The sequence below is a fragment of the Oncorhynchus mykiss genome, chromosome 11 (genome assembly GCF_013265735.2).
Source record: "Oncorhynchus mykiss isolate Arlee chromosome 11, USDA_OmykA_1.1, whole genome shotgun sequence".
Lineage (NCBI taxonomy): Eukaryota > Metazoa > Chordata > Actinopteri > Salmoniformes > Salmonidae > Oncorhynchus > Oncorhynchus mykiss.
The window spans coordinates 64,415,125-64,487,213 of record NC_048575.1 but is presented as its reverse complement, the minus strand read 5'-3'; the positions used below and the strand labels follow the sequence as shown (position 1 = coordinate 64,487,213).

Here is a 72,089-nt window from a genome sequence, read left to right as displayed (position 1 = left end):
ATCTCCCTGCCCTCCACCATGTAGTTCCCTCCTCTCTGCCTGTCCACTGCTTCAGCCAGCATGCCATAGGTCCCAGTGCCCCCGGTGGAGGTGGACGCGCTGCTGTAGGTAGAGCTGTCATCCCCATCTCCACCAGGCCGCGACCCCATACCTGACTCGCTGCCGGCATCCATTTCCGAGGTGTTGTCCTGGAGAGACATTGATGACCCCAGCAGGGCCTCCAAAGAGGTCATCTCCACGGAGCCAATCATGCTGATCTCGGACAGGGTGGATACAGAGCTCAGGTTGGACCCCAGGGAGCCCATGGAGGAGTCTTCAGACGTTCTGACCCCACCACCATCACTAGTGCCCCCTGCTGGCTCGAGGGTCTTGTAATCGGCCAGTGAGTGGATCTTGCTGGGGCGGGGTGATCGTGACTTTCTTTCCTTGGCTGGTGGAATGCCCAGGCTGCCCAGCTTAGGGCCCCGGGGGACGCTGGTTCGCAGGAAGGAGTACTCGGTGGTCATGGAGGTGGTGCTGGCCCGGGGAAGAACCTCTGGGTGCATCATGAGGTCTGGGTCCAGAGTGCTGAACCCACTGCGGCTCTTTGGGGTGGAGCGGTAGGACTGGAAGAGGAGAGAGAGGTGGCGTGAGAATGAGCAGAAGGCGTAATCTACTTCAGCCCAACATTCAGGACTTCAAAAACCAGGCCATTCAACTGAGACTAATAGAGGATCATTTTTATAGGTGGTGGATAGCAACAAAGCTAGGCATTATAGCCTGCCATGCAAAAAATAATAGGGAGAACACTTCTGCTTTAAATTAAACTCTGTGCAGCTTGTAACTGACAGCTTTATCCTGATGAATGTATGCCTGGTGACTGATGCTGTTCACACACTCACCGTCTCCTTGTGCCTTTGCACTCTGTAATGTTTGAGCTGCTCCTCCAGCCGTCGGCGAGCATCATGGCGGATCTTCTCCTCATTCTCCATCTCCAGTGATGGCTCTTTGTCAGCTACAGGAAGAGCAGGTTTAACATAAGAAATAGAAGGCCCTCACTACACCCCTATACAACACAGAATAGGTTAACAATACCTAGGACATTGTCATACAAGCAAACAATTCATTTTAAAAGGAAACCCCAACTACGTGTGCTAACACTACTTCGTCCCTACAGTTCAGAGCCATTTTAAAATTTGAAACGAGAGTGCTTGTATGACATTGTTATCCATCCACCATGGTTAAGAGTGAAGCTGCATGCAACCCAGTCCTAACAATGCCATATGAGTCAGACTCAATCCATTTATTAGTCAGTCCACTCCAAGATCTTATTTTCAGGTTAGTAAAGTTTGACACAAAATAGTATCCAAACAGATTGTTTTTGGCTTGCGTGGTTAGTGAGTTTACAGACAGCAGGTGATATTCCTGATTGATGATTCTCTGACTGCAATTGGCCAGGTGTGCTGATGATCAACCATGAGGTGTCAGTCAGTCAGTGCAACTTAGAAGTTAGCATGAGGACTTCCTGATTGCAGCATCATTTAAAGCAGAATGCACTATGAATGGAACAGAAAATGACACTATAAAATAGTTTTTTAACCCTTTTTTCTCCCCAATTTTGTGGTATCCAATTGGTAGTAGTTACAGTCTTGTCTCATCGCTGCAACTCCCGTACGGAATCGAGAGAGGCGAAGGTCGAGAGCCATGCGTCCGCCAAAACACAACCAAACTAAGCCGCACTGCTTCTTGACACAATGCACATCCAACCCGGAAGCCAGCCGCACCAATGTGTCGGAGGAAACACCGTACACCTGGCGACCTGGTCAGTGTGCACTGCGCCCGGCCCACCACAGGAGTCGCTACTGCGCGATGAGACATGGATATCCCTACCGGTCAAACCCTCCCTAACCCAGACGACGCTGGGCCAATTGGGCGCCGCCCCATGGGCCTCCCGGTCGCGGCCGGCTGCGACAGAGCCTGGGCTCGAACCCAGAATCTCTGGTGGCACAGCCTTAGACCACTGCGCCACCCGGGAGGCCGACACTATAAAATAGTTAATGTGACACTGTAAACATTCTATGTGGGAGTGGTTAGCCTTTCACATTCAACAAAAAGCTTGAGATAAAACAAGCTGTATTCTGTTACGTAACGAATAAACTTAAAGAATAAAAAATACTTTGCATATCCTGGTATCTGTAAGCCTAGACCATCATCCAAAACAACATTCACAACAAACCACACAAGTAAAGGATTAGTTCAAATACAGCCACTAAGTTCCCAACAAAATCTCCAAGACCCAAATCAAGAAATTAAATGGCCACGGGTTTGAACAAAGTAAGCGGCTAAAACCACAAAAGCACATTTCCACTGGATCCCTCTCTTAACTGGAGCGTAGTAAGCACAGGCAAGGAAATTAAAAATGGGATGGGGAACTAAATAAGTCAGCCTCTGAAGCAACATCCCAGAGCAATAGGTGGTTAATAGGGGGCACTCACTGCAAGTACAGGTTACAGTATGCTTACACAATTCAGTCTCCTGCATAGGCATACTCAGTCTGAGTGACTGCAATGCGTCACCCTTGTGAGCAGGGCCCTCAGCACTAGCTCCCTCAGACTTCTCTAGCATGGGTGGTGGGATAGCGGCCACACCTTGGGATGGCTCTTTGGACTGGGGGCTGACAGGTGGGCTGGTGCCCTGGGCAGCAGGGGGCGACGGAGGCGGCAGGGGGCCATTTAGACAGCCGTCCCCTCCTGCGCCTGGCCGCGGGCCCTCTGCCACTCGTTCTCCATTTGGCACCACGTCTGCCTTAACAAAACCTGCAATGAGGGAGGGAGGGGGGGCAGTAAAGTCTTTAGTTTCCGGCATACATCCATCCAGTTTTGCATTTCACAACACAATGAGGGTGGATTGTGATATACTTGAGGTTTTTAAAAAAAAGGACTAGGAGGCGAGGCTCTTTTGAATTACTTAAAGTCTATTGTGGCTTTCACGGGTAACCGGTCAATCAAGCTTTATCAAGCCAGAATAACAGTTTGATACTATGCATTTTGTCATTTTTATTGAAGGCGAGATGTGTAGGAATAACAAAGGCATGCTAATATGCCTTAGTGCAGTTGAGGTGACTATGAAGTGAGTGGCATGTGGGTCAGTTATGAGGCAAGGCTCAGAGCTGTGTCCAGACAATTCTGCAATTGCACACATAATTACAAAGAGCGATACCCTGAGGTGACCTTTTCTCTGGCCGGTCGCACACAAGCATGTCATGCACAGCTTGGAAAGATACTGGCGGAAGACAGAGGAATTCCCTCCATATAAGGAGTTCCTATTACTGCAGATTCCCCACAACAATAACAATATTTTCACAATTATGTCATGTGAAAAAAATACAAACATTCAGTTATGCTTTAAGTTAGTTTAGGGCTCATTTGAAATAAATTGTTCTCTTGGTTGAAGAAGAACACACTCCATTGTTTGATGAGAGGATGAAATTATTAAATCAGTCAGCAGTAGCTCAGAGTCTGACAGCTTGCCTAGAATTACTACATTAAAATACAAAGCAAATCAAATCACATCACTTGAGGGGCAGGCTAGAGCATTTAGTAGGGCAAGAACTCACCATTAAGAACATCCCCTGATGCTGCCGGCTTGTCCAGCCCTCCTTTCTTCAGTAGCTGAGCGTCACTCACCACAGAATCAGCACCACCGTCTTTGGACTGTGGTATCAGGTCTAGTTGATGGATTTCTACATTGGTTGTCTCCATCTCAGCAATGACTGAGTTGTGGTTTTCCATTCACATACAGAATAAAATGACGTTGCACTGGAGCCCATGGAAGGGATATTGTAGTCATAGGGTGTAGCTATAATCCTTTCAAAACCTTTTCATCCCGTTCGTTCAGAGTAAAAGCTTGAATGCAATGCAAGTCAAGCATCCAAGGACACCCCCCAAAAAAGGTCTCACCTGAAAATGTATAACATTAAGGTTTAGTTAGAATGGCAATTATAAAGTATTCAGTCTGATCAACGACAGAGTAATCTAAATGCAAATTTGCCGTAATCTGACAGGATTTTCCACCATGATGGTGTAGTGCGGATGTAGACAAATAAAAAGAAGTGTGGCCTGCATTATTTATTAATACCATTGAAAATGTATTAGGGGTGGGCATTCCGAGTCTTTTCTATGAGCTGGAATCTTTGGCTCAGTTCACCTAAGAGAGCTGTTAATTTGGCTCCCAAACACCTCTTCAGTAATGCTTAGAAATTGACATAAAACCATGAACAATTTGCGAATCTCCAATTTAAAGCCTAAAATGTTGACTACCATTATGTAAGTCAAATGTCAGGTACAATACATTTTTATATGACTTATATTATGAGATGAAAAGTTGTTGGTCATATGCACATCCTTAAAAACGTAGGTGCTGGGCTAATAAAGAAAACTTGTGAAGAACAGTAAGGCCCGCACACTGTTTATGCTCCCAATGCACTGCTTTATTGACAATGCTTCTTTCTTTATACAATTATTAGATGGCCTGCAAAAAAAATGTTTTTACTAAATGTAACACACGGGAAAATAATTGCTTGGACCAGAATGAGGCTCTCCTCACTATACTGTTTTTGCACTGAGGAATGGCCATAAATTATCTGCAGATAATCTCAAAAAGCAATAGTAACAGTATGCAAATGAAGGAGTCAAATGAACGGCTCTTTCACATTCGGTTCACCCAAAAAATTAGCCGTTCATTCGCGAACAACCCATCACTAAAATGTAATAAAGGTCTTTATTTTCAATAGATTTGGTAAAATGTTCTGACCAACTGGGAGAATGTGTTCTGGAAGAACAGCTCCACTAAGCAATGGCTAAAGCTGTCTAGCTAACAAGCTAAGTGGATTTAGTTAACGTTACAAAAAATATAGCTAGCGAAATTCATTGACTAACTATGCCTTTGCAAATTGCAATCAAATAGCTACAAGGCTAATCAGTCTTGTATAAAAACAGATAGCTATTCGGCAGCTTTACCACACATTCATTGCCTTGCTTATTTCCCAACTTGTAGGTAGCCAGCTAACAACACTATTGCTAACTAGCCAACTGCAATGACAGCAGCAGCCTCGACACAGGGTAACTTTAGCTGGGTGGTTAGCTAGTTAGCCAGCTAAACATACATCATATGGCAAGTTGGTTAAGACATGTTAAACACAATATGTCTGAAGATGGCTGGCCTTTAAAAACGTTAGTAACAAGCTAGTTAGTTCGCGGTCTCAACATATCAAGCAAAGACAGCCTAACGTTACGTTTGCTCGTTAGCCATTTAACATTCATTGGCCACATACATAGCTAACACGGGACTATAATTGTTCTACACCCCGATATCACACCAGTTCACGAAGTTTGTGTAATGTATAAATCAATGCAGGTTGTGAAATTATTAAAAGGTTTAATAAATAACCAAAATATTTATTTCTGACATGACAATAGTTGAAATGCACAGAAAATGTTGAGAAAGCCAACCTTTTTCAGACGCCTCTTCGTTTTGCTTCTACGTGGCTAAATGGGTTCCATTATTTTACGTGTCCGACGAGAAACAGGATACTTGACATCGTTTTGTGGATTGATGTCTACTAACACGTATTAAATAATTGTATTTTGCATTTTTATATCTTATTATTTTTTGTAACTGATTATGTATAAATAAGCCTATGCTTGGAAATGACAAACATTCAAAGGTCAAAAATGGCAGACAAGTTGCTGCACGAACTGTTATAATGAACGGACACTCGCCCCTTTGTAATTATCAGAAAAACATTGAATCCCTCTGGCGGTCGTGAATTAAAACTGCGACCTCGTATCAGAAATTCTAGCTACAATATTTGCAGTGTTGTCAGAACTGTAACAAAATGTTTCTGGGAAAAAAACTTTATTTCTGTATCCCCATAAAATAAAAAGGTTGCAGTGTGTATAACTATGCGGATGCTTTACTGTCATGATGTCTAATGCAAAAAGGTATTTGAACATGTAAGATCGTTTATAATTAAATGGTTAAGAACAATTATCACTAAACTAAAATTACACTGATCAAAGATCTAATCAATTGACTATTGCAAATGGTTGAAGGTGTCTAAAATAATCACTAACACCCATTATCGAGTAGCTAATTAGGCACCCAGTTGGAACATGATATACAGCTTGACAAACATGCATATTTTATCAACCAACCGTTGCTCAATAGTATTGTAATACAAAATCCATTTAAAAAAATATATTTCATCATTAAGATTACTTTATTGGTCAATTGCGCCGAAGGTCCAATCAAAATCTGATTTCTGCATTTAACCCAACCGATAGACAGGTGCTGTTGTGTGTGTTTGAAAAGCAAAATAAAAGGAAACATATTTAAGACAAATTAAAATAAAGAGCTTGTCTTGTCTCTTCTCTGACGAGTCACAGCATCTGTGCAGGTAGGTCTACATACAATAAGTGGAAGGCAGCACTGCCCTGTCTTAACAGACTACTGTGCGGTAGACTATGCTGTCATCAGGTGGAGCTGCTGCCTGTTAGAGCGGGGAAACAGACAGACAAGTACTGGTGAAAAAGGACTACGAATTTTGCTATGATGGAATGTATTGTTTGGAAGTTGATAGTGTAAAGAAGTTATAATGGTGATACAGACATGCCATTATGTTTAAACAATCAAACCTTACTTTTATTGCTTCTACTGTATGTAGCTTAATTATTAACACAATGTGTGGCTATGGATAGAATACACAGCTGGATAAGTAACAGTTCACAACAAAGTTAATCTGAACAGCAGCAGCCTTACCCTGGTCTGTACTTTGTCAGGTCATGTTCTTTAGGATGACAGTGCTGCATGTCACATCATCATTGTCAATAAATGGGTCCTGCTGGTAAAAAGACACAACTGGAGGTTAACACCACAACTCCTCTGTGAGACCCAAGCCTAGATCCAAACGATGAAAAACATTAGGCTACACTTCATAAATACTTTTAAATAGGCCTCTGATTACAAAAAAAAAAATCCGTTTTTTTTTGTTGCCATGTACAGTGCCTTGCGAAAGTATTCAGCCCCCTTGAACTTTGCGACCATTTGCCACATTTCAGGCTTCAAACATAAAGATATAAAACTGTATTTTTTTGTGAAGAATCAACAACAAGTGGGACACAATCATGAAGTGGAACAACATTTATTGGATATTTCAAACTTTTTTAACAAATCAAAAACTGAAAAATTGGGCGTGCAAAATTATTCAGCTCCTTTACTTTCAGTGCCGCAAACTCTCCAGAAGTTCAGTGAGGATCTCTGAATGATCCAATGTTGACCTAAATGACTAATGATGATAAATACAATCCACCTGTGTGTAATCAAGTCTCCGTATAAATGCACCTGCACTGTGATAGTCTCAGAGGTCCGTCAAAAGCGCATCATGAAGAACAAGGAACACACCAGGCAGGTCCGAGATACTGTTGTGAAGAAGTTTAAAGCCGGATTTGGATACAAAAAGATTTCCCAAGCTTTAAACATCCCAAGGAGCACTGTGCAAGCGATAATATTGAAATGGAAGGAGTATCAGACCACTGCAAATCTACCAAGACCTGGCCGTCCCTCTAAACTTTCAGCTCATACAAGGAGAAGACTGATCAGAGATGCAGCCAAGAGGCCCATGATCACTCTGGATGAACTGCAGAGATCTACAGCTGAGGCGGGAGACTCTGTCCATAGGACAACAATCAGTCGTATATTGCACAAATCTGGCCTTTATGGAAGAGTGGCAAGAAGAAAGACATTTCTTAAAATATATCCATGAAAAGTGTTGTTTAAAGTTTGCCACAAGCCACCTGGGAGACACACCAAACATGTGGAAGAAGGTGCTCTGGTCAGATGAAACCAAAATTGAACTTTTTGGCAACAATGCAAAACGTTATGTTTGGCGTAAAAGCAACACAGCTGAACACACCATCCCCACTGTCAAACATGGTGGTGGCAGCATCATGGTTTGGGACTGCTTTTCTTCAGCAGGGACAGGGAAGATGGTTAAAATTGATGGGAAGATGGATGGAGCCAAATACAGGACCATTCTGGAAGAAAACCTGATGGAGTCTGCAAAAGACCTGAGACTGGGACGGAGATTTGTCTTCCAACAAGACAATGATCCAAAACATAAAGCAAAATCTACAATGGAATGGTTCAAAAATAAACATATCCAGGTGTTAGAATGGCCAAGTCAAAGTCCTGACCTGAATCCAATCGAGAATCTGTGGAAAGAACTGAAAACTGCTGTTCACAAATGCTCTCCATCCAACCTCACTGAGCTCGAGCTGTTTTGCAAGGAGGAATGGGAAAAAAATTCAGTCTCTCGATGTGCAAAACTGATAGACATACCCCAAGCGACTTACAGCTGTAATCGCAGCAAAAGGTGGCGCTACAATGTATTAACTTACGGGGGCTGAATAATTTTGCACGCCCAATTTTTCAGTTTTTGATTTGTTAAAAAAGTTTGAAATATCCAATAAATGTCATTCCACTTCATGATTGTGTCCCACTTGTTGATTCTTCACAAAAAAATAGTTTTATATCTTTATGTTTGAAGCCTGAAATGTGGCAAAAGGTCGCAAAGTTTAAGGGGGCCGAATACTTTCGCAAGGCACTGTATGTTTAGAAAACTGGGAAGGGATACAAAGTATATTGAAAGTAGGGGATTACAAACAGGTGTGGTTCCGGAGTTAATTAAGCAATTAAAACATCCCATCATGCTTAGGGGCATGTATAATGTACAGTACACTGAGTACACAAAACATTAAGAACTAAGTGGAGAGGTGCAAGTGGTAAGCACCAGATCTCCAGTGCTCCCCCACAGCCCGGTTCGACCTGTGCCTGCACTCTAAAGTGGGCATTCAGCCTGGAGGAGTGGTGCCAAGGCTGCGCAGCAGAGCTCCAGAGCTCCCCCTCATCCAGTGCCTCCTCTATGCACCAGGCCTCCCCAGCCTGGTGGGCCCTGTGGCAGCCCCATGCCGTCTCTGCGTCTCCTCCCTCCAGCAACGCCCTCCAGTCCGGGGCCCGCAACAACGAGGATCCCCAGTCCGGGGTCGGTGGCGAGGGGGAACCGTCACGCCCTGACCTTAGAGCTTTTTATGTCTCTATATTGGTTTGGTCAGGGTGTGATTTGGGTGGGCATTCTATGTTCCTTTTTTATATTTCTTTGTTTTGGCTGGGTATGGTTCTCAATCAGGGACAGCTGACCATCGTTGTCTCTGATTGGGAACCCTACTTAGGTAGCTTTTTCCCCACCTATGTTTTGCAGGTAGTTGTTTTCTGTTTAGTATTCTACACCTGACAGGACTGTTTCGTTTATTCACGTTATTTTTGTTTGTGTTCAATAAAAGTCATGAACACAGCCACGCTGCGCTTTGGTCCGATTCTTCCTCAACAGACGACACCCGTTAAAGAATTCATACCCTCTGAATATTGTATGAAGGCACTCTACCTGCCCATCTTTATCTAAGTAGTGTGAGTCCCAACCGTGGGTCTCAGGGTTAAGCATGAGGCACCAGATCTGTATTCACAAAACCTTATCCTGCTTTGCAACTAACACCAGTGTATACACCCTGATGTGATGCTAGGGGAATTGTGTTTCCATAGCTAGGGTTGACAGTGAGGACTTGTGAAAAGCAGAATCAACAACCTCTGTATAATCAAAACATTTGCTTTGTGAGACGGTGTTAACCGAGAAGTTGTAAACTCATGTTCACATTTAGCCATTGTTTTGCAAATGCCACCAGAAAAGCCCCAGCGGCATGACCTTGGCATCAAGTGAAAGCAGGGCCACTGAGGCCATGGCCTAGTGAGTCCCAGGCCGTGGAAGCACAAAAGGCTAAGGCTTTTTGGTAAAACATTATGGTAAAGCCTGTGTTATTATACCAGGTTTTGATAACATTGAGATATGAATTCTACCACTCAAAGAGTGTACAGTCTCAGGCTACAGAAGAACAGAAAAGCAGATGTTTGTTTGAGTAAGGATATGAAATACTGTAAGTGTAGCACAAAACCACAATGGTCGGCTAAGCTAAAGCCAAGTGATTCTACCGGAAACTTCTGTACCACATGGCTGAAGATGTCAGTTAAGCTTATTCCAGGATGTCACAGAAGGTTTATTATATACTGAAACACAACAAGCTACTTCTGCTCTGCTTTGTCACAGTGCATTTTGAAAAACTGCTATTTTGCTTTTAAACATGACTGTAATATATATTTAATAGGAAGTAAATTATAGACAAAGATAGTGAGTGATGAATTGAATTATGACAGTCATTTTGTTCTGAACGTATGTTCCATTCTCAATATTTTACCTGCAATGCATACTCTTAAGAGATTTGGATGATCATCCAAAACCAGCACCATTGAGTCAATGACTATGAAGAGAACATATTAGAATAACGTAGCATAACTTACCACTGATGTGTTTGTGGGCTGGTCTTTGGCCTTTTCATCCTCTGAAGTAGAGAGAAAGATGTAAATGTTCTCCAATTGTAGTACTTACTGATACTTTAGATCTGAGAAGACAGATGTTTTTCAGAGGATGTGTGCAGAGGTCATTCAATTGTACTTTCATGTATTTACAATTGTGGAGATCATTCAATTATATTGTTTACTCAGTGAAATTGAACATCAGGTTTAAAAACAATAGTAAAAGAAAGACTTAACATTCTAAACATCTAAGCGACAAAAGCACCAGCTATCACCACTGCCAACATGCCCAGAGTGTAACACTCGTCGTGGGGTGGAAGAGGAGGACCAATGCGCAGCGTGGTAAGTGTCCATATTGTTTTAATAAGAATACTGAACAAAAACGACAACACTAACAGTCCTGAACGGTGAAGAAAAACACAGAACAGAAAATAATCACCCACAAAACACAGGTGGGAAAGGCTACCTAAGTAGGATTCTCAATCAGAGACAACGAACGACACCTGCCTCTGATTGAGAACCATACCAGGCCAAACACAAAACCACAACATAGAAAAAAGAACATAGACAACTCACCCAACTCACGCCCTGAACATAATAAAACAAAGACATAACAAAAGAACTAAGGTCAGAACGTGACACAGAGGAATGAATAGGTCTCTCGGGGTTATGGGACTGTTGAAGGAGAGACACGTTTAAACTGTAAACTACAGTCCATGAAATATCACAGATAAATGGATGATTAAAATTATCACAATATTTTATTGTTTATACAGTTGTGATAAATTGGAGATAAATCTGTTTATGTTCAGAATAAACAACATAAGAATAAAGCTACTTATTACTGGATATGCACAGATATATTCTAGTCAGGAGGAAGGTATACTGAAAATAACAAAATACAAGATGAATTTTTGTTAATATCTGAAAATGAAATTAATAGGCTATATTTATTTTAATAACTACTACTGTAATCAATTTGGCATGAGTGGGTCTAAGTGAGAAATAAAGCTAAACGAGTGGTAACCTCTGGTAGTCAATCTCAACGCTCCCTTCAGCTTCTTGAGTTTGAAGGGTCTGTGTTTGGAGGGGCAGATGGTTGTTGAGTGGTTGGAGTTTGTCCTGTTTTGTGGGATAAAAATAATTGCATTATTCATTGACCAGTGTTCCAGGAAGACACAGGATCAACTGAATATACATGAAAATAACAATAAGTATCCATGACCCATATGTTTTATATAACATAAAGACAAAGTAAATGTAACTTGACAGTAAAGGATTGTTCTGCACTCATTGGTGCTAGTGGTGGGAAAATCTGGGTTGTTGTTTGTGGATGGACTGTGATGTGAACAGGCATCTTCAGGTTTCCCACACTACACCAGTACCAGACAGTATTTCTTATCTTCAGTCCACTCATGATCACAAATAAGAAATTTGTTTTGGTGGAATCCTTGATATGTTGTAATTTCACTAATGTTCCATCTAAAGTCCCAGAATTCCACTTCACACAAGAGCCACCTTTCCTGCACCACTTCGGTTCGGGCGCAGTGCTCTCTGACATGGTCGTCAGGTGTACGGTGTTTCCTCTGACACATTGGTGCGGCTGGCTTCTGGATTTAATGGGCATTGTGTCAAGAAGCTGTGCGGTTTGGCTTGGTTGGGTTGTGTTGTGTTTCGGAGTACGCACGGCTCTCAACCGTTGCCTCTCCCAAGTCCGTACGGGAGTTGCAGCGATGAGAAAGACTGTAACAAGAAATTGGGGAGAAAAAGGGGTAAAAAAAACAACAACAAAAAACATGTCAGATCTTCAACGTTATATCCACATTGAAATGGTGTGTTGTGCCCGTTGGGATGTTTCACTATGTTGATAAAAACATGTTATGAAATCTTGTTTGCTAAAAGGCTCGAGAAACATAATACAGACTCCAAAAATATATTGGAACGATTCTGGTTTTTACATAAAGGAATATCATGGCCACGAAGTACCACTTATCAGAAGAAATTAAATTATCTCCCTACGTATTTTGTTTGTATTTTTCTGTTTGTTTGGGATGTTGGTTAGTCTTATTGGTTATTATTTTTGTATTTTATTGGTTGTGGCCCAATGGGCTCCTGTATAGTTTGGTGTATTGTGTGATTCTTTTGTGTTGAATATGAAAAAATGAAATAAATTGTTTAATAAAAAACAACAACTATTGTTTCACTTCACTGAATGTTTGGATTTGCAGACTAACTTTGTAGTGGGAATATGTGGGATAAAGAAGCTTGGTTCTTAGTAAAAGAACCAGGGTTGGTGTCAATTTTATAAATGTACTCATGAATTGACCCCAACCTTGGCAAGAAGAACGTGTTTAAAGTTACAATGTTTATTGGGAAACAGCAACCAAACTTGTAATAATCTTCAGATTAAAAGCAATGCTGATAATTTGATCATAAATACACATACCCTTACTTGCTAGTCTGGAGAAGATGAGGAGGAGGAGGGAGAAGGAGAGATGAGGAGCCATGTGTGTGGGATTTTGGTCTCTGTCCCTTACCTGGTATGAATGCACAAATGTGTGTTTCTAAGACCAAGGTACCAAAGACAATGACTCTACCTCCTAATCTTCATAGGCATCACTGTTTATTACTCGCTTCCTGCTACATTTATGTTAAAATGCCCCCCTCGGTGGCAGATAGCAACTATTACATCCCTTGAGCTTGTTGTAATCTAAGGCTCTCAGTCCTATTTTTAATCTGTTTTCACAATTAACATAAAAGCCAAGACATCTTGGTAGCAATACTATCAATAGGAAGGCTACATAAGGATTACCCTGGCCTGCACATGTAGTTACCAAGAAATGTGCAGTATCTTGTTCCACCACAAGACTGTCCCATGTACTCACTGACGTGCATATGAGTGAGTATGCTCAGGAATGATTACTTAACATTGACAGGGCAGACAATAGATGCTACTCCCTCCTGATTTGCCCTTAAAGTTGTTAAAGCCAGCCAAACAATATGATAAACAGTTTAGTGAGCATTTTGTTCTATAATCAGAATATCAGCTAATCTCATTAACAGATACAGATCATCTTCAGGGCATTTGTAAATATGCTTTTGTCAACTTTACACAAATGTATTCTCAACTCTGCATAAGTCAAGTACTGTATTTGATGTGAAAAGATCTGATGTGATTTGTCAAAATACTAATTAGTGGAAAAAAAAAATAGAATTGGGCTACCTGTGTAAATGCAGCCATAGGCTTAGAAGTGTAGCCTTCCTATATGATTGTATATTGCCTTTGCCAAAAGGGTTGGGCTTTTATGGCACAGGTGGTAGAGGCCTTTCTCTCTAAATAGAGGTCCCATGGTTCAGCCCTGTTCCGCTCCAGCTTTCCATTCTCAATGTTCTACACATTCATAAAGTAATTATATCTACACCTACACTGGGTCAAGCTCACTTTGTGCACCCCCGCTTAATTGGTGGCACCAATGCAAGAGTAAGCTACCCATGTTCACATTGGGGTTGTGCACGGGACCCCCTAAATGAGAGTACTATTACCCTGCTACCAAGTTGCCTGGGCTTTTATGGAACAGGTGGTGGTGCTCTGTTCCTTAATCACATCACAATCATGTAAAGTTACTCCAAATCAATGTTCTGCAGATGACCTACTACGAAGAAATGTAGGTTACTATTCATAATCCCACGCATGGTGCATTGAAAGTGTAAGTTTTGTCAAAATGATTGTGGGCAAATTGTACTGACTGTCAAGTTGTGAGCGCTTCAGTACAACCCCCTGTGATATCTGCATGCGGGTCCACGAACGATGAAAGCGCGCCCCCGAGACTTCAGGTGAACGGGAAGCGAGAGCGGGTTATGGTTCAGTGTGCGTCGGGGAAAAGGAAAAAATAAGGAAAATGACCTGCAACAGCTCGTTCTGGGCACATGTGTTCATGACAGCGTATTTACTATGGGTCACGGGATGTGTTGCTCAGAAAGTAAGTAACACATGGCTGCTCTTTGTTTACAGTCTATATTTGCCTCATAAAAAAGCGCAGTGAATTGTTTCACCCGTCATCGGTCTTCTAGTTTAGTGACTGGCTGAAAACTTGTTAAGCAAGAATTAAACTGTATTAAGTTTCCTTGTTGTTGTTGTGTAGCTAGTTATTTTCCACCCAGGGAAAGACAGAATATAGACTTTCCTGGGTAATTTGTAATTATTGTGAGAACTTGATGCACTAAATGCACTGTAAAGTATTGTAGTAGTCCGGTATGCATGTGGACACCACCCGTGCATACACAGGGCTCATCTCTCCAGAAGTTTGAGTATAGTTTTACATTAACAATCACTTTTTAGTAATCTAATACCATTAACTTATAAAATGATCTACTATCCTATCGAGTGCTACAAAAAGCTTATTGACATTTCAATAGGAAGCTTCCGATAGTAATCACCCCAAGTTCAAAGTCATGCTGGGTTGGTACTTGAGGAAAAGAAGTCATTATTTGAAGTGATTTTCCAGTTGATCATTTTGTCAATTTAATGCGCAATTGGATATCAGCTTTTTGCAACTGTAAGATATTACACAAAAATATACATCAATATTAGGCTTTAGCCGGATGTGTCTGCACTTCTTGATAATCAGCTGGCAGCACTCTCTGTAAGGCTGCATTTTCCAACCATGGGGAGGAAAACATCCCATGACACTGAGCATGCACTCAATTTTTTGTCCTCAACTATATCTAGTAGTTAAAGGCAATGGCATGCAGAGTCAGACAGAGAGAGCAGTGAAATGAGAACCACATGGATGAAGCCAGAGCAGGGCATGTTCACCTCCTGTTGGTCTGAGTCTGACTCACTCTCACTTTGTGGTGAAAACAACCCCCACTGCCTGACTGTCTGACACTGACATGGATTTCATGACTTTATTCCTGAACAAGAGCTCTCATAAATCACCCTGTACATACTGTAGAGTAGAGAAACCTTACTCCTGCTCTCTGTTAAACAACACACAGCAGTTTCTGTCTGACAGGGTTCCTAGTACAGTAGTATTTAAGTGTAAACCAACCGTTCCTTTAAAATTCATTATCCGTGTTACATGGCACTGGATTGCATGGTCAGTGGCTTTTTCCTGGTTATTGGGTTTCCACATTCACACTAAGGTGGGGTTTGGGGGTGTAACACACCTGAAACATGTTCAGCTGTATGGTGTAACACACCTGAAACATGTTTAGTACAGTGGAGGCTGCTGAGGGGAGTATGGCTCATTATAATGGCTGGAATGGAGTCAATGGAATGGTATCAAACACATCAAAGATGTGGTTTGCATGTGGTTGATACCACTCCATTGACATCATTCTAGCCATTATTATTAGCCATCCTCCCCTCAGCAGCCTCCACTGGTTTAGCAGTATGGTTGTGCAAAAGATGGTGCAGCAGAAGCAGTCCAGGTGACACTCTGGTTTGGGTTTCTTCTCAATTTGGTCCAAACTAGGAAGAAACCTGTATGTAGGCTATACATTATTATTAATATCTGCTCTCCTCTTCTGAGTGTTCTGTATGTGAACATCTGACACTGTAGCATTGACTTACTGCACATATATTTATGCTATTTATCTGGGGAGAATTAAGCTATTGATCGCCACTGTACTGTATATGAAATATAAGACAGAGGCGTCACATGACCAAATGAATCCATAACATTACTGTGTCATAGTGTCTATGGGCCATGGAAGTGTGCTATTTAATTATGTTCAGTTATTAGCATTTGGGAAAGACTTCCCTAATCTGTTCAGTGCTTACAGGTGATTAACAGAGTCCGGCAGAAGGCGTTCTTTTTAATCACCAAATTCTTCCTGACAACTTTGGCAGCAGTTAGAATGCAGTGGTACCATAAAATCATTTCCCCCCACTTCCTATGTGGTTTCTGGTGCTGTAGCCTCTCCGCAATGATTTGAGTGTGACACGGCCATTGTATTTGCATTCGGAAAGTATTCAGACTGCACGACTTTTCCCACATTTTGTTACATTACAGCCTTATTCTAAAAATAAATCTCATCAATCTACACACAATACCCCATAATAACAAAGCGAAAACAGGTTTTTAGACATTTTATCAAATTTATAAAATGTATAAAATGTATAAAAAACAGAAATACCTTATTTACATAATTATTAAGACCCTTTGCTATGAGACTCGAAATTGAGCTCAGGTGCATCCTGTTTCCATTGATCATCCTTGCGATGTTTCTACAACTTGATTGGAGTCCACCTGTGGTAAATTCAATTGATTAGACATGATTTGGAATGGCACACACCTGTCTATATAACGTCCCACAGTTTACAATGCTTGTCAGAGCAAAAACCAAGCCATGAGGTCGAAGGAATTGTGTGTAGAGCTCAGAGACAGGATTGTGTCAAGGCACAGATCTGGTGAAGGGTACCAAAACATTTCTGCAGCATTGAAGGTCCCCGAAAACACAGTGGCCTCCATCATTCTTCAATGGAAGAATTTTGGAACCACCAAGACTCTTCCAAGAGCTGGCTGCCTGGACAAACTGAGCAATTGGGGGAGAATGGCCTTGGTCAGGGAGGTGACCAAGAACCCGATGGTCACTCTGACAGAGCTCCAGAATTCCTCTGTGGAGATGGGAGAACCTTCCAGAAGGACAACCATCTCTGCAGCACTCCACCAATCAGGCCTTTATGGTAGAGTGGCCAGACGGAAGCCACTCCTCAGTAAAAGGCACATGACAGCCTGCTTGGAGTTAGCCAAAGGCACCTAAAGGACTCTCAGACCATGAGAAACAATATTCTCTGGTCTGATGAAACCAAGATTGAACTCTTTGGCCTGAATGCCAAGCGTCGCGTCTGGAGGAAGCCTGGCACCATACTTATGGTGAAGCATGGTGGTGGCAGTATCATGCTGTGGGGATGTTTTTCAGTGTCAGGGACTGGGAGACTAGTCAGGGTCGAGGGGGAAGATAAATAGAGCAAGGTAAAGAGAGATCCTTGATGAAAACCTTCTCCAGAGCGCTCAGGACCTCAGACTGGGGCGAAGGTTCACCTTCCAACAGGACAAAGACCCTAAGCACACAGCCAAGACAATGCAGGAGTGGCTTCGGGACAAGTCTCTGAATGTCCTTGAGTGGCCCAGCCAGAGCCCGGACTTGAACCCGATCGAACATCTCTGGAGAGACCTAAAAAAAGCTATGCGGCAACTCTCCTCATCCAACCTGACAGAGCTTGAGAGGATCTTCAAAGAATAATGGGAGAAACTCCCCAAATACAGTTGTGCCAAGCTCAATCACTGCCAAAGGTGCTTCAACAAAGTACTGCGTAAAGGGTCTGAATACTTGTGTAAATGTGATATTTCAGTTTTTTTTTTGTAATACATTTGCAAACATTTCTAAAATCCTGTTTTTTGCTTTGTCATTATGTGTTATTGTGTGTAGATTGATGGGGGGGGGGGGGGACAATTTAATAAAATTGTATTGGTCACATACACGTGTTTAGCAGATGTTATTGCGGGTGTAGCGAAATGCTTGTGTTTCTAGCTCCATCAGTACAGTAATATCTAGTAAGTAATATCTGATAATTTCACAACAATACACACATCTAAAGTAAAGGAACGGAATTAAGAAACATTTTCTGGGCTAATAATGTAAGAATTAACAAATAAAAAATACTGCAAAGTTGCCTAGAAACTAGAAGCACGGTCTGCACCATGGTTGTACACCATTTAGAAGAAGGCTGTAATGTAACGAAATGTGGAAAAAGTCAAGTGGTCTGAATCCTTTCCGAATGTACTGTATAGAAATGCCAATTATCTCCTAGAAAATGTGCAATTGTGTGTGATTTCATTGGATTACAAGTGCGGCCATTTTGGTTTCACTATCGCAATTTGCTAAAACTTCATTCTAGTTTTGATTGAAGTGTTGTTTGAGATAATCTGGTGTTTGTTTCTTTATCAACATTTTCCTTTGAATCTTTTTTAAATATATTTTTAAATGTATTTTGTTTTTTCATTGCAGAGTTCTCCCTTGGGTAATTTTAAAATAAATATTAGTTATGACCACCCACTACTACAACACTAGGAAGGAGAATCTCTAAGCCTACAAACTGTCAAGACTCGTCCCCATCCACTGTGACTGAGTGGTTGTGAGCAGTAGAATTCTTAGAACTGAACAACAAAAGCCCTTGGTATATTGAATTGTCAGCGTCCCCAGCTTTAGTTTCTGTGTGCGTAGGGTGCTCACTATCTTTTCAATTATCTGCCTGATGGGGCACTCTAAATGATGCCTTTGTCCTCTTGTCCTCTTTTGTATAAAGTTGATTTTTGGAGCAGCGTAAACAGGCTTGGAATTCATTGCATCCACCCCCAAAAGGGAACCTTTCAACTTTGATAAATCCACCACCCGAACATCTAGACAAATGAGAACCACCCTAACATCTAGACAAATGAGAGCATGTTTGACATTTGAAGTTATGAAATATTACAGTATCTTTACATAATTTCATTGCTTATTCTAATGTTGATTTTTAAACAAGCATCAGTTTGATGCTGAGGAATTCACTGAGGAATTCATCCCCTAGCTAAATGTCTAAAGTCCATAAAGAGACTGGTTCATACTGTAAACACATATTGGTCCGACGGTGAGGTTGGCATGATGGTAAATAAACTGTACTGTTACTTTAAATGAGATGAATGGGCCAGGCAGAGGGAGAGAGCGAGAGCTCCAGCTGCCCAGCTAGCTGGCTTGGCTGTTCTGGCTGTGTGTGTTGTTGTCATCCTGTATGGTGGGGCTACTCGCTCAGCTGCTGAGAGATTAATTACTGAGGATGCATCCATTCACTGCCTGGATCACATTCCAAATCTGGAAATTATTTATCCAAATTGGTCCGAACCACCATGGAGACATAACTCTGACTGACTGCATCTCATCAACATGCTTTAATTTCTAGTCTAGGCGTCCTTAGTTAATGACTGTTAGTGTAACCTTCTATCCAGAGAGGAAGAAAAATACAGGGAAAACTATGTTAATTGGTGTGTGCACCACAAATGTGGAACCCCCTATCCAACATCCCGCCCACTCAGCCACATATCTATGTGGAGTTGGAGGGTCCACCACCACCACTACAATGCTGAACATTCCACTGTCTCATGCGGAGCAGAGAAAATGTGTGGCCCCAACATTGACGACCAAAGATTATCGTGGCCTTGATGGTAATTTGAAAAGGTCTGAATTTTGTGCGGTGATTTAGTGCATGAGGACTCTGCTCTCTCAGGCCAGTGGGGGCAGCTTCAGCTAGAGCCCAATCAGGAAGCTCACCAATTGTTTGTAAACTCACCCTGAGTGAAGCTGAGGACTTGGGATACCTGCATACACCACCACACCATGCTTAGAGTGCCTTCAGAAAGTATTCAAACCCCTTGACTTTTTCCACAATTTGTTATGTTACAGCCATATTCTAAAATAGATTAAATAAAAACAATTCCTCAGCAATCTACATACTATACCCCATAATGACAAAGGTCCCCATGAACACAGTGGCCTCCATCATTCTTAAACGGAAGACGTTTGAAACCACAAAGACTCTTCCTAGAGCTGTCAAACTGAGCAATCGGGGGAGAAGGGCCTTGGTCAGGGAGGGGACCAAGAACCCGATGGTCACTCTGACAGAGCTCTACAGTTCCTCTCTGGAGATGGGAGAGTCTTCCAGAAAGACAACCATCTCTGCAGCACTCCACCAATCAGGCCTTTATGGTAGCCATACAGAAGCCACTCCTCAGTAAAAGTCACATGACAGCCTGCTTGGACTTAGCCAAAAGGCACCTAAAGACTCTCAGACCATGAGAAACAAGATTTTATGGTCTGATGAAACCATGATTGAACTCTTTGGCCTGAATGCCAAGCATCACATCTGGAGGTAACCTGGCACCATCCCTATGGTGAAACATGGTGGTGGCAGCATCATGCTGTGGGATGTTTTTCAGCGTCAGGGACTGGGAGACTAGTCAGGATCGAGGCAAAGATGAACAGAGCAAAGTACAGAGAGATCCTTGATGACAACCTTCTCTAGAGCGCTCAGGACCTCAGACTGGGGCGAAGGTTCACCTTCCAACAGGACAACAACCCTAAGCACATAGTCAAGACAACGTAGGAGTGGCTCTGAATGTCCTTGACTGGCCCAGCCAGAGCCCGGACTTGAACCCGATCTAACATCTCTGGAGAGACCTGAAAATAGTTGTTCAGCAACGCTCCCATCCAACCTGACAGAGCTTGAGAGGATCTGCAGAACAGAATGGGAGAAACTCCCCAAATACAGGTGTGGCAAGCTTGTGGCATCATACCCAAGAAGACTCTAGGCTGTAATCACTGCCAAAGGTGCTTCAACAAAGTACTGAGTGAAGGATCTGAATACTTTTTAAATTTCTAAGAAATTATTCTTATTTTATTTAACCTTTATTTAACTAGGTAAGTCAGTTAATTAAGAACAAATTCTTCTTTACAATGACGGCCTACCAAAAGGCAAAAGGCCTCCTGCGGGGACGGGGGCATGGGATTAAAAAATAAAGATAAAAACAATATAAATATTGGACAAAACACTCATCACAACAAGAGCGACAACACAACACTTCATAGAGAGACCTAGGACAACAACACAGCAAGGCAGCAACACATGACAACACAGCATGGAAGCAACACTACATTAGCTAACAAAAAAAATACTGTTTTTGCTTTGTCATTATGTGGTATTGTGTGTAGATTTGATGAGGGGAAAAAAACAATTTTATACGTTTTAGAATAATGCTGTGGAAAAAGTGTCTGAATACTTTCTGAAGGCACTGTATTGTACAAGTTGTGGGCTCGTGTATCAGTGCCTTTTCACATCTGTGGACAGACAACACCGGGTGCAAGGATGTTGTGTCTTAGTATGGTGCTTATATGACACACAGATTCAGTATTCTCCACAGTAGAAATAACCCCAATGTCTATGCTCTAGATTTCTGTCTGTGTCTGACCTGACCAGCAACAGTGGCTAAATGATTGGACTGTGACAGACATACAGAGGAGCTTCTGAGCCCTGGGTTATATAACACTTCATCTGGGAGTTGGCATAGCTGAAGCGTCAGCCTGTGGCGCAGTGTCACTTTTCTACTCCAGTAAACAGCGCCTGGGAGGATCCCTGCCCCCTTGAGGGGCCCGTCTGGCTGTTTAGGAGCCAGTCAGGGGCTGTTTGTGCATGTGAGGGAAGGGAATGAGTGAGTGTGTGACAGCGATCTCTATGGGAAGTTGAGCCTCTGTTTCAAGGGTTTTAGCTGGTGCTTTCATCATACTAGTTGTATACTCACTAACCTGTTTCAATTCCTCAGTAAGCTCTTCAGTTGTTAGGGAGAGTTTTTTTATGATTTATAGATTGGAATTGTGTTCAAAATTCATATTCCAAACAGCAAATCAATCATAGGGATATTCTTTTAGTAGGCTTTGTATAAAGTTCAAACTATATTTCAGGTAATTTGCAGTTCTGGAAATGTTGTTCTGACAAAGGATTCAAGTTGCTTAACAATATCAATATTATGGTCAACCTCAAACTAATCACAGGTTTGCATTTGACATTCCAATGCACAAGTCATTCTACAGCATTATATGCTTGGCTTCTCTGCTTTTGTACAGGGATCGTCTAGTCAATCTCCTTGTGTGGCACAACTCGGGTGCAATGACCGACCAGCAGGGTCTTCTGTAAACTTTCTGCCTGCTCCTACTTATTAACATCACTTCATTAAAGTGTTATCTCCCATCCCACCATGAAGTGGTGCAACCAAACAGCACTGCTGCCCACTGTTGCCCATGAGAAAAGGCTTCCTTGAATAATGCCCGCCCTGGCTGCGACTGCCAGTGGAGAGGCCTGTGTCTGTGATGTAACAGAACTGGGATGTTTGGCATTATAAGAATGTCCCATTTGCATTTTACACTGTGGCACTTTGAGGCCATTCATGTGTAGTCTACCATGTACATCACACCACAGTGAGGGTGGCCGACCTCCAGATAGCCAGTCCTAGTGCAGCCAGAGCCAGGAAAATGACGGTCCCTGTCCTTCCTTCCCTGACAAAGTTCTCTCTCTTTCTATGTAGCCCACACACTGTCAATAGAAAGAGCCTGGCTACACGAATGTGGATTTGGACACTTATATTGGTCACGGAGACAGACAAACACACCCCTCCCTTCCCCCCCATGTTGTCAAGCTGTTCCCTTCATTCTATAGGGTATGGCACAATACCACTACACTGCACAACACCATAGAGCAAACAGGGAAATTGGCTTACTTCATGCAACCTCTCTGGGAATGGCATTTGACCAGTTCAAATGTCATCCGCGTCATTTATGTATTGTTGTTGTGGCGCTCATGACATGAGTTCCTAGTAAGTCTAAGGCCATTTTCTCTTTTGCACCTTACTATGACATAATGTTTTCACACTAAACAGCAGAGAAAGCTTTGAGAAAGAAAAGGCTATTATACAATACTCTTAGAACTAGTTGGGCTTCAAAGTGTGCCTTGATTCTTATAATTTATCACTGTTATATAAGCCTCTATCACTATCAAATTGTATTTACCACTGCATAAATTAGAATTTGTTTCTGTAATTATTTGATTTTGGTGCCCAAACTTGACAATGAGTGTACTGTGTCCATAGCAATAAAACATTTACCACTTTTCAGTTCATCTTAAAGAGCCAATGAACACCCCAATTAGCACGTGTGTTTTTCTGTTGCTCATTAGAAGCAACAGAAAAGGTGTGTTTCTGATTCCGCGTTTGGTTAATGATGTTTGTCCCACATGAGACACTGTAGACCCGGAAGCCTATTTCACTCCCTCGAAATCCCCAGAATGAATCTAAGATAAGTCAAGAAATCTGTAATTTATTTAGACATGTTTTCTGAGGATGTTTTAGTTGCACAGTTTTACATCTAACTAAGGTGTTTGGTGCAGTATTTCTCAAGTAAAAAAATGTGCAACGTGTTGTTTTATTAAAACAAAGCCAGAGGTGCTGGGCAGGTGCTGGGCAATGCCAAGAGTGTGCAAAGCTGTCATCAAGGCAAAGGGTGTCTACTTTGAAGAATCTCAAATCTCAAATATACTTGGATTTGTTTAACACTTTTTTGGTTACTACATGATTCCATATGTGTTATTTCATAGTTTTGATGTTGTCATTGTTATTCTACAATGTAGAAAATAGTAGAAATAACGAAAAAACCTTGAATGAGTAGGCGTGTCCAAATGTTTGACTGCTACTGTACATCCTCAAATCAAACTTAATTTACCTGTTGTGGCGCATGGATGTTCCAAACTCCGTTTTAGACGAGACTGACTTTATGACAAATTATTCTATTTACACTTTATATTAAATTTTGACACTAGAATAACTGTTTCTGACTCGTATCGATGCCACACAGGCCATTTCCAAATGGATTTGTTTTGCTTTTTAAAGGCACTCCTTCTGTTATTATAATTTGTCAATTGTATTTAATACAAACCAAAAACACATACTGGATTACTAGCACAACACATGGTGGCTTATCTCTTTCAACACAAGTGGCTTGTCTCTTTCCCATGTATATAATATACATATTTTCCCATGGTTAGAAATAATAGCTAAGATGAATACGCTGTTGCAATGTTTTGATCCAATGTTTTTAGTCAAATGTTGTTCACCAACATATTGCAAAATTGTTGAGTCATTAAGTGGTCAGGATAGGGAGGTCTGAAACAGATTGATTACATATGCTGTTACGTGATGGTCAGGCGATCAGGACTGTTACACCTCTGGCGTGATATCCTTAATAAAATGCATTCAATATTTTCGGTGCATTCATGTGCTTTGAAAACACCTCTTTCATTAACTGTACAGAACACACACCACACACACACACAGATATGTATGTCCTTACTGCCCTCCAGCTCTCTGTAAGGGACATTCTGACCTGGCTGTGAGGCTGCCAGCTGTATCAGCAATAGAGAGGCCTTTGAGTTGCAGTCAGAAGGACGGAGGGGATTGCTGAGGCCAAACCTAGCAGCAGCCTCTCTCATACAGTGATGACTGAAAAGTACATCCAGATTTGGCTTCTTAAAATCTGAGGAATGCCTTTGATAAATGCATGCATATGGAGAGATGAGATGGGCCATGGAGTGGCAATCAAAGTGTCTATCTGGCGTTGGTCGATGGCAGTGGTGCTGGTGCTCCTTTTGCTCACACACACACCGTGTTTTAAATGTGTTTCCAGCCAGACTACTAGTGTTGCCTGGGGCATTGGCTGGTTTGTTACCTGTCTGGTGGTGGAGGCTGTGCTGGTTGAGCCCCGGCTAGGTCGTTGCTCGGTTCCCACAGTCCATAACCTGGGCTGAGAGGAAAGCTCATAAACACACCAGCCCTCCTACAAAGGTCTGGACCTGAGCTCTGGGCCCAGCAGCCCCAGCCACACATCTGCCACTGCTTAGCCAGGCTGAGGTCCCCTTCCACCGTCCACCCCACACACCTGGGAAGCATTACAGCCAGCTCAGCGTGTTTTAAGAAACCCTCCCCAGGGTTACCCAAGCACAGGCATGCAAGGCACCGCCATGGCTTTGATATACTGGCTGGCAGAAGAGGAGGGTTGAATAGTTCAGGTCTGGTTGCAGTTCATTGTTTTTTAGGCAATGTGCAATTCAGCTCAACTGTATTATTTGTTTAAAAGGCAGCCTTATTTGTATTATATGTCCCTAGACGTTATCATCATGTCTTTTTATTTTATTTTTATGTCTGCTGATTTTCTGTAGGTCTTTAACAAGTGCTGGTATACAGTAGAGATGTCGATCATTAGAGATGCTAGCGTTTTTACGTACACTCATGTCCCCCTCACCAAGCCCATGTATGTGATTATTGCAGGTCTACTTTGATTGTGGAGCGAAGGTGGATGTTGTGGATGTCCAAGGCCTCATCCTGTCTCCTGGGTTTCCCTATAACTATTCCTCAGGGACCCACTGTGTCTGGCAGTTCTTTGTGCCCGTCGGCCACCAGCTCATACTGGAGATATTTGACTTTGACGTGTTCGAGAGCCACGACCCCTCTGCCCAGTACACTGCCATCTCTAACTTGAAAGTGGAAGATGCTGAGGCTGACGATGGGGCAACGTTCCCGTCTGGCGGTCCGGTCACAGATGAAAACATGTCAATGCTGGCTAAAGACGTCCCCGTAACTCAGGCTCAGGGGGGCAGAGCGAAAGCCCCCCAGTCCTCCTTCCAACATGACAAGGTCAAGCAGGTGGTGGTGCAAGAGCAGTCCACCAAGATGGAGATCGCCAAAGTCTCCAACTCTGCTAAAAGGTCCACCTCTGATATTGCATCCCCACATCCCCCCTCACACCTCTTACCCAGGGACCAGGCAGCGGTGAACTCAATCACCTCTCCTCTCCTCAGAGGCGACCCTGACCTGAACCCTACCGCTAACCCCAGAGCAGCAGCCCCAGACCTGGCTGTGGTTGTAGACAAGGCCACCACTCCGACCTCTCCGCCCCCCACGGACAATGAGTCAGTGAGCTCTGAGACCCAGGTGGTGGACGCTTGCCCCCACGACGTCCTCTACATCTCAGACCTCCTCACTTTCTCCTCGCGCTTCTGCGGCTCCAACAGGCCCTCCAGCAGCCAGCTGGTGTTTGGCTCCAGCCAGGAGATGGTAGAGGTCATCATGGAGTTGATCACCACCACCCACTGGGGCCGCGGCTTCGCCCTGCTCTTTCACTACCACAACCGGACAGAACCGGATGGAGATGACCCCCGGCACGCCTACGCCCCTGCCGGGGCCAGCAAGATGGGCTCTCTGCTGGCTGCCATGAGCGGAGCAGCCTTCTTTGCCATGGTGCTCACCAGCACTCTATGCATAATTTTCAGGTATGTAAAAGCATGCAGAGAGAGTTGCTGTGGTATGACATCCATTTGTCACATATGTGTTGTGTTATCAGGGAGTCAGAGCAACCTATTTATATCCAACCAGTACGTCAGGGGTGACATGCAGAGAGAATTGTGCAAGTGTTACCGGTGTAGATTGCCTCTGCGTTGTGTTTTGATCGGCTTACATATACTGTACGGTGCATTCGGAAAGTGCATTTTGTTACGTTACAGCCTTTTTCTGAAATTGATTAAATAAAAAAAGATCCTCATCAATCTACACACAATACCCCATAATTACAAAGCGAAATATATATATATTTTTTTGCAAATGTATTAAAAATAAAAAACAGAAATATTAAGTATTAAGACCCTTTGTTATGAGACTCAAAATTGAGCTCCGGTGCATCCTGTTTCTATTGATCATCCTCTAGATGTTTCTATTTTATTGAAGTCCACCTGTGGTAAATTCAATTGATTGGACATGATTTGGAAAGACACATCTGTCTATATAAGGTCCCACAGTTGACAGTGAATGTCAGAGCATAAACCAAGCTCCAGAGTTCCTCTGTGGAGATGGGAGAACCTTCCAGAAGAACAACCATCTCTGCAGCACTCCACCAATCAGGCCTTTATGGTAGAGTGGTCAGACGGAAGCCACTCCTCAGGAAAAGGCACATGAGAGCCTGCTTGGAGGTTTTCCAAAAGGCACCTAAAGGACTCTCAGACCATGAGAAACAAGATTCTTTGTTCCGATGAAACCAAGATTGAACTCTTTGGCTTGAATGCCAAGCGTCAAGTCTGAAAGAAACCTGGCACCATCCATACGGTGAAGCATCGTGGTGGCAGAATCATGCTGTGGGGATGTTTTTCAGCGGCGGGGAAAGAGAGATCCTCGATGAAAACCTGCTCCAGAGCACTCAGGACCTCAGACTGGGGCGAAGGTTCACTTTCCAGCAGGACAACGACCCTAAGCACACAGCCAAGACAACACGGGAGTGGCTTCGGGACAAGTCTCTGAATGTCCTTGAATGGCCCAGCCAAAGCTCGGACTTGAATCTGATCTAACATCTCTGGAGAGACCTCCAAGTTCGTGATATCCAATTGGTAGTTACAGTCTTGTCCCATCATTGCAACTCCCGTACAGACTCGAGAGAGGCTAAGGTCAAGAGCCGTGCGTCCTCCGAAACACGATCCCGCCAAGCCTCATTGCTTCTTCACACACTGCTCGCTTAAACCGAAAGCCAGCCGCACCAATGTGTCGGAGGAAACACGTACAGCTGGCGACCGAAGTCAGTGTACATGCACCTGGCCGCCACAAGGAGTCGCTAGAGCACAATGGGACAAGGATATTCCAGCTGGCCAAACCCTCCCCTAACCGGATGACGCTGGGCCAATTGTGCACTGCCTCATGGGTCTCCCGGTCGTGGCCCCCCTATGGGACTCCCAATCATGGCCATTTGTGATACAGCCCGGGATCGAACCCAGATCTGCAGTGACGCCTGTAGCACTGCGATGCAGTGCCTTAGACCGCTGTGCCACTCGAGAGGCCCCGACCAAAAATACAAACATTTATACATTTTAGAATAAGGCTGTAACGTAACAAAATGTGGAAAAAGTCAAGGGGTCTGAATACTTTCCGAATGCACTGTAACAATTAAATTGTTTCACATAACAGTACAATAACAAACACAATGTACACTATAGCTTATAGGCCTAGGCTAGCCAGCCAGCCAACCAGGCGTTATGTACATGACATGCACTTGTGAACTGCTAACGGTAAAATATTGTCAACATTTCTTAACAAACAAAAACACATGGCATACCTGACAACAGGAAAAACTTGCTGTGCTGTCCTTGTACGCCAACTCCTCTGCAAAGTACAAATTCACAACGAAAGGGGACATGAATAGCCCAATGACGATGTAGCCTACAGTAAAAAGTACAATAGATGGCTAACATGTACAGTATGCATAACGTATCTGATAAAAAGTTAACAAATGCATGAATATCCCAATATACTGGTAGGAGACCATAATGTTACACAGTCAAGGACCATGTAAACTCATTATAAGTGGTTTAACATGTAGTATTAATTATGATTTTCATGACACAATTTTACTGTAACCTAGCTCTTCCACATGGGTACATTAGACAGGGAAAGGTATGGGGCGCAGGGGAAGTTTTCAGGTGGATTACAGGAGGAGAAGGAATGTACAGTAATATCAGGCATGGAACTATTCAGATTTTGTGTTATTATACAATATGAAATTCAACATTTTTATTTTGTCATACACATTTTGTGATTGCTTTCCCTATTGACTCAAGCATAAACATAAACAAGACCATGCACAATGGGAATGATTGTCTCTTCATGATCCCTGTAGTTCACCTGTGCAACATCTTCAGGTAAAGCAAGCCATGTAGAAAGAAATTAGTCATAAAGATACCTTTGTCAGACATGTTTTGTGTTATAAATATATTTCCCTGACAACCTGAGACATGCAGTTCTCAAGCATAAACATAAACTAGACCATGCACATTCTGCACAATGGCAAGAATTGTCCTTTTATGACCCTCCAAGGGAGATGGCACAACTGTTGGGTCTTTGATGTTGGCCAGTGTAACAAAGATTCCCCCCATGAATGAGATGGTAGCCGTGAATGGGATAGTCTGCCAGTCAGTCCTCCTCCTCCACTAGTGTGCTGCTGCTGATGGCCTGCCTGTTGACTCAGCTGGAGGCCTTGGTTGGTCCCTGATGAGACCCAGTGAAAGGTTTGGGTGTAGCTGCCTTGATGTGCAGCATTATCACCATTCTACAGAGAGGGAGAGGGAGAGCGAGCGAGTGAGACACGGAGGGAACGAGACGGAGGGAACGAGACGGAGGGAGGGTGAGGGCCGTTCAAGGTGCAGCACCTGGCATCGATTCCAACTGACGAAGAGAAATGCAGCCATACAAAAGCCAGTGGGAGAATAAGGAAGGAAGACGAGAAGAGCAGAGATCCTTGTGTTGCTGTGCTGTGAGCCTCTGTCCTGCCGAGGTGCCATCATGGTTGTTTAATAGAACAAGAACAACATACAGTATCAAAAGGTGTAATTTACAGGTTGTTCTCTTGGTCGATCCCATGGGGAGACAACAGTAGCACACGCTGCTAGTACCAGTTCTATAGCAGGGTGTAATATTATCCATGCCAGGTGACTAAATGAGTATCACCGTTGTACTCAACCAGCCTGATTCACATCTCTAGTTCCCTCCAGGAAGGTTTCAATTCCTATACATATAAAACATCTATCTCTATGAAAATTCCCCTCAATCTAGTCAACTAAACTCAAAGGAAAAGCACAGTTTTTTTTTATTACTTGTGCAATTTAACATTTTTCTCAGCTTGAAAGCATTCTGTATTGAAAAAACAAATACACACACAATACTTTATGATATACTGTTGCAACATACTGTACATCTCCGTGAAATAGGTTACACAGTAGAAATGGGTTATTCTCAAAAACCTATGAGTGGCTGTTGAGCACAATAAGCCCATTTGTGTAGTTCTTACTTCTTGCTGCTAATGAAAGGGAAATTGAAAACACACTTCTAATAAAATGAAAGTCTAATTACCAGGAACAACAACACACGGATTAAACATGATCAGGAAGCCAAGAAGGGCATTTCCATCATGCGAAATATTTTTATGTATTTTTTTATTTGACCCTTTATTTGACCTGGTAAGTTGACTCAAAACACATTCTCATTTACAGCAACGACTTCCACAGCCATGACTGCTTTAGAGAAATCCCTCATGCATGTTGGAGAGCAGTTAGAGTTGTATTAGTCGTGTCCTGGCGCCATGGTTTTTAATTGTACCAGAAATGGGTATACAAAAGCATTTAGATCTTGGTTAATGAACAGAATCCCCTCAGCTGCTTGAGCTGCCCTTTAGAGAAACAACTTGGGGCTGTTTGTATGTCGTGATTTAGCTAGCTAGACTTTTTATGTTTTGAGGAAGAACCTCAGTGAAGTTCCCGTTTCTAATTGTGGGGGAATATGTTCATTTTGTAAAACATTTTGGAGAACAGTTGCCCTAAATAACAGTCAAGCTTTCACAAATAGCATGAAAGAGAATGTCGTCAAAAAAGTAAATAATGGTTTTCAAAGATATGTAAAACAGTCAAGAAATGCATAACTGCAATGTTGTGGCTCTTTTTTTGTTTTCCAGACCTAAACTATGTCCGAAAAGAGCCAGCTCTTGCTCATCCAACAACTCTGAGGTAAACGGAAAACGACCCTTGTGTGTGTGTGTGTGTGTGTGTGTGTGTGTGTGTCCAGACATTCCTCTGTAGGCTAGCTTCTGACTGGAATCAGGGAACATTTCATTCATATCCTCTAGACTACAGCCACTGGAACAAATGCAAATACCCTCCGCTGGCCTGGCGCTGTTGTTGTCCAACTTCTCCCACGCAGGGCAGGCAGCCTGAGGTAGACTGACTGGGGTCAGACTGACTCACACACACACACACACACACTGGACAAGTTACACTTCCCTAATACACTTCTATTTGGGATTGAACTTTAGTGTGCTAACAAGGAAAGAAGCAAAACAGTCCTACAAGTTCTGGTCTCTTTTAGTATCTTATTGCCACGAGATCCTAATACCCCATTGTTTATCAAAACATTTGATTAATGGATCAAAACAACTTTAGTTTATGTCTGTATTTCATAGTGCTGTGCAGCCCTACTCCCTTGGTGTATGTGCTCTGGTAGGCAGCTGTAATAGTACTTGCTGACTCTAAATTGTAGGTGCAGGAGGGAGTGCAGAACTCTGGAGCTGACGTCCGTGAGCTGCAGCTGGTGGCTCCTAATCAGCCCAGCCTGGAGGTCCCTAGGACAGCAGAGAACGACAACAACCACTCCCTCAGCCTCACACACACAGGTGGGTATGCACACGCACGCATTCGCATGCGCGCGCGCGCGCACACACACACACACACTATCTCCTCTCTCTCCCTCTAACACTCCCCTGTTTTTCCCTCTACTTGTGCTCCAGCCACCTAGCCTAGTGAATCCGCTCGCTCCCCCTGACCTGCTCCCCCTCTCTATCTCCATGATTGAGGGGTACCGCTGGGGTGTTTGGTCTGGTTCCAACCTGGCTGACTGACTTAATCTGCCCCTAAACCTAACTTACATGTTCAGTGTAATTGTGACACTGTTATTTCATTCAGCTGTGAAACTATGACAGAAAAATTGTACACTTGGCCTGACTGTCAGACCTCCAACACACAGTAATAGAGCAGGTAGGATTCTCAACAGTAATAGAACTTGTAGGATTCTAAACAATAATAGAACTGGTAGGATTCTCAACAGTAATATAACTTGTAGGATTCTCAACAGTAATAGAACTGGTAGGATTCTCAACAGTAATAGAACTTGTAGGATTCTAAACAATAATAGAACTGGTAGGATTCTAAACAACAATATAAATAATACAACTGGTAGGATTCTAAACAATAATAGAGCTGGTAGGATTCTAAACAGTAATAGAGCTGGTAGGATTCTAAACAGTAATAGAGCTGGTAGGATTCTAAACAATAATATAAATAATATAACTGGTAGGATTCGAAACAATAATAGAGCTGGTAAGATTCTAAACAGTAATAGAAATAATAGATCTGGTAGGATTCTAAACCGTAATAGAAATAATATAACTGGTAGGATTCTAAACAGTAATAGAGCTGGTGTGATTCTAAACAGTAATAGAGCTGGTATGATTCTAAACAATAATAGAACTAATAGGATTCTAAACAGTAATAGAAATAATATAACTGGTAGGATTCTAAACAGTAATAGAGCTGGTAGGATTCTAAACAGTAATATAAATAATGGAACTGGTAGGATTCTAAACAGCAATAGAACTGGTAGGATTCTAAACAATAATAGAGCTGGTAGGATTCTAAACAGTAATAGATATAATAGAACTAGTAGGATTCTAAACAATAATAGAACTAGTAGGATTCTAAACAATAATAGAGCTGGTAGGATTCTAAACAGTAATAGAGCGGGTAGGATTCTAAACAGTAATCGAGCGGGTAGGATTCTAAACAGTAATAGAAATAATATAACTGGTAGGATTCGAAACAGTAATAGAGCTGGTAGGATTCTAAACAGTAATAGAGTTGGTAGGATTCTAAACAGTAATAGTTCTGGTAGGATTCTAAACAATAACAGAAATAATAGAACTGGTAGGATTCTAAACAATAATAGAACTGGTAGGATTCTAAACAATAATAGAGCTGGTAGGATTCTAAACAATAATAGAACTGGTAGGATTCTAAACAACAATATAAATAATACAACTGGTAGGATTCTAAACAATAATAGAGCTGGTAGGATTCTAAACAGTAATAGAGCTGGTAGGATTCTAAACAGTAATAGAACTTGTAGGATTCTAAACAATAATAGAACTGGTAGGATTCTAAACAACAATATAAATAATACAACTGGTAGGATTCTAAACAATAATAGAGCTGGTAGGATTCTAAACAGTAATAGAGCTGGTAGGATTCTAAACAGTAATAGAGCTGGTAGGATTCTAAACAATAATATAAATAATATAACTGGTAGGATTCGAAACAATAATAGAGCTGGTAAGATTCTAAACAGTAATAGAAATAATAGATCTGGTAGGATTCTAAACCGTAATAGAAATAATATAACTGGTAGGATTCTAAACAGTAATAGAGCTGGTGTGATTCTAAACAGTAATAGAGCTGGTATGATTCTAAACAATAATAGAACTAATAGGATTCTAAACAGTAATAGAAATAATATAACTGGTAGGATTCTAAACAGTAATAGAGCTGGTAGGATTCTAAACAGTAATATAAATAATGGAACTGGTAGGATTCTAAACAGCAATAGAACTGGTAGGATTCTAAACAATAATAGAGCTGGTAGGATTCTAAACAGTAATAGATATAATAGAACTAGTAGGATTCTAAACAATAATAGAACTAGTAGGATTCTAAACAATAATAGAGCTGGTAGGATTCTAAACAGTAATAGAGCGGGTAGGATTCTAAACAGTAATCGAGCGGGTAGGATTCTAAACAGTAATAGAAATAATATAACTGGTAGGATTCGAAACAGTAATAGAGCTGGTAGGATTCTAAACAGTAATAGAGTTGGTAGGATTCTAAACAGTAATAGTTCTGGTAGGATTCTAAACAATAACAGAAATAATAGAACTGGTAGGATTCTAAACAATAATAGAACTGGTAGGATTCTAAACAATAATAGAGCTGGTAGGATTCTAAACAGTAATAGATATAATAGAACTAGTAGGATTCTAAACAATAATAGAGCGGGTAGGATTCTAAACAATAATAGAGCTGGTAGGATTCTAAACAGTAATAGATATAATAGAACTAGTAGGATTCTAAACAATAATAGAGCTGGTAGGATTCTAAACAGTAATATAAATAATAGAACTGGTAAGATTCTAAACAATAATAGAGCGGGTAGGATTCTAAACAGTAATCGAGCGGGTAGGATTCTAAACAATAATAGAAATAATATAACTGGTGGGATTCTACCACAGACTTAATGAGTACGGTAGACATATTTTCTAATGATCACGGCCATAGAATGGCTCTAAATTGGGAGGTGGGAAGTGCAGCATTAGAAGTCTCAATGGAAAATGGCTTTCGTTTTGGAGTAACACGGGTTTATCCCAGAACAATCCAAAGGCTCTCTCATTGTAGTTGAGCCCACAGAGAGATCTACAGGTCATGACATTTAACCTGTATAACATGAGAGCATTAGGAACACCATGTTTCTCCTCACGCTGAGTTCAACCATGTCACCATGAGTGTTTTTCTATTTTTAGCACCTTGCAATGTCACTCCTCTGTATTCTTTCAAGAATTCATTAAAATAAGTATATTATTTTTGCATCTCGGCCTCCTTGGGTTATTCCTTTTCATGGATTGAGTGCAAGCACCTTTGAAACTCACTGAGTTAACAGAAATATGAGTGGACAAGTACTGTGGCTACAGTGGGTACACAGTGTACTGGGTACACAGTGCAGTAATATACAGTAGCCTATGGAGACCAAGCTGTAACATTCCATTTCGAGTGCTCTTTTAGGGAAAAGCAGTGGAAGTTAGCATAAACTAAGGTGTGATGGTGCAATGCATCTGACTGTTGTGCCTTCAATGTTTTAATTGTATCTGTCACAACTAAATTATTCAAAAACAACTATTCCTTCCTTTCCTTCCCAGGTTCCCCGGTCAGTGTTGGTGGTGACATGTCTGAGCATGCTGAAGTGGACCTCTCATCCAATGGTCTCACGGAACTGGACTTGGGGACAGATGAGGTGTTTATCATTTCATCTGCGCCCAGTACGAGCAGCAGACTGCTGTTCTCGGCCCATACGGTAAGGAGCGAGGCGAGGCAGGTAACCCTGGCTAGGACCAATCAAGGTGCCCTCCTCTAGGGGGGACACGCAGGCAGTAGCAAAGAACCTCCTCTCGGGGTGACATGCAGGCAGTAGCAGAGAATCTCCTCTAGGGGTGACATGCAGGCAGTAGCAGAGAACCTCCTCTAGGGGTGACATGCAGGCAGTAGCAGAGAACCTCCTCTAAGGGTGACATGACACCCAGGCAGAAGCAGAGAACCTCCTCTAGGGTGGCATGACACCCAGGCAGAAGCAGAGAACCTCCTCTAGGGTGGCATGACACCCAGGCAGAAGCAGAGAACCTCCTCTAGAGGTGGAATGACACCCAGGCAGTAGCAGAGAACTTCCTCTAGGGTGGCATGACACCCAGGCAGTAGCAGAGAACCTCCAAGGGGTGGCATGACACCCGGGGAGTAGCAGAGAACCTCCTCTAGGGGTGACATGACACCCAGGCAGAAACAGAGAACCTCCTCTAGGGGTGGCATGACACCCAGGCAGAAGCAGAGAACCTCCTCTAGGGTGGCATGACACCCAGGCAGTAGCAGAGAACCTCCAAGGGGTGGCATGACACCCAGGCAGTAGCAGAGAACTTCCTCTGGGGTGGCATGACACCCAGGCAGTAGCAGAGAACTTCCTCTGGGGTGGCATGACACCCAGGCAGTAGCAGAGAACCTCCAAGGGGTGGCATGACACCCAGGGAGTAGCAGAGAACCTCCTCTAGGGGTGACATGACACCCAGGCAGTAGCAGATAACCCAGTCGAGGTATCAAACGCAGCGACAGGAGATTGAGGGTAGGAGAGGGTATGACCCAGCATTTTTACTTATGCTCTATTGGAATAAGAGTTGACATAAGGCAGACCTGGCAGATATTAGAGAGCTGGCGAGCTTTCCTGCAGCCTAGCCTAATGGATACATTATCTGGGGAGCCAGTTTCCCAGCTTCAAGTGTGTGTGTGTGTGTGTGTGTGTGTGTGTGTGTGTGTGGTGTGTGTGTGTGTGTGTGTGTGGTGCATGGTCTGTGTTTGTAAATGTTCAGACTTTTAATGGGAATATATAAAAACATAATTTAAGTCATTACTTCAGTGTCATAAGTTATTGTTCTAATATCACTTAGTTTGTCAGGCAACAATCTTAGCCTGTGTGTGTGCACGATGAGGGGGGGTCTCTAGACTAAGCGAGCTGTTAGTGATTCTCAGTAAGGATTATTTATCTTTCTGAAAGGAGCAACCCCTTAAACCTCTATCCCCCCAACCTTACCCTCCCCTGATTTACAAGCTGACTGAGGGAAGATTTGTGACTGATGGGCCCTTCACCTCTGACCTGCCATTTATATCAATGAGACACCTACCGTAAAGACTCTCCGAGGCGGTTTTGCGAACACAGATTAAGCCTAGCCCTGGACATGGAGATTCTCCATTGAGCTTACTTTTGGGTCCAGGGTGGCAGGTAGCCTAGTGGTTAGAGTGTTGGGCCAGTAACCAAAAGGTTTCTGGATTGAATCCCCGAGCTGACAAGGTATAAATCTGTCCTTCTGCCCCTGAACAAGACAGTTAACCCACTGTTCCCCGGTAGGCCGACATTGTACAATTTGAGGAACAGTTTGAGAACGAGAGGATCTACAAGGTAAGAAAAATACTTTAATATGAGGAACAAGTTAGTGTTAAGAAATATTGTTAACTGTTAAGTATATAAAAAAACTGTCATTCAGAGTAGGAGAGCAGATCTTGGATCAGGTCCTACCCCCTGTCCATATAATTGTATTAATTATGATCTTAAAGACGACACTGATCCTATATCAGCACTCCTACTCTGAGTAACTTTTTGGGTATGGTTCTTGGGATCATAGAGGTAGGAATTGCTGACTGTACCCACTATCAGACAGCACTTTGTTGTTGTTTTGGATTATACATGCCTGATTCAATGGTTTGCTTGTTGCCCTTTTTAGGTCAACTGTGATTTGAGGTGCAGGTCAGTGCTTGAATATAATGCAACCTCTGATTCTATGCAGCTATTTTTATCCAGCTATCTCTAGCCAATGTCTCATTTACGCTCCGATGCTCAAGTCAATCGAATATGCATTGTATTCACACAGTGGCTCATTTTCCTATGGTCAAATAAAATGATAAAATAATCACATGTAAGTGCTTCCAGTTTTCAGAATAAGACGTTTTCTGCGATGGCAGCAGTTTGTAAAAAAATGCACTGTGTAACATTGCTACAGCGGGTTCACTGGGTTTAAGCATTTAACCTCTTTCAGATGCTTTTCCATTGAGGAACTCTGTTTGTTTACTACTCCCCATGAACACAGACACTGCATGGTGGGTTTGATTGAATTATATTTGATTTGGTTTTTTTTGTGTCTCCCTCCTATCAGCAGCGGGAGAGGTTTCTGAGGCACAGTGACACCGGCCCAGGCCCTGTCAGTGACTGGCCCTCTCCAGACCTGGCTGCCTCGCCCACAGAGACCCGTGCTGCCCAGGATGGCTGTGCCCGACCCCGGCCGCGGGCCTGGAGCGTCCGCACCTTCCAGGACTTCCTCCCTCCACTGCCCCAGTTACACAAGAAGTGGTGCAGTTGGAACTCCACCAGTCCCTTCACTAAGCTGGTGGACAGCGTTAGTAGCTTGGTCATTCAGCAGTGATGTTGAATAATAGTCACACCATCATAAACTGTATATCTTTACATTTTTGTTATTTAGCAGACGCTTTTACCTAGAGTGAGTTACAGTCATGTAATGTATGTTTCTGTGGATTTTGTAAATCATTTTTCAATACTTTTTTTTTAAAACAATGAATGTCATGTTGCACTGCAGAGAGATATGTGCTGACTAGATGTTGTTCCCCACAGGCCCCGTCAGGCTTTGTGTCAGAATGTCGTGGGGATGACAGCAGGAAAGTGTTCTCCGACCCCCAGTTGGAGGCCCAGGATGACAGTAACGCCTCCGACTCCTCCATGAGTAACGTCTCGTATCCCCTCACCCTGCCCGCCCAGAGGCAGCGCCGCCTAAACTCCACTAGCAACATGCGGCGCTCCCGCTTCACCGGGCCCTGCTTCGGCCTGCTCTCTGGGTCCAATCCCTCAGACAGCACCAAGGCCCCCGGGGGCTCCCTCCTCCAGGCCTCCCCGTCCCAACCCAGTAACAGTACCTCTGGGCAGGGGCAGCCGGAAGAAGTGCAGGGTGGGAAGCACCGTGATTTCCCAGCAGAGAGCGACCACGTCAGTGTCCCGGTGTTTGCCATCTGTGAAGAGGAGGACCGGCAGCCCTTGATCCTGACTGAGCACTTGGGGCATTCCTCCATGCTGAATGGACTGAGTCGGGGGGTGTACGAGGCAAAGGGGCCCGCCGGCGGAAGCCTCAACCCTGTCCCCCAGAGCGCAGCCAATGGCCCCCTCCTCCAGAGGGTAAGGTCAGAGTGGAGGCCATGGGGGAGTCAGGCCTCAGGAGGGGCCAGTCCTTACCCTCTCCCTCACCCCTCTGGCTCACACACAGCCACCAATACTAACGAGTCCGCCTTCGTGCACAGCACAGCCAATCAGATCCAGATGCCTTCCCTCAGCCAATTAACAGTGCCATGCAGTGTGACAGGCAATGTGACCAGTGACAGCCCAGCATCCAGTCCATGTGACAGCAGAGCGGACAGACAAAGTATGCAGTCTTGGGTTGGCCCAGCAAAGCAATAATAAACTATTTTTAGTGCCACCTTTGTAAAATGCAAAAACTTACTTTTTGATTACTGAAATCAACTTTTATATGGCATTTCTACATTCTTGAAGTCAATTGCTTTATGGTGACAAACTGGATGTTTTCATACACACTATATATTTTTTATAAAGTTAAAGGCCCAATGCAGACTTTTTAAAATCTCAATATCAAATACTTTCTGGGTAAAATTAAGTACCTTACTGTTATAGTTGTCCAATAAAATGTTAAAACATATACAGAAATAGCTTTTTAGCAAAAAAATATTTCTCAAACTAAAATGTTGTTAAGATTGTCTGGGAGTGGTCTAAGTGAGGGGCCTAATGGGGGGGATATGGGTTGTCCACAAATTTGGTGCCTTTTGATTTCGCCTAATTTTAACATTGTCTTAAAGAGCACGTACAGTTGAAGGCGGAATTTTACATACACCTTAGCCAAATACATTTAAACTCAGTTTTTCACAATTCCTGACATTTAATCCTAGTGAAAATGCCCTGTCTTAGGTCAGTTAGGATCACCACTTTATTTTAAGAATGTGAAATGTCAGAGTAATAGTAGAGAGAATGATATATTTCAGCTTTCATCACATTCCCAGTGGGTCAGAAGTTTACATTACAATCAATTAGTATTTGGTAACGTTGTCTTTAAATTGTTTAACTTGGGTCAAATGTTTTGAGTAGCCTTCCACAACCTTCCCACAATAAGTTGGGTGAATTTTGGCCCATTCCTCCTGACAGAGCTGGTGTAACTGAGTCAGGTTTGTAGGCCTCCTTGCTCACATATGTTTTTTCAGTTCTGGCCACAAATGTTCTATAGGATTGAGGTCAGGGCTTTGTGATGGCCACTCCAATAACCTTGACTTTGTTGTCCTTAAGCCATTTTGCCATTTTGGAAGTATGCTTGGGGTCCTTGTCCATTTGGAAGACGCATTTGTGACCAAGCTTTAACTTCCTGACTGATGTCTTGAGATGTTGCTTCAATATATCCACATAATTTTCCATCCTCATGAAGCCATGTATTTTGTGAAGTGCACCAGTCCCTGCATTAAAGCACCGCCACATGATGCTGCCACCCCTGTGCTTCATGGTTGGGATGGTGTTCTTTCGGCTTGCAAGCCTCCCCCTTTTTCCTCCAAAAATAAAGATGGTCAATATGGCCAAACAGTTCTATTTTTGTTTCGTCAGAGCAGAGGACATTTCTCCAAAAAGTACCATCTTTGTCCCCATGTGCAGTTCCAAACCGTAGTCTGGCTTTTTTATGGCGGTTTTGGAGCAGTGGCTTCTTCCTTGCTGAGCGGCCTTTCAGGTTATGTCGATCTAGGACTCGTTTTACTGTGGATCTAGATACTTTTGTACCTGTTTCCTCCAGCATCTTCACAAGGTCCTTTGCTGTTGTTCTGGGATTGATTTGCACTTTTCTCTCCAAAGTATGTTCATCTCTAGGAGACAGAACGCGTTTCCTTCCTGAGCGTTATGATGGCTGTGTGGTCCCATGGTGTTTATACTTGCGTACTATTGTTTGTACAGATGAACGTGGTACCTTCAGGCGTTTGGAAATTGCGCCCAAGGATGAACCAGACTTGGAGGTCTACAATTATTTTTCTAAGGTCTTGGCTGATTTGTTTTTATTTTCCATGATGTCAAGCAAAGAGGCACTGAGTTTGAAGGTTGGCCTTGAAATACACCCACAGGTACACCTCCAATTGACTCAAATGATGTCAATTAGCCTATCAGAAGCTTCTAAAGCCATGACATAATTTTCTTGAATTTCCCAAGTTGTTTAAAGGCACAGTCAATTTAGTGTATGTGAACTTCTGACCCACTGGAATAATCTGTCTGTAAACAATCGTTGGAAAAATGTATTGTGTCATGCACAAATTAGATGTCTTAACCAACTTGCCAAAACTATAGTTTGTTAACAAGAAGTTTGTGGAGTGGTTGAAAAACTAGTTTTAATTACTCCAACCTACGTGTATTAAAACGAGATGTCCGTTCACCTAACAGGGTTGACCTTAAAATGAGGGACAGGTTTATTTATTTTTTCTTAAAATTAATCACAAATCACATTAAATAAATAATCTTCAGAAATTACTTTGTCGAAGCAACAAAATAACTAGTGCTTCACAATGATGGAGAACCCTTTGAGAAAGTTTGGGTTTAAGTGGGTAAAATCTCCCTGAAAGTCACAGACGGCTCACAGAGAACGCACGAGGGACTTTAGCAAGTCCTTATTAGTATACAATAATCTGATTTATTGAATTCTCCATGTGGTCAAGATTAAAGGGCACTTCACTGAATATAAACAGGCATTAACATTAACATTCTATTCAATATTTGTGAACAATTTCTACTTAAAATATCAAAGGGATGCAAAAGGCACTCATTTTGTGGAATGAAAATTAGCTGTTATTAGCAAAGCGTTTTGGAACTCTTTGTTATTGGTCTATTTACCTACACCGCCTGGTGATGTCACCAGGCAAGCCAAAATACCACCCATGAAAACCTGCTGATTTAGAAGGTCCTGTATAAATTGTATTTTCAACCAGCAACTATCAGGAAATAATGCTGATAAAAATGTTTACGCTTTTACGGCGTTCGTGCTAGATTCAATCAGATTGACATCCGTATTGCATTATTTGGGCGGAATCTGAGGTGGAACTGCGAGCTGTCAAATCAAGCGACTCATTGCGTTACCTTTTCGCAGACATTGGATGCAACGGAACCACACCCGACTATAATCCGACAAATCCCATGCAGCCACGTTACAAGTTCAAACACTCGAATTGGCTGCTGGGCATAAATCCCCCCATCCAAATGAACATGAAACCATGCATTAGCCTCACATCAATGGTTTGACATTTGAGAGTCATTATTTCCGCTATGGACAGAGCCGACACTATCTAACGCCGTAGGGATACTAAGGAAGGGAGTGGTTTGTGACACATTGGAGCAGCTGCTCACTAATGTCAGCTGATACCGCAGTTACACATCCAACACCGCCAAAACATCTGCTATGCGGATGTCGGCCAACGCTGAAATCCTCATAGATTGAATCCAGGCCTTAGTTTTATCAGCTGTTGTACAATATGATACAAAACACAGGAAAAACAGAATGTTGACTGCAATGGGCCTTTAAAACATCAACATTTGCTGTTTACCACACAAATACATTTTCAGCTTCTGTATAATTAAAAAACGTGAGAATATTGAATATGGACGGGAACATTGTTTTTATTTTCCAAGCCCAGTTCATTTCCCAACTCCTGTGAGCACTTTTCTACCAGTTAAAGGCTCAGCGCAGTCAATTGTTTTTCTGGTGTTTTGTTTCATATTGTACAACAGTTGATGAAATTTACATTGATCAACAACAAAAAAAAATCACACTGTTACAGAGTTATTCCTAATTTTATTTAACTAGGCAAGTCAGTTAAGAACAAAAACATCCTATTTACAATGACAGCCTACTCCAGCCAAACCCTGACGACACTGGGCCCATTATGTGCCGCCCTATGGGACTCCCAATCACGGCCGTTTGTGATACAGCCTGGAATCAAACCAGGGTCTGTAGTGATGCCTCTAGCACTGAGATGCAGTGCCTTAGACCGCTGTGCCACTCAGGAGCTAATAGCTGCTTGTTGAAAAAAACTATCTGGACAGGATTTTCTAATCAGCAGGTTTGCATGGGCGGGAGTTTCGGCTTTCCATTGTGACATCCCTTGACATCTTTTGGTTAAAAGACCAATAACGGAGTTTCAAACCTCTCTGCCAATAACAGCTAGTTTTCAGTTTTCCCCTCCCCACACAAACTACTCCCATACAGTCCTAGCTAAATTCTTGCTTGAGAATACATTTTTTGCTAAAAAGCTTTGTTTTTTCCCCATTTCAATGGAATCTATTACAGTAAGTTACTTAATTGTTACTCAGAAATTATTTGATTGAGATAAAAACAGCTGCACTGGGAATTCATTTGATTCTTTAAATTAAATTACACAAATCTTAAACATAAGCACTCCCAACGCAATAGCGCCCCCCATGCTTGTGTGTACGTTTACCTTTGTCCAACAACCTTAACCTTGGAGCAGTGGATGATAGTAGTTCCACAGAGCTCCATGGACATGGTTTATGCTTACACTACTACTCTGTGCCCTCCAGTGTTAAACTGATGTAGCTCACATGCAGTATATTAACGTCAAAGCTGCAACAATGTATCCAAATGTATTCCTAAGGCTGATATTGAATTCTAAAAGGGAATTGATCATTGTAAAAAGAAAAATGACAAATGCAGTAACTAACCTTTCAATAGAAGTAAGCATATATGACTAGCTATAGAAAAACATAGCAACAGAAAATAAATAGGGTTGGTGGGAATTTGTGCAAAGAACTTTTAATAAAGGTTTACATACATTGCTGCTTCAGTTTTTGATCATTTGATGTCCATTGAAAGTGGTCAGTAGCAAGTCATGCATCTTAAACACAATGAGGGAACACATTTAGCAATACGTTATTAGTGCACTAAAACAGACATGTTAGAGCCATATACATAAGACGTATTTTAGCATTGCTAATACCGGGGGCACAAAAAGCTCACAAAGGCATTAAACTAGGAATCACAACTCCAGTCCTTAAGAATCACAGTCCCATTGGTTTTCAGTTATACCTGGCTATATATTGATAAATCAATACCACTTTATTAAGTTGATTAACTAATTGATCAGAGTGCAGTGCATACACCTGGTTGAACTCCCAGCTTTAAATTGGTCGCCGATTGACAAAGGCTTTCAACCGAGGACCAGTTGTGTTCCCCTGCATTAAAACGTAACAGCGCTACTCTAAATGCCGTCCAGTCAGTCCCCCACTTACTAGAATCCACAAAACATAAAAGTACAGACCGGATTGTTCAGAACGTCTCGGGAGCTCTGATGAGGTAGAATTCAACTTGCCCCGGCAAGGCCTTTATACTGACTGGTCATACTGTTAGTACAGAGCATCTTGGTCCAGACTTTCTCACAGAGTAAATATTTTCCCTAGAATACAGCGTTTCCCTCTAAGAATGCAAAGCACCCTCCAAAGCCTCCTTAACACCCATTCCTGATCGGTGGCTTGCACTTTTGTTGGCTTAGGGTGCCCAGATCCTCCTGTTATAATTAAGGTTCAGCGCTGCTGTAGGGAGGGATAGGCTGGCTGGCTGGGTTGTGCTGAGCTATTGCCTGAGCCTCTGAGGAATGCCACAGTGTGAACCCACAACAGGGAAACCGCGACTTTGGGCTCTATTAAATCCGTAGCGCTGAAGATCCGCTTTATAGCGCGATTGACAATTAAAGGCAATGGTCTCACGGTCGCGGAGACTGCATTCACTGTACACGCTGCATATGTCAGCTCAATTGGAAGTGATCTTTACGTGGACCTACCACGATACGGATTGAATCCAGCCCGTAAGATCCCAAATAAAGACACGAGCTCTGGCAGAAAGCGTGCCCATATTTGCCCCCCTTTATACCAGCCCAGAAGAGTCTGTCTGAGCTTGTGAATATTGCCACTAAACAGTCCCAATGAGGGTATATTGCGACATAGGTAGAGTTTCAGCTCCAATCCTGAGTTCCACACACATTGATTGCACAAGGATATTTCTAAATGGATGTTTTAATATCCATTGAAGTTACAGGACAGAGTTGAACCTGCACCGTTTCTGCAGTGCTTATTACAGTTCAGCTTGGTGGCAGGATTCAAACAAACGCAGATAAAGTACCAGTGTGCTCTGATGCACTTTTAAAGGTAATTTCTGCTTGAGCCGACATCCGTGGCCTTAAGTGATCTCCATGAACGTTTGGGAAGATGCCTTCAAAAGTCTATAGCTGTGAACAGGTCGTTAATCTGTGTTTGTTTGAATCCCAACCTAATTGTAATCTTCAAATTAGTGATTCATACATTCAATGTGTGCAAGCTGAATTATAGAAGTAAAAAACCTCAAAGCTAGACTTGCTTGTAAACACTAACAGTTCGAGCAAACTACTTTTCCCTCTTAAATCATTGTCAATTTAATGTCACAATTTACACAATTAAAGACGGATGATTTAAAATTCAACTATAAATTTAAAATGACGAATGACAAAGTGAATAATCTCATTGCATTTCTGTCAAAGTATTTTTTTTACTGCAACAAAATCTAATGACTTGCATACAAAACGTTTTTTCTGTACTCTACTTCACTACTAACAACTTAGTTATCTTTTCCCTACTTTTCAATATAGAAGGCCTCATGAATAACATCAGTATATCAGGCCATTCTATCTAGACTAAAGGTCTGCAGACATTGGGCCGATTTGACTTCCATAATGACTTGTCAGTAATTTACAGAGAATGTGACCGATGTCTCTAAACAGTAAGAGACAAGTGTCTACTGCTGTGGTTCTACACAACATTATGGACTTCTGGTTGTTGATAGTAGTCTTCTAATAAGACAAAACACGGAAGTAAGACACAGCCAGTTGTCTCGGGTTGATCTATAAAAGTGACACACCTGTATCTCTGAGTACTGTGTAACTGCAACACTGAATTAGACAGGCAGGATTTCTCACAACTAAGCTGCATTTACACAGGCAGCACAATTCAGATATTTTTCCCATTTATTGGCAAATGGGGATGATCTGATTAGTCAAAAAGACAAATGAGTGAAAAAATATCAGAATTGGGCTGCATGTGTGAATGCAACCTAATGGTCTCATAATATAATCCTGGAGTTTTTAGATCACCCCAGCAGTTCTTCTACAGCAAGAATGCAGCAACGTGTCTGGCAGCGTGAGACTTTTACACCTCTAGTCTCTTTTCTAAGAGCAATAGAGCCCACTTTCAGTCTCCATTGTTAGAAATGACAAAATTTTGTTTTCTTCAAATCTAACTTGGTACGGGTACTTTCACTGCCAGATAAAAATGCCTGACCAAACAGCAATGTGTTATTTCCTCAGTTATTATGGGAAATTGCACCAATTAAAGTTTAACTGATGAGGTTTGACCATACCATGGTATTTGATAAACAAAACTATTATAAGATCTATCCAACATGCTCCAAGGTAACACTTCCTATATATTGAAAAACATGTCCTTAATTTAACAGAATGGCAATCCTTAATGTTTCATTATTATTATTTTTTTAATGTAACCTTTATTTAAATAGGCAATCAGTTAAGAATATTTACAATGACAGCCTACCGGGGAACAGTGAGTTAACTGTCTTGTTCAGGGGCAGAAGGACAGATTTTTACCTTGTCAGCTCGGGGATTCAATCCAACAACCTTTCGGTTACTGGCCCAACACTGACCACTAGGCTACCTGGTTCGATCATACTAATAAGTATGATCGAACCCGTATGATCAAGTTGCTTGCTTAATTAATATATTTAGCCAACACCACTAACTTAATATAATGTAACAAGGAAGAACAATTTCACCCCCTAAACTCTAGCAAACCATTGTGCATTCTAACAAAAAAACTGCATTGGCTGTTAGTACTAGATTAGGTCTGAGAAAGCTTCTCTAATGCACCATTTTAAAATCAGCTTTATGTTGATTACCCTTAGCAAAGCATATAACTGAATACCCCTGCCTTTCCCAGACTCAGATAAAAACTACATTTCCACATATAACCCTTATTCCTACCGGAAGAACTGAAATCCTAACTAACTTTCCCATTGATTCTAGTTGAACCATGTTATTCTCAGCTTTGACAGGGCTTTTTGCCCTTGTTGGGAAATAGCAGAATAGCAAACTAGCAGAATTCCCCCTTTCCCAAAACTAAGAACAACTCCCTTTCCATAGCACTTGTCTTCTCAGTTAGCAGTCGTATTAATATGCAGAAGCAGCAACAGTCTGAATTCAAAATGGTGCCCCTGAATCTGTCATCCATATATATGAACCACAAGAAACCTCAAAGTCGGTATATGGATAAGTCTTTTGATAACATAGCTGTACTTCAACCTAGTTTGTTTGGCAGGAAGTTTCTATAACCAACATATGAATACTACTTAGATGTTTAGAACACCACAGTAAGCAGTTGAGTAGGAAGCTCTAGATTCTAATTCAAATACATAATTCTCCAAGATATCTAAAGTACTAGACCACAAGTTAAGAGAAAGGAAAACACGGAAATAGGAAAAGTATCAACATCTTACTAATATCAATATGATCCTTAAACTGTCACAAAAGATGGCATTGCATCCTGTGTAACAGCACATGTATGGCCAGAGTCCATTTTGATTGCCAACGGTCTTCAGTAGATTTTTTAAATATATCCCTCACCCAAAAGGACATGATACTGGAATGAAGGGCGATGATGATCATATTCCACATAAGATATAAGTCTGTCATCATCATATAAGGGAATCCTCTCTTACTGTGTGGAGTGCATAGCATTATCCCACTCACCCCTACTATACCTATAACACTAGGCTGGCTAATCATGACCCAGCAAAAAGAGTGTGATTGTAATTTCAGCATATCATCAAATACATAAGCCTATAAAGCCTGTGAGAGAACTACAAGTTATATTACCTAAGAGATACCTTTCCTCACGGCAAGGCGCTGCTTAATAAGGAAGTAAAATGATCACTGTACATATGAGAGTAATACAGGAGATCCTTGGAAGTCTGTGTACGCTCCAGTGTTCGCAGGAGAGCCTTGCATAGCAGGTCACCTACGAGGCTCTTCAGCTCTTGAAACGGGTCTGCTCACATATGTGGTTGAATTTCCTGCAACAAAGTAAAAGGGAAACAATACAAAACATGTCCCATCTTGTATCAGAAGCAGAGCTGCTGTGTGAAGAGCTGTGAAGTGTGAAGGAGTGATTGAACTTTTCCTCTCACACCAGGTGTGATTGGCCAAGCTTATACAATAACGCCCTCTGTTGGTAAAATGCATGTACAGCCACGCAATAGAACACATATCTATCACAGGAGGCTACAGAGGGGAGGACGGCTCATAATAATGGAATGGCATCAAACACATGGAAACCACGTTTGATACCATTCCATTTATTCTGTTCCAGCCATTACCATGAGCCCGTCCTCCCCAATTAAGGTGTCACCTGTGATATCTATCCATACAAAATCTTAAAAACTCAGACTATGGAGACCTATTCAGAAAATGGAATAAAGACCACATCTTGTAACTTACGTGGCATGGTGTGCCTTGACTTGAGTACGGCAGTTGCGTCCCCAATAACAGTCTGGCCGAGACGTCACAACAGCTGTGGGATTGAATATCAAACAAATAAAAGCTTAATTCATATTTAAACACATGCTAGTTCACTGTATTGATGTATTGTGATTGCTTCCAAATGAATTGCCTTTGAAGACATTCAAGTTTCCTGAACGGGAATTGTCATTTCCCAGTATCCAGCATTTAGAGCAGGGGTTCCCAAACTTATTTTCTCACCACCTCAACCATGTGAAAAAACAGCTAATGTCTACTTTATTTGGGCCCATGGCAGAAAATAGAAAAACATTCTAACAGTATTTCTGATTGTCTTAACTCACCATCACATACTTTTAATGTGGAGTTATGACAGTCAATTGCAAATTAGTCAGACATGATGTGTCTTATCTCACCACCACTAATGAGATGGGTGTGCTTGAAGCATGTCGCGTCTGAGGTTCTCAAAGTCAAGGGATGTGGTCGACGCATCTCATCTCTGCTGTCACATCCAACCTGGATCGTTATTTGGTTTTAAAGCAAACGAGAGCACTGAATCCAGTTTCACATTGATATGATCTGGCGAAGGGTACCATGAGTTTTATGGTTGCTTTCAAGACAACTGGGAACTATGAGGTCAAATCATCACGTCATTGATCTTTAGATCGGAAAGTCGGGACTCTAGAAAGAGGCCATAGTTCGAGTTGGAATTCCGAGTTGGGTAACCGTTCAAAAATATATGTTTTCCGAGTTCCCAGTCGTCTTCAATGCAGGCAAGTCGGAGATTTACAAGTTCCCAGTGGTTTTGAACGCAACATCACTGCTCAGTGATGGAAAGCTGCCGCGGTCATCCCCCTCTTCAAAGGGGGTGACACTGGAGACCCAAACTGCTACAGACCTATATTTATCCTACCCTGTCTTTCTAAGGTCTTAGAAAGCCAAGTTAACAAACAGATTACCGACCATTTCGAATCCCACCGTACCTTCTCCGCTATGCAATCTGGTTTCAGAGCTGGTCATGGGTGCACTTCAGCCACGCTCAAGGTCCTAAACGACATCATAACCGCCATCGATAAGAGACATTACTGTGCAGCCGTATTCATCGACCTGACCAAGGCTTTTGACTCTGTCAATCACCACATTCTTATTGGCAGACTTGACAGCCTTCGTTTCTCAAATGATTGCCTCGCCTGGTATACCAAGTACTTCTCTGATAGAGTTCAGTGTGTCAAATCGGAGGGCCTGTTGTCCGGACCTCTGGCAGTCTCTATGGGGGGTGCCACAGGGTTCAATCCTCGGGCCGGCTCTCTTCTCTGTATACATCAATGATGTTGCTCTTGCTGCTGGTGATTCTATGGTACACCTCTACGCAGATGACACCCTTCTGTATACTTCTGGCCCCTCTTTGGACACTGTGTTAACTAACCTCCAGACGAGCTTCAATGCCATACAACTCTCCTTCCGTGGCCTCCAACTGCTCTTAAACGCAGGGAAAACTAAATGCATGCAATTCAACCGATCACTGCCCGCACCTGCTCGCCTGTACAGCATCACTACTCTGGATGGCTCTGACTTAGAATACGTTGACAACTACAAATACCTAGGTGTCTGGTTAGACTGTAAACTCTCCTTCCAGACTCACATTAAGCATATCCAATCCAAAATTAAATCTGGAATTGGCTTAATTTATCGCAACAAAGCATCCTTCACTCATGCTGCCAAACATACCCTCGTAAAACTGACCATCCTACCGATCCTCGACTTCGGTGATGTCATCTATAAAATAGCCTCCAACACTCTACTCAACAAACTGGATGCAGTTCTATCACAGTGCCACCCGTTTTGTCACCAAAGCCCCATACACTACCCACCATTGCGACCTGTACACTCTCGTTGGTTGGCCCTCGCTTCATACGCATCGCCAAACCCACTGACTACAGGTTATCTACAAGTCTCTGCTAGGTAAAGCCCCACCTTATCTCAGCTCACTGATCACCATAGCAGCACCCACTTGTAGCACGCGCTCCAACAGGTATATCTCACTGATCACTCCCAAAGCCAATTTCTCCTTTGGCCGCCTTTCCTTCCAGTTCTCTGCTGCCAAGGACTGGAACGAACTGCAAAAATCTCTGAAGCTGGAGACTCATATCTCCCTCACTAGCTTTAAGCACCAGCTGTCAGAGCAGCTCACAGATCACTGCACCTGTACATAGCCCATCTATATACCTACCTCATCCCCATACAGTATTTATTTATCTTGCTATTTTGCACCCCAGTATCTCTACTTGCACATTCATCTTCTGCACATCTACCATTCCAGTGTTTGATTGCTATATTGTAATTACTTCGCCACCATGGTCTATTTATTGCCTTAACTCCCTTATCTTACCTCATTTGCACTCACTGTATGTAGACTTTTTGTTTTCTTTTGTTCTACTGTATTATTGACTATGTTTTGTTTATTCCATGTGTAACTGTTGTTGTATGTGTCAAATTGCTATGCTTTATCTTGGCCAGGTCGCAGTTGCAAATGAGAACTTGTTCTCAACTAGCCTACCTGGTTAAATAAAAGGTGAAATAAATTTTTTAAATAAATAAAATGCCATGTTATTTCCTTTGGGTCAGGAACCAAAACTCCTCCGTAGTGACTTGTGAATGCATTCGGTCAATACAGCTCGATCAGCTGTTCGAGTTCACTTACCGGCATGTCAACTGAGCCAGAATCACAGTCAAAACGGATTGGGACATAGGTCCCTAAGTGCTCTTCCAAGAGTTGGCGGTGAGCAGTCATCACTCGTATGGAACACTTCGTGAACACGTTTACTAACAGTATTCTGGATATTAGCTCATATCCCGCTTAAGGTATTATTCTGGATAAGTTGTTTACATGCACCTTCGATAACCCACTCATGAGTATCTCTGTTACCATGAATAAACAAAATATTCCTAATTTAAATATATGGGTTAAATGGAATAGTAACTGAAATACGGACTCTGACTGTAGGGCCTGTAACCGCTCACATGTAGCGTAATATAATATTAACTCCTGGAGAATTGTGTATTTCTTGCAGTGAAATTATACAACTAATGTTAGCTTTGTCTTGGGAACAGGAGTGGAGAAATATTTATGTTTCAGCATCTCTCGAGAAAATGCGAATGTGCCATCTTTGACACTTAGGCAAGCAGACAGTATTTCAACCACATAAAATATTCACCCAAGACAAATTGAAGTCTTATCTGAAAAGTATTTAAATCATTTTCTCAGCTTTTAATTTCCTTAAAACCGGATGACATTTGGACATTTTGGATAGGCCCAATCTTTCCACTGTTTTGGAGTTATTGCGTTTTCTACCCGGTTCCTAAACAAAACAGACAACTAGATTACTAATGTATTCATTCTATCGATGTAAGACATTCTGGTGAGCACTACTTTATTTAGTCTTCTGGTGCAATACGTTGACAGAGAAGAAGCTGCATGTATCTAACTATAGTTACTATTACTACAAATGGCCTACCAAGTGTCAGAAACTATAATAATGGCCTACCAAATGTTGGAAACAATAACAATGGACTACCAAATGTCAGAAACTATAATAATGGCCTACCAAATGTTGTAAACAATAACAATGGACTACCAAATGTCGGAAACCATAATAATGGCCTACCAAATGTTGTAAACAATAACAATGGACTACCAAATGTCAGAAACTATAATAATGGCCTACCAAATGTTGGAAACAATAACAATGGACTACCAAATGTCAGAAACTATAATAATGGCCTACCAAATGTTGGAAACAATAACAATGGACTACCAAATGTCAGAAACTATAATAATGGCCTACCAAATGTTGGAAACAATAACAATGGACTACCAAATGTCGGAAACCATAATAATGGCCTACCAAATGTTGGAAACAATAACAATGGACTACCAAATGTCGGAAACCATAATAATGGCCTACCAAATGTTGGAAACAATAACAATGGACTACCAAATGTCGGAAATAAGCAGAAACTTAGTAGTAAATTAGTGAATAAATTATAGTAGGCTAAATGATTAATGTAATTATTATGGTGGATGGAACTGCGCAGGTAGCCTACTTTTTGAAGGGATTTGTTTGACAATCAGATGAAAACATCCCACAACACCCATGATATGCGAAACTGAGCCTGCACAGACCGCAGAAACAACATTAAAACGGGCTAACATTTTACAGCATCCCTTTATTAAATCAGCATATCCCAGGCATTTTACCCGGGTTTCTCATAACCGGGATACAAGCTTTATCGGTGTTTATGATGTTTGTGTGTCAACTCAAAATCAGAATACTTCAGTATCCTGAATAATAATGGGACAGTAGTGTGAATGTAAATGTGGTCACTGATGCCATTTTCTGTTAGAAACATGCACAGCCGATGGAAAGGGACATGTTTCGCTTTAGAAAGACTCTCCAATAAAACATTTTTCACTCATCTGTAGAATGTTTTTGTATTTCTCCAGCGTTCTTGAATTAAGTTCGTTCAGTTTCCCAAATATGTCTGTTACATAGGCAACGAGACATTTTTATTTTCATTACACAGAAAGTCAACCAAGTCTTATATATTATTATTTTTTACATCCATTGTGAAGGTCAACCGTTCCTCTCTCAATGCAAACAATCTTTCCAACACTCCCCCTCGATAACCACCAAGCCTCGGTGTGAATTATAACATTGTCATGCCCTGATCCCATACAGTGCCTTGCGAAAGTATTCGGCCCCCTTGAACTTTGCGACCTTTTGCCACATTTCAGGCTTCAAACATAAAAATATAAAACTGGATTTTTTTGTGAAGAATCAACAACAAGTGGGACACAATCATGAAGTGGAACGACATTTATTGGATATTTCAAACTTTTTTAATAAATCAAAAACTGAAATATTGGGCGTGCAAAATTATTCAGCCCCCTTAAGTTAATATTTTGTAGCGCCACCTTTTGCTGCGATTACAGCTGTAAGTCGCTTGGGGTATGTCTCTATCAGTTTTGCACATCGAGAGACTGACATTTTTTCCCATTCCTCCTTGCAAAACACCTCGAGCTCAGTGAGGTTGGATGGAGAGCATTTGTGAACAGCAGTTTTCAGTTCTTTCCACAGATTCTCGATTGGATTCAGGTCTGGACTTTGACTTAGCCATTCTAACACATGGATATGTTTATTTTTGAACCATTCCATTGTAGATTTTGCTTTATGTTTTGGATCATTGTCTTGTTGGAAGACAAATCTCCGTCCCAGTCTCAGGTCTTTTGCAGACTCCATCAGGTTTTCTTCCAGAATGGTCCTGTATTTGGCTCCATCCATCTTCCCATCAATTTTAACCATCTTCCCTGTCCCTGCTGAAGAAAAGCAGGCCCAAACCATGATGCTGCCACCACCATGTTTGACAGTGGGGATGATGTGTTCAGCTGTGTTGCTTTTACGCCAAACATAACGTTTTGCATTGTTGCCAAAAAGTTCAATTTTGGTTTCATCTGATCAGAGCACCTTCTTCCACATGTTTGGTGTGTCTCCCAGGTGGCTTGTGGCAAACTTTAAACAACACTTTTTATGGATATCTTTAAGAAATGTCTTTCTTCTTGCCACTCTTCCATAAAGGCCAGATTTGTGCAATATACGACTGATTGTTGTCCTATGGACAGAGTCTCCCACCTCAGCTGTAGATCTCTGCAGTTTATCCAGAGTGATCATGGGCCTCTTGGCTGCATCTCTGATCAGTCTTCTCCTTGTATGAGCTGAAAGTTTAGAGGGACGGCCAGGTCTTGGTAGATTTGCAGTGGTCTGATACTCCTTCCATTTCAATATTATCGCTTGCACAGTGCTCCTTGGGCTGTTTAAAGCTTGGGAAATCTTTTTGTAACCAAATCCGGCTTTAAACTTCTTCACAACAGTATCTCGGAGCTGCCTGGTGTGTTCCTTGTTCTTCATGATGCTCTCTGCGCTTTTAACAGACCTCTGAGACTATCACAGTGCAGGTGCATTTATACGGAGACTTGATTACACACAGGTGGATTGTATTTATCATCATTAGTCATTTAGGTCAACATTGGATCATTCAGAGATCCTCACTGAACTTCTGGAGAGAGTTTGCTGCACTGAAAGTAAAGGGGCTGAATAATTTTGCACGCCCAATTTTTCAGTTTTTGATTTGTTAAAAAAGTTTGAAATATCCAATAAATGTCGTTCCACTTCATGATTGTGTCCCATTTGTTGTTGGTTCTTCACAAAAAAATACAGTTTTATATCTTTATGTTTGAAGCCTGAAATGTGGCAAAAGGTCGCAAAGTTCATGGGGGCCGAATACTTTCGCAAGGCACTGTATCTCCACATTGTTTCGCAAACAGGCATGCACGCAGTGTGTGGTTTGATGTGGTTTACAATCAAAGTTACCTGCTGCAGTATATCTCTGAGGTCTGTGCTCAGCTCTTTTGCCGCCAGTTGCTCTCGGTGCATCATACAATGCGTCCATAAGGCAGAGGGAGACATACTCATAACTAGAGTGCAGAGGCCTGCCTGCCGTCCCGCCATAGATGGAGTGTGCAAAAGTCCATCCTTCGATTGTTTTTCGTCAATATAGCCATGAAGCACACTGAACATCCCATGTGCTGTTTCATGCTCGGGAATCGTGAGACAGAACAATCTGTCTCCTTGGTTAAATAGCCCTTACACAGCCCGGAGGTGTGTTCGGTCATTGTCCTGTTAAAAAACAAATGATAGTCCCACTAAGACCAAACCAGATGGGATGGCGTATCACTGCAAAATGCTGTGGGAGACATGCTGCTTAAGTGTGCCTTGAATTCTAAATCAATCACAGACAGAGTCACCAGCAAAGCACCCCAACACCATAACGCCTCCTCCTCCATGCCTTACGTTGGGAAATACACATGCAGACATCATCCGTTCACCCATACTGGGTCTCACAAAGACACGGCGGTTGGAAACAGAAATCTCCAATTTGGACACATTTCCACCGGTCTAATATCCATTGCTTGTGTTTCTTGGCCCATGCAAGTCTCTTCTTTGTTCTTCTTTTTCCTCCCCAATTTCGTGGTATCCAATTAGTAGTTACAGTCCTGTCTCATCGCTGCAACTCCCATACGGACTCGGGAGAGGCGAAGGTCGAGAGCAGCGCGGCTCGGTTAGGTTGTGTTGTGTTTCGGGGGACACACTGCTCTCGACCTTCGCCTCTCCCGAGTCCGTATGGGAGTTGCAGCGATGTGCTTCTTGACACAATGCCCACTTAACCCGAAATCCAGCCGCACCAATGTGTCGGAGGAAACACCGTACTCCTGGCGACCATGTCAGCGTGCACTGCACCCGGCCTGCCACAGGAGTCACTAGTGCGCGATGGGACAAGGATATCCCTGCTGGGCAAACCCTCCTCTAACCCAGACGATGCTGGGCCAATTGTGCACCGCCCCATGGGTCTCCCGGTTGTGGTCAGCTGCGACAAAGACTGGACTCGAACCGAGAATCTCTAGTGGCACTGCTAGCACTGCTATGCGCCACTCGAGAGGCCCAAGTCTCTTTTTCTTATTGGTGTCCTTTAGTAGCGGTTTCTTTCCAGAAATTCGACCATGTAGGCCTGACTCACACAGTCTCCTATGAACAGTTGATGTTGAGATGTGTCTGTTACTTGAACTCTGAGTTGGGCTGCAATTTCTGAGGCTGGTAACTCTAATGAACTTATCTTCTGCAGCAGAGGTAATTCTGGGTCTTCCTTTCCTGTGACGGTCCTCATGAGAGCCAGTTTCATCATAGCGCTTGGTGGTGTTTGCGACTGCACTTGAACAATAGTTCTTGAAATTCTCCGTATTGACTGACCTTGATGTCTTAAAGTAATGATGGACTGTCATTTCTCTTTGCTTATTTGAGCTGTTATTGCCATAATATGGACTTGGTCTTTTACCAAATGGGGCTATCTTCTGTATACCACCCATACCTTGTCACAACACAACTGATTGGCCTAAACGCATTAAGAAGGAAAGAAATTCCACAAATTAACTTAACAAGGCACACCTGTTAATTGAAATGGATTCCAGGTGACTACCTCATGAAGCTAGTTGAGAGAATGCCAAGAGTGTGTAAATCTGTCATCAAGGCAAAGGGTGACTGTTTGAAGAATCTCAAATATACTTTTAATTTGTTTAACACTTTTTTGGTTACTACACGATTCCATGTGTCATTTCATAGTTTTGATGTCTTCACTATTATTCTATAATGTAGGAAATAGTACCAATAAAAACCCTTGAATGAGTAGGTGTTCTAAAACCTTTGACCAGTAGTGTATACATAAAAAAATCCTCCGTATTTTGGAAATTCTCCCATGACCCTATTTGCATATCAGGCAACCCCGCATGGGGTTGCGACCCCTAGTCTAGGAACCGCTGAGTTAGAGGCTGCTCACCAGGAAGCGCCGAGGCAGGGATGTTCTGTCTGTATTTGTAGGCCAGCTCCCCAAAGGCTCGCAGGCCACAGCAGAAACAGAGTATGGCGTTACTGTTGATGCGATAATCTGAGATATAAAACATGGAGAGAGAGAGGGAGAGATAGTTACTAGTGCGTCCCAAAGTGAGTTGGAAGGATGCTCTGCACTGTCAGTAAGACTGAGAACCATGTTCAAGATGGGAAGCTTAAAGGTGGAATTGCAGCTCATCGTTTTTGCAGTCAAGAGACACCATATCCAGGTCTTTTATATCCGTGTCTCAGGAAGCACATTTATATGATGTAGGAATTTTCGGAGATGTGCAATGTAAATGCAAAAAAGACAACCTGGAACGCTTCCAATCTCAAGTTTTATGTGAGGTGAAGAGGATAGTGTCAGACTGACCAGACAGATAGAAGGTTCCCTGTTGCAGGCCCTGAAGACCCTCCTGTAGCATGTCCCTCCACGACATCCCTCTGGCTGACAAGTAACTCTATAAGGCGGAAGGATGACAGGTTATATATTAGACGTTAGTGGTCGCTGTAGTAGAGAAGTTAGAAACAAATGCAAAATAAATAGATTCACTTAACCTGGGTTATGTAACCAGGCACCAGTTTCCCAATTCCTAGACACAGATTTAGACTATTCATGAACTAAAAAATTCTCTCAATGAAGAATCTTCATTGAAATAGCTTTTAAGTCCAGGACTAAGCTTAATCTGTGTCTGGGAAACCGGCCCAAAGAATGCAGATGCTGATTCTGGGTGTTCAGACCGATCAATGGTTAGAGCCGAAGAGTAGAAAGAAAGTACCTGGAGGATCTCTGATTCATAGTTATTGCTGTTCAGAACACCGTCCAGGCATTTGTCTGTAAGGTTGAGTTCTGTGGACAAAGACATGGATATTATATGTCTCATACTGGTAAACATGATACTGCAATGTGATAACAAATTAAGTGTAAGACATAAGGACAATACAGGCAATATTTTGGTAAATTTCCACCACTATTTATAATAAACTAACCACAAAGATAGCGTTACCTCGGAAATCCCTCAGAAGCTCTGGTTTAACTAAGCATCAATCAGCCCAGAGCAAAGGTTCTACCTGTTTATTTACTAAGGTCAATGAAACTAAATATGAACAAACCTTATATGCGATCAAGTACTACAACTTGATACCAATTCTCCTAACCTTACATTACCTTTTCGATCAACCTTGAATGTTTATTTACTGTTGAAAATATTAGTGACAAACTTTGAAAGTAAATCTAGAAGTAGTAGAGCAGAGACGCACCACTGAAACGTGCGAGGCAGCCCTGACAGCCGATCCTCTGGCAGCCCCAGTACATGTGACAGAAGGGCCGCAGGCACGCCACACCTAGCCAACACAAAGAACCACACCCATCAGCACCTTCAGCCAAAGCACTCTTGCCATTGGTCCATTAACATTGACTGACAGGCCTGCGGGCCACTCACATTGCTGAGCGGAGAGTTGCTGGCCAATGAGCTCGGCGCGGCGGTCTGGCATGGGCTGCAGGCAGCAGGTGCAGATGACATGACTGCCCAGAGGAGGACAGGTGTAATCCTGAGGAGCTGAAGAAGGACAGGACACAGAGAGACATGTCCTCTGGGTCAAGGTCCTGAAGGCTGCACTGTATTATTCTTACAGAATCTACAGATCCAACAATTACGCTACAAGCATTGTCACATATTTCTATGTCCAGGCGAGTACAACATACTGATTATTAATTTGATCTGTAAGTGCACTAATCAACCAACACAACATAAAACACTTACGTATTAGAAATAAAAGCATTATATAAATGTAAGCCGTTACCAACAGATGGACACATAGTTCAGTACCTGTAGTGGGGACATCAGAGCATGTTGATAATGTTGATCCCCCAGCCCCAGGGGGTTTCCCTGGCCTGTCCTCAGGAGTTGGTGGGGCTGGTCCTAGAGGGGCTGGTAGAACTGGTCCTAGAAGAGCTGGTCCTAGAAGAGCTGGTGGGGCTGGTCCTAGAAGAGCTGGTAGGACTGGTCCTAGAAGAGCTGGTGGGGCTGGTCCTAGAAGAGCTGGCGGGGCTGGTCCTAGAAGAGCTGGCGGGGCTGGTCCTAGAAGAGCTGGCGGGGCTGGTCCTAGAAGAGCTGGCGGGGCTGGTCCTAGAAGAGCTGGTGGGGCTGGTCCTAGAAGAGCTGGTGGGGCTGGTCCTAGAATAGCTGGTGGGGCTGGTCCTAGAGGGGCTTGTGGGGCTGGTCCTAGAGGGGCTGGCCCTGTGGCCCACAGTACCTGGCTGACCTCCTTCCTGTAGCCTGGACACTGTCTGCACATCACAACAGGCTGGCTGTGGAAACAACAACAGGAAGAAGAAGAACGTTTTAGAGGGAGAAAAACAAACCACACACTCTTGGTCAACCATACACACAGGGTCACAGTCATACACACAGCTACTCTTCTGTCTGACCCGATATCGGAGGTGTCACTGTCGTTGTCGGAGAGCTCAAAGAGATAATCAGAGCTGCCCTCTTCATCAGAGAAGGAACGCTCAATCTTTGGCTGCAGCATGTCCCGAGTTATCTTGTTCCGGCTGTCCATGCTCTTCAGGTCCTCCTCACTGCGACACTTCTCTGTGGACACAAAGGGTCAACACAGGGTCAACATTTCCATGCTTTATTTGGGTCCACAGACGTAGACACAAATACCGAGTTTAACAGGGGGAAGAGCTGGTCGCTATCCACAATAGTGTTAATGGGGGTACAAGGGTAGAGGCGGGCAGATTGAATACAAACCCGGGTGTTGGATAAGGTAGGCCTCCACCAGGTTGTTGAGGATGTGGTTCTTGCGGATCCTCTCTACGGGGCAGCGACAGGTGGGGCAGAGAGACGAGCGCTCCATCCAGCCAGAGTAACACGCAGCACAGAAGGTGTGCATACAGGGCTGCAGGCTGCATGGGGGACACACAGGGAGCAGATACCATTAACACGCAGTAGAGCCACCTTTCTGTCTCATAGAACAAAATTAGAATTACTAGGAATTATAAAATGTTGTGTTAATACGACTCTTGATACATTATTTTTATTGAACCATTGCTATGTTCATCTGCTGCGAGGAGCCACAAGCAATGAAATAGAGGAGTGGGCCTGTTTTCTAATGTAGTAGTAGGTAGAGTCTTGCTTTACCTAACACAGTCATGAAGTAGGTCCTGACAGATAATACAGGTTAGGGACTCCTCCATCTTGTCAGTCTTGGCTTCTTCCACAGTCACAGCCACAGCAGCTTTTCCAAACAGATCCCCGATATGAAAAACCTTAGCTGGGCTGGGGCCGACCACCGCAATACTGGAAGTATGTGACAGTCCAAAATCATAGTCCTTGTCTAGGAAGGGAAAGGGGGGAAACACTGTTACGATCAAGTGTCAGCAACTAAGTGTCAATATGCCACAATGTAATGACACTGAATGCACTGACCAGCACTGTCAGTTTTCCTCCTTTTTCTCTCTGGCTCCATGTCCCCCTCCTCCTCCTTATACAACATTGTGACTCGGTTCTGGGCTTCAGTCTGTCGTGTGTCTGTTGAGCAGAAGAGGTTAGTGTTGTGCTGCCCAGCCTTGCCTTCAGCAGCAGCAGGGTAAGGGAGAAAGGATGCACAACAGAGAATGATCAAAAGGCCATATGATTGGGGCAAATTCAGTTACCTGTGTCTGTTCTTGAATATGGGAAGATTTACAAGTAGTTGTGATCATAAAAGTCTGGCATAATATCATTCGGCAAGAGCTGTCCTTTGAAAGAAGTAAGGGAGAGTGAACAAAGCTGGCACAATCAAGGGGAGACCATGCTATACCGGTCGAAGAATTTGAGGAGGAGGGTGAAACACAGATTTACTTCCCAGTCCCTGCTTCCTCTCAATGAGCACCATAAAGAGGAAGCACAGGCCAGATAGAAAGACTACCTAAGGCAGAGGAGTGCAGGAGGGAGGCTTCAGAGGAACAGGCTGTAGAGGAGGAGACTGTGTGGAGGAGGTGGGAGGAGGTGGAGGGCTGGGGTTCATCCAAGGCCTGCTGCTCCCGTGGAGGTCCAACAAGGAATGGCTCCACAGACACACATACTGCTGCTGTAACAGGGCAGGTCTGGGCTTTCTGCTGCATTACTGAGCATCTGGTGGCACCCCCTGACATGGTGAGAAAGGGTGGAAAGCAATAAACAAGCCACTTAAAACCACCCTACAAATGTTTTTCATGAAAAATATGCAAAGTCAAGAGGTAGCAATCAAATAACACATTGATTTGGTTATTTTATACTTACCAATTGTGTCTTGTGAGAATGTCCTCTCTGGTTTTATGGACTGATACATGTAGGCAAGGTCTGTAGAAGCAAGAGATTGTTATACTTCGCTCAATTGGAAAACAAAATACAGACTCATGAAAAAAAACAAGGAAATTACAAACTTAAGAACTATAAAAAGACGACACCAGGCCCATCCACATTGACTCAGAACAAATAGAATCAGTTGAGCAATACAAATATCTTGGAACTATAATTGACTGAAAACTCTTCTAGACTGCAAACACACAGACATACAAAAAGGGACAACAATGACTGTATTTCGTGAAGATTAAATAAATATCAGGTCAGTAAAAGAATATCAACCATTTCTACACATCAATTGTTCAGTGTTCTCACGCCTGGTACAAGCAGATATCCATCCATAGCAAATAAAAAATAACAAATAATAAAGCTGTCAAACAAAATCAGTGGAGTTCATCTGAAGAAAAAACAAGTGCTGTTCTTGGAGAGAGTGGTGGGCAGGAGTGAAAATTGCCACCAATCTGACACACCCACTCAACCAGGAGTAGTACCAGCTCATACCATCAGGCCGCTGATACAGAGTCCATCTTTTCAAAACCGCCAGAGCCTAGAAATCCACCAGTATAAATCAACTGACTAAATAACTGCTCAACCCTAACTGAATTATGAACTGTATCCACATGTGTTGTCTGCTGTAGTTATTGCTTGTGATTTATGTATGCATGTATGTACCTATTGGTGATGCTGTGCTGTTTGGTGAGATGCAAGACAAATTTCGCAAAAAGGGACACACAAAGTATTATTATTATAATTATTGTTGTTGAGTACAATTCGTTAAATATCCCCAAAAAGGGAAAATATTACTCTTATTTTGAGAGGTCATTCTTGGCCGACTGGTCCAACTCAGTTTAGACACATTATGCAAGTTCACTGTGTACAGTATGCATTTATAACCAAGTTGGCAGCCCTAGAAGGGTCACAGGAAAACAAGTGGACTAAAAGACCTGTATGCACTAAATCAAATCAACATTTATTGGTCACATGCACATGGTACAGTGAGATGCTTTCCTTGACAATGCTTAACAATGGTGTGCAATATGCAGTATACTACGATTGCAAAACTACTGGTAATTTACCAAAGTTACTGGAATTTTCAGTCATTCACATACCCTCACTTTGTAACCCTATGCACTACTAATTTATACACACCTTCTGAAGAAAATAAGGAACACGTTATATTCTTTCTACAGCCTTTCTTTATACACTTACAGATGGATCTTAATTTGATCACCCTGCTGTTACAAGAAAATTCTGCAGAAAATGCGAACTTGTATTGTATCGGCGGTTTAAAAAGGCTTTAAAAGTTTGTAATTTCCACCTAAAAATATCAGACTTAATTTGCCCTAACTAAAAATGTATAATCCGCTACAAAAATGAGAGCCAAACACTCCAATCAAAATAAGAAAAAAAACGTACTTTGCTCTGGTTCGTTTTTCCTGTATACAAAGTAGATGACGTCTCCATTCTGCAGCATATGAATCTGCTTCTTCACCAGCTTAGACATGTTAATCACTGTACCATTGGTGCTAGAGGTGTGAAAAACAAAACAAGAACACTGGTCTGTCATTGTATTCAATGTATTCAATCAGCAACCTTGGAAGAAATCCAAGACTAGAGAGGACTGTGTCTCAGTTTTGGCTGGCTAGAAAAACTTTGCTGCAGTTATTACTATAGTAACAGTTAAATAGTAGCTTCTCTTCATGGGATATATAGAGATGGAATCTTACCCTACACTATTGAGACACTACACTGTCGCATTCCATCTTTCTATTGGAAAAGCATCCACAATATTCAGGAGCAAAACAGTAAGAGCTGCCACTTTGCTCAATGATGTAAAGCCTAAAGCTTACCGTATGCTTCCCAGTCAAAAAGGTTGGTGCATATATTATGACCACATTTTGTGAAGTTTTTCTTCGTTTTTGATTTTCGGACGCATTTGGCAGGTTTTTTTTCCGGCTGTTTGAGCACACACATTTTTTTTCTTAAGGCTTGTTGAATTTCAGTAGCCGAAGTCGACCCCCTTCTGTGATAGGTCAACAGTAGGGTTCTTCAATAAAGTGTTTGTTGTCATTCAACGACAGACTAGTTTTCAGTTTCACTTGAGAAATACTGCACCAAACATCTTAGTTAGATGTAAAATTGCACGACTAAGACCTCTTTGGCAAAAATGTCAAAATGAATTACAGATTTCTTGAGTTATCTTAGATTAAATCATACTATTTTGAGGAAGTGTATTTGTTGCTATGGTGTTTCATGAGGGACAAACAGTAATATTGCCGCTTTTTTTCAACAGAATGTATTTTAAGGAAGTACAGACGTTCACGCCGCCTAGCCAAGTTCTGCTAGGAGCAAACCGAACCTATGTATGCGAACACCTTAATGCAGTGTGTGCACACTAGAGAAATGCGTGTAGAGAAAATGCCTTTCACCTTGCTGACTTATTAGCGCATGGTAAAACACAACCTCTTTAATTGATGGTTAGTGTAATTTGCCAGCTGGTTGCTTACACTGAAAATAAGATTACACTGTGATGTGCAGTGCTGGGCAGGCAGATATCTGTTCAATCCACCATGAAATACACTGATCAGTCACTATAAACAGGATTACAAACAAATACAATCTGCATAATACATTTTCCTATAACAATAAAACAAACACAGTTTAAAATCTATTTAGCCTAATTAACTAAGAAAAATGCTCTACATTACCATATTATCGTATTGTTAAACATACATAATTGATCAGTTTATCCTTGAGCCTATAAAGTACTTAGAAAAAAATAAAAAAGACTCCCTTCATACCTTGTGTCCTCCAGCCACACCAATCCTGAGCTCTTATCTTGCACTATCTTACAGTGATCCCCCGAGACTAGTTTGTTAGCAGGAAAGGAAAGATCACAGCCTGGTGAAAGAAAAAGTTATTTACAGTTAATAAAATGCACCCAAAAAAATTACAACATAGTTAAAGATGACTATTTTCAACATGACTTGAATAAACTAGATGTTGTCATACAGTAGGTTACTGTTGTGGAGCTTTTGTGCTATATTGTGTGTAAAAAAGCATTTTGTTTACGTCATGTTACTGTAAACAAAAACAATTTGGGCCTACTCATGACCTATTTTAAAATAGCAGGAAAACAAGTATTTAGGCAATGGCCACATGGCTGATGATATCGTCACGATTGAGCTTGGAAAATACCACATTGAGATTGTACGACTATGCTGATTTATTGTTGATGCATTCCTCTCTTCTTTTATACCATATTGTGGGTGCTGCATAACAGACTAGCTCATTAGGCTCAGTCTCTTTGTACCGGAAAGCAGACTCCTGGAACTCAATATAATAGAGCAGAGACACAGACAGAAACCTAGGAGATATAACCTTTCCTTGGTCAAAATCCATACAAAAAACTAGCCTACTTAATATTCTGCACACATGTTCTCAATAGACGGCTTTGTTATCATCAGAGAGGGTGTCTAAGTTTGGTGAACTAAAGACTGGGGGTATTGTGCCTTGAATTAACTGGTTTTATTAAAGAGCCCAGACACTGCCCGACTCATGTCTAGGATATGGTATTTTCTGTCAATAAACATCAAGACATTTATAAACAAGTTCCTCAAAACAAGCCACATACATTTACTTAAGTGTTCAACTATAAAAATAAAAACACAATTTTATGAAAAGTGTTACGTCTTAAGTTTTTACACGTTATTATGAATGTGCAAGCAATAATCATTAATATCGATAACAGGGCGTTTTGGTAGTTCACAAAATATTTACAGTTTATAGATAATCGTTAGCTAGTGTCCTACCGCATTACTTTCTCTATCTTTTATAAATTAGCCTACAATATGGTAGCTGAGTTTCTCAACTCCACGATATGTTGAAGTGAATGTATTAGTGTCACTGTGTGGGATAGTAATTTTACCTTTTCTTCGCCCGACAGTGCATTCCCTGTTGACAAGCAATACTTCAGATTGAGTGTCCACTTTTACTAACTTCCCCCATGGTTGACTCCTTCCATGCTTCTTCTCCATGTCCAAAGCTGATACGTTCCAGTTTTCTATATCGATCAAATCATGATGCAATCGCTGCTTTAAAAACACTCTACTTAGATCAGTGGCAGCAAATATGTCATCCAATAACTTAACCTAGCTAGTTATTATTTTAGTTGAGAAATATGGGGCACTTTCTAGCTAGCCAACTACCGTTTCCTTAGCCTAACAAACTGTAGCTAACGTTAGTTTAGTTGGGAAGGATAAACAATGAAGCAACCACCTTGTCTGGAACAAGAAACGCCTGGCTAACTTGCTAGCTAATGTAAAATACTTGATTAGCAAGGCATTTTGAGTAAGTTCATGTTAGAAGTTAGTTAATCAAACAACTCGATAATGAACATGCGACAACAAGCAACTTCATTTTCAAAATAAACCTGGCTTAAGCTTGCTTCTGACGTTAGCTAGCTAACGTTAGCTTGTTGCAAATAGCTAGCTATTAAATTTAGGAGCTAGAAAGAAATACGATTTAACTAACTAGTTAGCTACCTTGAAAATATAATTACTATACCCTCAAAGGCACGATTATTTCATTCGGTTATTTTTGCATGAAGGTGTTTTGTCCCTTAATTTTCCAGTTGGCACACACACTAGTTCACTTCCTGACAACCAAAGGTATTTACAGCCAGCCATCAGCTGGAGGAGGGGCGGGGAAAGTAGTCTGAGAAAATGAGGTCTTCAAGGGAACGCCTGCCACTCAACCACCACTACACGCGAAGAAGAGAAAACAAACTCCTGCTTGTTAATTAATTAGATTAGAATGTTGTGTTCTTATATGCACATTTGTTTAGCTATTTATATTCACCACATTTCTCACAGTAAAGCTACTCAATGTCAAAACCCTGGAGATATAACCAGGCTTTCATTGGGAATTTGGAGATGAGGGAAGCCTATTTGGGGGAGGGGCCAAATTAAGGTTATGGTTAGATTTAGGGTTAGGGTTGTGGATGAGGCTAGGTTTGGGTTGAACCGTGATGTGGACATGAAGTTAGGGTTAGGGTTGAAGTTTGTGATGGTATCAAACCTTAGGTTGCATGGGCCTATTGCAGCTTCCTGCACTGTCTGTCTTAGGTCAAATCAGTCTGGTCTGGAGAGGCTGACTGACCATGGAGAGGTTGTTTGTCAGAGAGATCAACAGTCAGACGGGTCAGCTTTGACGGTTTAATATGGGGGACAGCTTTGACAGTTCAATATGAGGAAGACATGGGTTGATGAAGTGCTACGGGTGAACAGGTAGAATAAATCATATTAATGCATGCAAATGCATCAATTAATTAAATAAGAAACAATTAAATAAATAAATAATGAAGTAAATAATGAAAAATCACTAGGCATCAAAGGGATTAAGTGCTGTAAAAAGTGAAGTGCTTAATATAAGAATTAACATAGATTAAAGACAAAATACTAAATATAGAGACAAACGAGACAAGGTAAATCAATAATATTCTTTCCTGAAATTCCTCCTTCTGTTGGTGGCCCTTCTGGCTCTCCTAATTGGTTCTCCAGCCCTCCACCGACCCCACCAGGCTATGGTCATTCATACGCCAACCCTAACCTTAGCTCCTTGTCCACATCCTGTTTTAATCCCACCCCTACCTTCAACCACAACCCTAACCCTAGCCCTAGCTTCATGTCCACATCCCGATTAAATCCTAACCCACAACCAGAAACCTAACCTTATCTCCAGTGATATAGTGGTAAAAAAATAGGTGGGTAAACTATTATTGCTGTTCGCAATGAATAAAGTAACGCTCCCTATACTTTTAATGCATTTTTCCGCAAAAGTTGGCTAAAACCTCATGCAAAATATAAAAGGTGCGCAAACTGTGGTTACCCTCCACTACACCACTGCGTATCTCTAACCCTAGGTCCAGCTTTTACCCTATTTTACATTACTGGAGCTCGGCTCCACCTGGCTCTACTTTTGATCCAGAAGGAAGGTATAATCAATGTAACAATGCAAACAAGTATACTATGTATGGCAATTTATCAGGCAATTATGAATAGGAATACTATGTTTTATCACACCGTAATATCATAGATTGTCCATTTATATGATTACATATGGGGCGGCAGGGTAGCCTAGTGGTTAGAGCGTTAGACTAGAAACCCGGAAGGTTGTTCCTAGGCCGTCATTGAAAATAAGAATTTGTTCTTAACTGACTTGCCTAGTTAAATAAAGGTAAAAAAAATAATTTAAAAAATATCCCAAATCATTTTCAGTGCATTCCAACCCCAACCGAGACAGATCCTCCGCTCTGCCTTATCTCAGTTCACCGGTCACTCCAGTTCTCTGCTGCCTGTGACTGGAACAAATTGCAAAAATTGTTGAAGTTGGAGACTTTCATCTCCCTCACCAACTTCAAACATCTGCTATCTGAGCAGCTAACCGATTGCTGCAGCTGTACATAGTCCATCGGTAAATAGCCCACCCAATTTACCTACCTCATCCCCATACTGTTTATATTTATTTACTTTTCTGCTCTTTTGCACACCAGTATCTCTACCTGCACATGACCATCTGATCATTTATCACTCCAGTGTTAATCTGCAAAATTGTAATTATCCGCCTACCTCCTCATGCCTTTTGCACACAATGTATATAGACTCTTTTTTTCTTTCCACTGTGTTATTGACTTGTTTATTGTTTACTCCATGTGTAACTCTGTGTTGTTGTCTGTTCACACGGCTATGCTTTATCTTGGCCAGGTCGCAGTTGTAAATGAGAACTTGTCCTCAACTAGCCTACCTGGTTAAATAAAGGTGAAATAAAAAATAAAATAAAATAAAAAAACTGGGATCAGGTGGTGGACTGACAGCTTATGTTAAGCCTATCACCAGGAGAACCTGCCCATCGGTCGGCCTGTAGACAGCAGTGACGTGAGTTAGCGGGCCAAGCTGAGGCAGCAGCAGTCAGCTCACCTCGCCGCGACGGCCCTAAGATGGATGGAGAGTCCCTGAGGGCCCCCGGCTGGGTCAATGGATGTCTCAATGGATGGCAAGAAGCTTGACCCCAGTTATGTACTGGTCCGTACGCACTACCCTCTGTAGCGCTTTACGGTCAGGCTGCGATGCAACTGGTTAGGATGCTCTCGATGGTGCAGCTGTAGACTTTGGGAATCCATGACAAATTATTTTCAGTCTCCTGAGGGGGAAAAGGTGTTGCCGTGCCTTCTTCCCGACTGTCTTGGTGTGTTTGGACCATGTTAGTTCATTGGTGATGTGGACACCAAGGAACTTGAAACTCTCAACCCGCTCCACTACAGCCCCGTCAATGTTAATGGGGGCCTGTTCGGCCCTCCTTTTCCTGTAGTCCACAATCATCTCCTTTGTATTGATGTCCTGGCAACACACTGCCAGGTCTCTGACCTACTCCCTATAGGCTGTCTCATCTTTGTCGGGGATCAGGCCTATCTGTTGGGGCGGTATGCAAATGGGAGTGAGTCTAGGATATCTGGGATAATGGTGTGGATGTGAGCCTTGATCAGCCTTTCAAAGCACTTCATGGGTATCGACGCGAGTCCTACGGGTTGGTAATCATTTAGGCAGGTTACCTTCGCTTCCTTGTGCGCAGGGACTATGGTAGTCTGCTTGAAACATGTAGGTATTACAGACTCGGTCAGGGAGAGGTTGAAAATGTCAGTGAAGTCACTTGCCAGTTGGTCCGTGCATGCTTTGAGTACATGTCCTGGTAATCAGTCTGGCCCCGCGACTTTGTGAATGTTGACATGTTTAAAGGTCTTGCTCACATCGGCTACGGAGAGTGTTATCACACAGTCGTCCAGAACAGCTGGTGAATGCTTGAATGTTGCTTGCATCGAACCGAGCATAAAAGGCATTTATCTCATCTGGTAGGCTCTCGTCACTGGGCAGCTCGCGTCTGGGTTTCTCTTTGTAGTCCATAATAGTTTTCAAGCCCTGCCACATCCGACGAGTGTCAGAGCCGATGTAGTAGGATTCAATCTTAATCCTGTATTGATGCTTTGCTTGTTTGATGGTTCGGAAAACGGGAAAAGAGAAGACTTTCTTAGACTTAGTATATTACAATCGTAAATTACCTCCCATTTCATTGAGATTCAAACCTTCCTATAATGCAATTCATTCTCAGAAGGGGAAAGGAACATATGAATTAAACATCTGTACATGCTTCATCACCACACACAAGGCAATCGCTTCGTTGACACTGTCCACATCACCAGGGCTCAACATGATGGTAGTGGCCCCTACCTCTACCTTGGGAGCACCATCTACAGAACCCGCATGGTGGGCATGGCCTATAGCCATGCTGCACCATTAAATCAATGTTTTTACCTCGGTGTTCTGGATTATCATCATCTTCATCAGACATGTAATCAGGCATAGGAAATAAATCAGGTAAATAAATCATCCAATTAAATATTGTAGCCCCCCCAAGTATCAAACAATGACTGGACCCATCCAAATGGATTCCAATCGTTGTCCGGTTGGTGCTCATTTGTAAGATCACCGCTGAGCTCTTTCAGATGTTCCACTGCAAAAGTAAAGTTACCCTCACCCTGGGGGATGAATGCACAGCAATGGTCACCTATTATTTGGCACACTCTACAGGAGATGTGATGCTACTACTACAGCAAACTTCCCTTTCGGTGAGGTGGCCTCCTGTATACAGGGATCTGTGGCTATTCTTTCAAGCGTTGTACCATCTTTGACAAACCCCTCAATGAAAGTTGAAAATAGTGTCTGAAATGACAACACCATCTCTTCTAGAATCTGCAATTCTAAAACCTGTATGCAAACATTCTGTCTCAAACACATGCCCCGTATGTACTTAACCTCCGTTTACAAATACATCTGCACACTCCCAGTTAGGGGGAGTGATGAGCTCTACAGCAGAGTCTCACAACTCAATCGCTGGTTGAAAACTGTTTTCTGCCCCTCCCAAAAGATAGAATTTGTAGATAATTGGCCCTCTTTCTGGGACTCACCCACAAACAGGGCCAAGCCTGACCTGCTGAGGAGTGACGGACTCCATCCTAGCTGGAGGGGTACTCTCATTTTATCTACCAACATAGACAGGGCTCTAACTCCTCTAGCTCCACAATGAAATAGGGTGCAGGCCAGGCAGCAGGCTGTTAGCCAGCCTGCCAGCATAGTGGAGTCTGCCACTAGCACAGTCAGTGTAGTCAGCTCAGCTATCACCATTGAGACCGTGTCTGTGCCTCGACCTAGGTTGGGCAAAACTAAACATGGCGGTGTTCGCCTTAGCAATCTCACTAGGATAAAGACCACCTCCATTCCTGTCATTATTGAAAGAGATCATGATACCTCACATCTCAAAATAGGGCTACTTAATGTTAGATCCCTTACTTCAAAGGCAATTATAGTCAATGAACTAATCACTGATCATAATCTTGATGTGATTGGCCTGACTGAAACATGGCTTAAGCCTGATGAATTTACTGTGTTAAATGAGGCCTCACCTCCTGGCTACACTAGTGACCATATCCCCCGTGCATCCCGCAAAGGCGGAGGTGTTGCTAACATTTACGATAGCAAATTTCAATTTACAAAAAAAAAAATGACGTTTTCATCTTTTGAGCTTCTAGTCATGAAATCTATGCAGCCTACTCAATCACTTTTTATAGCTACTGTTTACAGGCCTCCTGGGCCATATACAGCGTTCCTCACTGAGTTCCCTGAATTCCTATCGTACCTTATAGTCTTAGCGGATAATATTCTAATATTTGGTGGCTTTAATATTCACATGGAAAAGTCCACAGACCCACTCCAAAAGGCTTTCGGAGCCTCATCGACTCAGTGGGTTTTGTCCAACATGTCTCTGGACCCACTCACTGTCACAGTCATACGCTGGACCTAGTTTTGTCCCATGGAATAAATGTTGTGGATCTTAATGTTTTTCCTCATAATCCTGGACTATCGGACCACCATTTTATTACGTTTGCAATTGCAACAAATAATCTGCTCAGACCCCAACCAAGGATCATCAAAAGTCGTGCTATAAATTCACAGACAACACAAAGATTCCTTGATGTCCTTCCAGATTCTCTCTGTCTACCCAAGGACGCCAGAGGACAAAAATCAGTTAACCACCTAACTGAGGAACTCCATTTAACCTTGCGCAATACCCTAGATGCAGTTGCACCCCTAAAAACTAAAAACATTTCTCATAAGAAACTAGCTCCCTGGTACACAGAAAATACCCGAGCTCTGAAGCAAGCTTCCAGAAAATTGGAACGGAAATGGCGCCACACCAAACTGGAAGTCTTCCGACTAGCTTGGAAAGACAGTACTGTGCAGTACCGAAGAGCCCTTACTGCTGCTCGATCATCCTATTTTTCTAACTTAATTGTGGAAAATAAGAACAATCCGAAATTCCTTTTTGATACTGTCGCAAAGCTAACTAAAAAGCAGCATTCCCCAAGAGAGGATGACTTTCACTTTAGCAGTGATAAATTCATTAACTTCTTTGAGGAAAAGATTATGATTATTAGAAAGCAAATTACGGACTCCTCCTTAAAACCTGTTAAGGATATGGCAGACATACGCCCCCTTTGGAGAGATTGGGTACCCCTAGTAAACTGGAAAAAAAATCTGTCAAAAATTGCTAATATATGCAAATAAATTATTATTGGATAGAAAACACTCTAAAGATTCTAAAACCGTTGGAATTATGTCTGTAAGTATAGCAGAACTCACAGGGCAGGCATTCTTCCAAACTAGTTTTTGTGGCCATGAAAGTTGGAGCAACTTTGACGTCATGGCCCCCACCCTTCCCAACCAGTTATGATTCTGGGGACACTTTCTATCTCTTCCGCTAGATGTCCTCTTTCAGTAGAGCTTTGAATCGTTCAAATCGAGAATTGACCCTATGGGAGTGAAATTAGTGCGTGCCACGAGAGAATAGGCTGTGCGTATGGGCGCGAATTGGTCCCAGCCATTCCTTTGTTCCAGCACTCAGGAGAAGAGCAGACGATGGCCGATTGAATTGAAGTTTGTTTTGCGTGTCTAAAACATCATAAAGCTTGCTTCTGCACTTAGTTTGACCTGTTTAGTCGACATATAATATGTAATTTTGAAGTTTTGATGCGCAACTTTTCCGGACCAGAGGACGTTTTGGGTGCATTTCAGCTGATGTTATTAGCAGTAGCTAATACAAAGACGCAAGACTTGAAACCAAACGATGTATTGGGTAAGTATGAAGCCTTCCAGAACATTCTGAACGAAGACCATCGAAGGTAAGGGAATATTTATGCTTAAATCTGTGTTTCTGTTGACTCCAACATTACGTAGAAATGTAGCTTGGAACTGAGCGCTGTCTCAGCATATGGAATAGTGTGCGATTTCTGTAACGTTAAAAATAAATCTAACACAGCGGTTGCATAAAGAAGCAGTGTATCTTTCTAACTATATGTAGAACATGTATATTTAGTCAAAGTTTATGATGTCTATTTACGTTATCTTGCCGCGCTACATAGATTTCCTGCGGGCATTTTTGAGTAATTTCTGAACGTGA

At 42.3% G+C, this 72,089-nt stretch overlaps 3 protein-coding genes across 15 annotated transcripts in view; 1 reads left to right on the top strand and 2 right to left on the bottom strand.

The window, feature by feature from the left end:
• LOC110536228 (golgin subfamily A member 3) overlaps positions 1 to 10,891 on the bottom strand; it is a 21,435-nt gene extending 10,544 nt beyond the window's left edge. The window contains exons 1-8 of one of the 12 annotated variants that reach the window (XM_036936109.1): positions 10,612 to 10,891; positions 10,444 to 10,484; positions 6,799 to 6,880; positions 5,490 to 6,529; positions 3,596 to 3,938; positions 2,502 to 2,795; positions 882 to 994; positions 1 to 605 (exon numbers count right to left, since the gene is read on the bottom strand). The exon at positions 1 to 605 is cut by the window's left edge and continues 135 nt beyond it. In XM_036936109.1, coding sequence (XP_036792004.1) covers positions 1 to 605; positions 882 to 994; positions 2,502 to 2,795; positions 3,596 to 3,770 — 1,187 coding nt within the window. In that variant the 5' untranslated portion in view covers positions 3,771 to 3,938; positions 5,490 to 6,529; positions 6,799 to 6,880; positions 10,444 to 10,484; positions 10,612 to 10,891. The remainder of the gene's footprint in view (positions 606 to 881; positions 995 to 2,501; positions 2,796 to 3,595; positions 3,939 to 5,489; positions 6,530 to 6,798; positions 6,881 to 10,443; positions 10,485 to 10,611) is intronic. The other 11 variants (XM_036936113.1, XM_036936110.1, XM_036936114.1 and 8 more) reach the window with 11 other exon arrangements.
• A 3,379-nt stretch (positions 10,892 to 14,270) lies between these two features.
• Positions 14,271 to 39,052, top strand: LOC110536227. The gene is made up of 7 exons (XM_021621872.2): positions 14,271 to 14,438; positions 25,368 to 26,368; positions 30,580 to 30,631; positions 31,161 to 31,293; positions 34,639 to 34,793; positions 37,189 to 37,428; positions 37,662 to 39,052. The coding sequence occupies exons 1-7, from the start codon at positions 14,358 to 14,360 to the stop codon at positions 38,493 to 38,495; spliced, it is 2,496 nt and encodes an 831-aa protein (XP_021477547.2). The 5' UTR covers positions 14,271 to 14,357; the 3' UTR covers positions 38,496 to 39,052.
• A 3,829-nt stretch (positions 39,053 to 42,881) lies between these two features.
• Positions 42,882 to 65,241, bottom strand: LOC110536224 (E3 ubiquitin-protein ligase CHFR). 2 transcript variants are annotated; one of them, XM_021621870.2, is made up of 18 exons: positions 65,088 to 65,241; positions 64,450 to 64,584; positions 63,323 to 63,422; positions 61,938 to 62,047; positions 60,459 to 60,518; positions 60,106 to 60,324; positions 59,625 to 59,726; positions 59,337 to 59,532; positions 58,947 to 59,101; positions 58,622 to 58,784; positions 58,020 to 58,501; positions 57,633 to 57,749; positions 57,451 to 57,534; positions 56,970 to 57,040; positions 56,564 to 56,651; positions 56,141 to 56,248; positions 47,678 to 47,750; positions 42,882 to 47,253 (listed from the first exon to the last, which is right to left on the bottom strand). In XM_021621870.2, the coding sequence occupies exons 2-18, from the start codon at positions 64,556 to 64,558 to the stop codon at positions 47,211 to 47,213; spliced, it is 2,280 nt and encodes a 759-aa protein (XP_021477545.2). In that variant the 5' UTR covers positions 64,559 to 64,584; positions 65,088 to 65,241; the 3' UTR covers positions 42,882 to 47,210. The 2 variants fall into 2 exon arrangements, with proteins under 2 accessions (XP_021477545.2, XP_021477546.2); XM_021621871.2 differs by having other exon boundaries at positions 65,066 to 65,236.
• Positions 65,242 to 72,089: the final 6,848 nt, after the last annotated feature.

What these genes read in the sequence shown, in the direction of transcription:
- LOC110536227 (XM_021621872.2), top strand. Translation starts at nt 14,358, where the DNA reads ATGACCTGCAACAGCTCGTTCTGGGCACATGTGTTCATGACAGCGTAT. An exon ending in CGGGATGTGTTGCTCAGAAA is followed by an intron (nt 14,439 to 25,367) that starts GTAAGTAACACA and finishes TGATTATTGCAG; the next exon opens with GTCTACTTTGATTGTGGAGC. An exon ending in ACTCTATGCATAATTTTCAG is followed by an intron (nt 26,369 to 30,579) that starts GTATGTAAAAGC and finishes TTTGTTTTCCAG; the next exon opens with ACCTAAACTATGTCCGAAAA.
- LOC110536224 (XM_021621870.2), bottom strand. Translation starts at nt 64,558, where the DNA reads ATGGAGAAGAAGCATGGAAGGAGTCAACCATGGGGGAAGTTAGTAAAA. An exon ending in CTACTTCATGACTGTGTTAG is followed by an intron (nt 59,102 to 59,336) that starts GTAAAGCAAGAC and finishes TCCCCCATGCAG; the next exon opens with CCTGCAGCCCTGTATGCACA. An exon ending in CTACCTTATCCAACACCCGG is followed by an intron (nt 58,785 to 58,946) that starts GTTTGTATTCAA and finishes TTGTGTCCACAG; the next exon opens with AGAAGTGTCGCAGTGAGGAG.